Source organism: Parasteatoda tepidariorum, chromosome 12 (assembly GCF_982258835.1).
Source record: "Parasteatoda tepidariorum strain Cologne lab strain chromosome 12, Ptep-v5.0, whole genome shotgun sequence".
Taxonomy (NCBI): domain Eukaryota; kingdom Metazoa; phylum Arthropoda; class Arachnida; order Araneae; family Theridiidae; genus Parasteatoda; species Parasteatoda tepidariorum.
In genome coordinates, this window is record NC_141766.1 from 12,621,458 (window position 1) to 12,693,546 (window position 72,089).

The 72,089-nt window shown below is 29.6% G+C and overlaps 1 protein-coding gene across 2 annotated transcripts; it reads right to left on the minus strand.

The window, feature by feature from the left end:
• Positions 1–8,628: 8,628 nt before the first annotated feature.
• Positions 8,629–57,985, minus strand: LOC107437392 (homeobox protein DBX1). 2 transcript variants are annotated; one of them, XM_043047013.3, is made up of 4 exons: positions 57,458–57,985; positions 22,835–22,954; positions 14,903–15,189; positions 8,629–9,103 (listed from the first exon to the last, which is right to left on the minus strand). In XM_043047013.3, exons 1-4 carry the CDS (start codon positions 57,732–57,734, stop codon positions 8,843–8,845), a joined length of 945 nt encoding a protein of 314 aa, XP_042902947.2. In that variant the 5' UTR covers positions 57,735–57,985; the 3' UTR covers positions 8,629–8,842. The 2 variants fall into 2 exon arrangements, with proteins under 2 accessions (XP_042902947.2, XP_042902949.2); XM_043047015.3 differs by lacking the exon at positions 57,458–57,985 and adding an exon at positions 25,869–26,127.
• Positions 57,986–72,089: the final 14,104 nt, after the last annotated feature.

The following is a 72,089-nucleotide window of genomic DNA, read 5'->3' on the forward strand; positions in this document are numbered from 1 at the left end:
GACTATTATAAAATAAGCAAAATACAAAATTTGGGTGAAATCGGGTGAATAGTTCCTGAGAAATCTAATTTTAAATACACGACTTCATTAAAATTCGATTTCTCAGAAATTATTCAACCAATTTCGCACAAATTGTGTATTTTGCCTTATTGTAATTATCTTATTTCACATGATTTTGAAAATAGTATGCTTCACAATTCAAAATTTTTTAGACTATTAATTAATAATGAAAAATAATAAATAATTTAAAAAAAAAACATTATTTGCATGGAATTATCCTTGGATAAACAAATTTTATAATTGTGAGCAAAAATGTTTCGGATATGGCGAGAATACTCTAGATATAGGGAAATTAACAGGAAGTAAAATTTGGATTAAGGGGTCCAAACTTTGGACTGCTTTCCTAACCAAACATATTTCCCAGAATACGGCTACCCCATATATCTTGAAGATCATAAATGCAAATTCGTTGAAAAAAAATATGTTTATTCCGAGATAGTATATATTTTGGGTAACTTAAAAATTCGTCTGCACTAATAAATTAGCATATTTGAGGTTGGCCCCTCGAACCATTAGAATTGAGTCTGCATAAAAATTAGATCATTAAGAACAAAAGTTATTAAGGGTGATTCATTTTTTATTTATGTATTCATTTTATTTTATTACATATTTATTTATTTATTTTCTTTTATTATTTAGCCGACCGGCCTTTGTCGGGGGCAGGGAACTGTCTTTATATCAGAAAGGTTCTGGGTTCGAATCCCGGGCAAGGCATGGATGTTTCTTTCTCTCTATCTGTGTTCTATATCCTTTCTCCTTTGTGAGTGAATGTGTGAATGTGACCCGCCCTATAAACGGGTTGTGGTAGTGTGACGTGGGTGACGTTGCTCCACCGCCGTGGTTTCGCCACAGGTGCCCACTGGGTGACGAAAAGAGAGTTAGCAGCACTGGCACTTTCTGTGGTCAATGGACAATAGTTCCAAGTGCCCGCCATTAAAAAAAAAAAAATTTATATATTGATTTATTTATTTTTGCCCTCTGTACCTTAGAAGAAAAGAGGAATAGGTGGAGAGAAGAGCAAAGGAGTCTATTGGGGACGCAAGAATTAGTTTGGGGAGGAAAAAAAAGTTTCTTGGATAACCTGAATTTCAAACTTAATTATTTTCATATAAAATAATTGTAAATCATGTTTCGAAATTTTTGGCTTATGTAAATAAATACTTGTGACATTCGCGAATATTTTAATTTGCACGATTTCGATTATAATGCTTGCTCCTGAAAAGTTTCCCTGAAAAGTTTCTTTTTTCTCAGAATTATCTTTCATGAACATAAATCATTCTTCCCCTTTGATCTTCAATTATTAATTTTGAAAAATGTAAGCTACATGAATTTTTGTGTAACAATATTAAAAAAAAAAAAAATGCGAACAATTAACAGTTACTTAAATTGATATCATGAAAATTTTATTGAATTACTCATAATTTTATGTCAGAATTTTCCAAATTAAATCGAAATTTTGATCGCGGTACGAGGTTGTCGTCACAGGACATTGCTTTGAATAAGCTTTGTCAACTTTTGTCAACTTGATGTAGTACTTTACTGTGGGCTATATTGGTGACGTGATGTAGTATATCTTTATTATATAAGTCCTATATCTTTTACTTGCTTAGTTGCGATTCCCACTTAAACATTTTTTAAACCAAAGAGTTTTCGATATAGAGAACCTATTTTATATTGAGGTTCCTTAGTTAGTTTTTTCCTTTTTAGTCCTTATTACTTTTTTAAAAAATTTCCTGTTTTTGTGTCTTGCTTTTATTGTTGATTTAGACCGTAATGTTTTTTGTGTTTGGCGCAGTATAGTTGCTTCTGTCTCCTGTGTTATTAAATACTTCATTCTTTCAATCTTAAGTGAGAAAATAAATCTATTTTTTAGAGGGGAGTGCTAATAGCCACAAACTTAATAATTAGTATAAAATTTCCTTAACTGTTTTGCGCTTTTAATTATTTTCGTTACTTAAAAACTTAATCACAAAAATTTAATGATTCAAGAAACGATATTTACAGACAAATATTGAACTTTTGGCTTAAGAATAATTCGTGCACTGCAATTTACTTGTTGAAAGTTTGGAATTACTGACTTTTTAACTTAAAATATTTTATTATTCTGGATAAAAATTTGGCCACAAAAACAAAAATACTTTCAACTCTCGAAATTTGGAGTTTTTATTAAACTCAAGTGTTTATCTATGTAATATTTATAAATATTGTAGATATACAATGTAATAAATACTAGGGTAAATCAATATTTCGAACTAAACAGTACGCGAATTCTTTTTTCAGAGTGCTTAAATGTCTCAGACAAATGAAAATGAAACATAAAAATAGTAACAATTTTGTACATATTTAAAAAAAAGACTTTGGAGGCGTTGACAATGAATTTTTTTTTTTTTTTTAAGATGAAGAAAGTTTTTTTTATTTTTTAAATAAAGAAAGTTGTCTTTTTTTTTTCTTTTTTTTTTTTTTTAAATGAAGAAAGTTTTTTTTTTCTCCAATGCCCACCTGTGTTAACATCCGTCAATTCAGGTATATACAGGGCGATTTTGTTGGCCTCTCGTTCAGGGGCACCATATTAGGTGGGCCAACGTCGCTCCCGCAATGAGGACAGATAGTACAGATGAAGAAAGTAAAAATTCTGGAATAATGAGAATGAAATCTTCATTGCATATTGTCTGAGAAAATTAAGAGGAGGAGACAGGCGATTACTAGAAACACCTTCAAACTTCTTCCGACAATCAAAAACGTTTTGATATTTTCATTCCTGCTTTCTTCAACAATTATTCGCCAAAGTTTTGATAACGCTTTTGTCTTTTCCTCATTTAACTATTAATTTGCATCTCTTAATATGCATATATTTTTTACTTTATTTTCGATAAGTATCTCTAAAATATGCATTAAGGATAGTGATATAGAGCACTCTGCTCATTTCATTAATCAAAAATTATAACCTGACTCAAAATTCAAAGATATATACTGTAAAAATATGTAAAATATTAAACTCTGACCATATAAAATTAAACATTAATAGATAATTTATTTCCGATTATCGGCATACTCCGATTTCATGTGGTGTCTGCTTCCTTCACTTCATTATTAATCCACCTCCCTGTGTAGTGTTGTGATACAGTCATGTGGGGCTACTTTGTGCAGCGGGGTCTACTTTGCGCAAATTCAAATTTGGCACTTTTCAAGTGCTGCTATTCAATATTATGTTTTTTTCAAGTTAAAAATTTGTGAAATTTGAAGATAGAAGTCTCCTCTATTACTACAAATATTTTTTCGAATTTTAAAACAAACTCAGAGTGTGTTTTGTTTATCCAATGTCAACAGCTTTCCGAGAACGTCGGACGTCGAAAAGTGTGCGTGGAAACTTTAGCTGTGGAATGCAAAGACGTTGATTAAACAATTGTCGTAAGTGCAAAATTTTTTATTTATATATTAATAAGCAATTATATCATGTTAGCGCTAAAAAATTTTGAAAATTAATAACAAATAAACGGAAAATAAAAAAAATGCACTGTGGGGTTACTTTGTGCAAAGTTTCTTTCGTTTTTTTATTTTCGACAGAAAAATTGTCAGACGTTACAAAAAAAAATACCTGGAACGAGAAACTACCGTGATTGCACTTTAGAAAAGCTGCAACAATGTTTGCAAGCAGTTGCTGGTGGTATGTCGATTGCAGTAGCTTCTCGGAAGTACAAAATACACAAAAATACTATCTCAAATAAAATTCACAAAAAACACGTGAAACGTACTGGTAAACTATTATTTTTCTTCGACAAAGATTTTTCTAATGAATTAATCAAACGATTTAACACATAAAAATTTATTTTATAGGTCATCAGGTGATTTTGACAGAAACTGAAGAGCAAGTTCTGTCATGTTCATTCAAGCATGTTATGTTCAAATTTATCAATATTATAAATGTTAATGAATATGTAATAATTATTATTTTTGAAATTTCATCCATTTCAATGTTCAAAAATGTATATGGTTTCCTTTTGTTTAAACTCAAATGTTTTGAAATAGACATTCTTTTTAAGAAAGAAATTCTTTATAAAAAATGGTTTTTTAACGCTGAAAATTATTTTCGAACTATTACCCTTACATATCTTGATGTTTTTGTTATTAGAAATGTCAACAATTAACTTTTTTAACAATTTTATATCAATATTTTACTAAAAACATGATTTTTAAACTGAATTCCTATCGCTGCACAAAGTAGCCCGACTTGGGGGCTACTTTGTGCAAGGTATGTTTTGACTTATTATTTGTAAATATTACATACAAATAATGCCAATATTGATCAAATTCACTCGTCTGAGTCCAGTTATGAATATAATATCGCTAAATTTTACTAAAGTTTGAATTAACATAGTTCTTTTACATGTCAAAGTACAAAAACTGCGAAATCCTGCACAAAGTAGCCTCACATGACGGTAGTATTACATCGAAGAAAAAACTCGATTTGTTCTTTCATACGTTCTATACATTATTGAAAGACTTTTATTCTTCAACATATGGGTTACTCCACTTTAATTTGTTCCAATTGTTTCCACAACATTAAAATTTAATAGGAAAAAGAGCTTCAAATTTTGAATATTTTGCCAATTTTTAATTTTTTTGTGAATACCTGAGAAATTATAAAAAGATTTTAAAATCGAAATTGGTGTAGAGAGTGAATTGAAATTTCCAACCAGTACATTTTCATGAAACCAGCATAAATGGTTCCAATTGTCCGTACGAAACAATAAATTAAAAAATTAAAAATTAAAATTTTTACTATTTCCCCAATTTAAATTTTTTTATGAATACCTTAGAAATTATAAAAATATTCCAACATCAAAGTTAGAACGAGGAATAAAATGATAGTGACAAATTACTTTTTCATGATATACGCAAAAAGATTTGAACCTGTTACTATGGTTTCACCCATACGTAACATATAGTTTGTCTAAAGTAAGAACTCCCCTAGTCATTCGTCTGGACCCGTGGCGGTGACTATGGTAACGAGTTATAACTATTTCAAGTAGAGGTATGGGGTCGTTGCTTAGGGCAGATTATTTGCTCGGGTCGGCGAGAGGAAAGGAAACTTTTTTCTTCGGTCTGTTAGCCCTAAAGTGAAGAGAAGCTACCCTCCCTGAAATGCGCTATCCTTGTTTTCATATTTTACTTTATATTCGTCGTTAAATAACCTGCCCAATTTTTGGGTTTATGACTACTTATGTTCAACTCCGTAGCCTTCTAATTTTGAACCCTATCCGGAAGACAAGGGAACTCATGGATCAAGTATTGAGAGAAATTTGCCTTCGTGGAGAACTTTTTTGACAGAAGCAACCCGCATTTGCGTTACATGGAGAGGAAGACCACGAGAACCTCCCACGGTTAGCCTTACGGCAAAGGGACTCTAACCCATGATCCGTCTACCACTTAGGATATTTCACGTCAGTACTGTGATCGGTGCAAACCAGAAGCGGATTCGAATCGACCAGTCATTGATGGGATTCGAACCCGGTTCACCTCATAGGAAGGCGAATTCATTCCCCTGAGCTATCGCGGCTCCATTGTTTCCATAACAGCAGACGGCCTCAGATTTGTGGCGGAGGGAGTTCTTACCATGGACACACTATATGATTATGATTATATAGTTAACATTGTTCGCCATGATTTTAAAATAGTGAAATTGTATCATAAATGATATCGATGGTATCAGTTTATCATTTTTATCCAATAACAATTGCCTAACTGGAGTAATCTAGAGTCCACTGATAGGGTGAAATATCTGAATCCCTCCTGATTTTCTGGGGAAAAGTTAAAGTTATTTAATCCATATGTTCAGCATTAAAAAATGTCGATAGAATGTGATATAGACAAATTAATACATTGAAAGGACGCACACAAAAGCAGATTTTTAAAAGAAACGTTATTATTTAACAGTTTAAAATATACAAATATTTTTACACAGCAAATTGAGTAAGCATATTTCTGAATAAACTCGTTGTATTTTTGTACAGTTTAGAAACATCTTAAATAATGCCCTATTTAATCAAGACTAAAATTAAATCTTTATAATGTACAGTTATTTTCTACAAGGAAGTTCTTTAAAAATAAATCTATAATTTCATCTACTATAAGTAATAAAAAAAATTACATGGACTGAAAACAATAAGAAATATTTTTCATGATTTTGGGAGATAGGAGCATTTGAATATAAAGTAATAAAATGTTTTCTTTAAGATTCCTTAAAAAAAGTTTTCTTAAGAAAAAATATAAGAAAAAACAGGAATACATAAGTATTTATGATATAAATAATTATTTCAGAAAAAAAAAACAATTTTAAAATGAACAGGAAATGCTGTGAAGACATTTGAATACGTAAAAATTATTTTAATTCCAATATTCATATTGCTTTTGACTAGTTTTAAGATCCATAAACTCATATCTTAATAAGATTAGATTTAGAATTATAATTTAAACTTTTCAACTCTTCGCATAATTAATTTTAAAAAAAGCCACAAACCAACTTTACAAACTTTACAAACCAAAACCATACAATTAATTTGACGCTAAAAGAACGTAAGTCATAATTTATTTTCTAATTTTCTATGCTTATGGTATCTTCTGTCGGCAATTATAATTAAGAAAATTTAGAAAAGTTAAATTTTAAAAACATATTTGAAATATGTAATAAAAATTCCGGTTTACATGATCTAAATTAAAGTTATTGGTGATTTAGCATAATTACAAAATCAACTAAGCCCTTAATGGACTAGTATGATTTATCGTTGCATTTCATTTAATTCATCTAAATTCTCAAACGCCTTTTCCAAAAATAAAATTTAAAAAAGGAAATAATGATTTCTAAACGTTTTTCTTTTTTTTTGGGGGGGGGGGACGAAGTTCAATTTTTTTAATTCTAGATAATTGATCCCGATTGTTTAAAGTAAATGTTTGTGATAATTGCAACGAACTGATTCAGTGGTTTTCTATATGATTCAACACATCTTCTGAAAATTCAGAATCACACAGTTCCTTTATTTCACTTTAACCCTTTGACGCATATGAAATACCGGTGTCCCTTTTATATATTTTTTTCTGGCTCTCTTATTACAAGTAAAAATATAATTTGATATTTTTTAAACATAAAAGCAGGCTAATAATTAATTAAAAATATCTGTTAGATTATCGGAATTATGTTTGTATCAAAATATAAAATTTAAAAAAAAAGTAGTTTTAATTTTTTTTATTCCTAAAAAAATGTATTTTTATTCCTATTAAAGAAATTTCAAAGATGAATAACTGTTTCTCTCAGATCTAAATAACTGAAAATGCGTACAAATTTGAAAAACTATTGTTTGGAAGTGAGCCATGTAGGAAGATTTTTCCTTTAGCGTAGAAAAAGACACCGGTAGCTTATGTTGCATTTCATAATCATAAATTATTGAAATGATAAATATAAGATTTTGACTTATTTTCACCTAAATTAATACAAAATGAAGACAAGAGTATGAAAATATGCTTAATAAAATTTATGCGTAAAGGGCTAAATAAAAATTTTTCAAATTTATCATTTAACTTCAAAATCCGACATTTATGTTAAAAAAATCAAATCTATTTTAAAAATGTCTGTTTATCAAAATCTATATGTAAAAAAAAATTCGCATTGATTTAATTTCTTATTTTTTGACCATTTGTATTACTATTGAAGAAAAAACATAAAGTTAAAAATATTCAATGCACTCCAACTCTAAACCAAAACTTCTTAAATACACTCTATAACAAAAAAATTGACGCACCAAGAACGCACTAAGACGCGCAAAATCGATCAATAGTAGAATTCCAGACTCGATCAGGCTGGAATGATGCCGACTGGGGACGTATAGTCTTTAGCGACGAATCCCGCTTCCAACTGTGTCCTGACGATCATCGAAGACGTGTTTGGAGACGCACAGGGCAGAGGGGGGATCCTGCCTTCACTATTGCACGCCACACTGCCGTCATTAGAGGTACACTTACTGCACAGCGGTACGTCGACGACATCCTAAGACCTGTTTTGCTACCGTTCCTTTTGCTGCGCCCTCTGGGCTGGTTTTTCAGCGGGACAATGCCAGACCACATACGGCACGTGTTGCTATGAACTGTCTGCAAGCTTGTCAAACTCTTCCTTGGTCTGACAGATCACCAGATCTCTCTCCCATCGAGCATGTCTGGGATATGATGGGAAGGAGATTGCATCTGACACTGAATGTTGATGACCTCGTTCGACAATTGGATCGAATTTGGCAGGAAATACCGCAAGAGACCATCCGGGAGCTTTATCGGTCTATGCCACGCCGTGTGGCAGCTTGTATCCAGGCTAGAGGAGGGTCAACACCTTATTGAACTTGTTACTGTAACTCTGCAATAAATTATTCAATTGTTCTGAAATTTTAATCATTTACTATTTTGTACATTGTCTTCCTATCCAACAATTTTCGTTTCAATCGGACAACTCCTTCTTGGTGCGTCAATTTTTTTGTTATAGAGTGTACTTCGAAAAAACTAAATATAAAAAAAATCTTAATAAAACTATTTATTATTTTCAAAACTGAATTTATTTCTTTGAGCCTTTTTATTACAGAATAATTATATATTTAGAAAACACTCCGAATGTGGCTTCAAAACAAAAAATATATCTTTAAATTCATTCTAAAATATTTACTTGAAAAGTCTTTTGTAAATTTTTAATTCGCATTTCGTAATGCACTAATTTAATGGAAGTAAAATGTTCACATAAATAGTCGATTTATACGACTTTTAATTCTAAGCCGTCAGATGACGTGTCATCATCCATATCTTGACAATCACATGAAGACAGTTCTGGTAACTTATCTCTGGAACTTTCATCAGAAGTAGGAACTTTAACTCGTAGGACGATGTCACTCAAATCAGGCTTGGGATTATGTTTGGTTGGAAGTGTTTGTTCTCTTGTACCGCCTGATGAAAGGAGTTCTCTTTCTTTCGAATTTCTCCATTTCATTCGACGATTCTGGAACCAAATTTTGACCTGCAAAAGATATAAAACTTGTGATGGACTTTTTTTAAAAAAAAAAAAATTAATAACCAACAATTTCTTGTCCACGTTGCATCGAAAATAATTTGTTAAGTGCGATAAAAAGGATCGCCTTGAATAACTTTTGATCTAATGATCGGATCTTCACGTTCTAGGACTTACTCTTAATGATTAGAAAGGGTACCCTAAAAATTATATTAGTTAATTACTGCAAACGATATTTGAAGTAACGGAATACGAAGCAAAGATCATCAGTTACATCATTTTAAAGAATGTAATTCTACATGACGAAATACAAAATTTAAGTGAAATTGGTCGAATAGATGCAGAGAAATTGAATTTTAAATAAGAAGTATTTTTAAAATTCGATTTTTCAGGAATTATTTGCTCAATTCGCTCAAGAACTATTCGCAAAAGCTATTTCGCTTAAATTTCACATTTTTTCATGTAAAATAATTACATTCTTTAAAATGATGTAATAAATTGTATACCTTACAATTCAAAATTATTATTTCAAATTTGTATTTTGTTTACCAACGGTGATAAAATAAAATGAAAAGCCTGCATCATTTGTACTGCCCTTTGCTTCCTCAAACATACCACGAAATCAGCTAAACTAATAAGGTTTCGACAGCAAATAAGGGTTCGGGGGAAAAAAGACAGTATCTTCACTTTTCACTACCTTTTAATTAGAAAAACTGCTGTTTTTCTCAGAACAGCAGTATACTGTTATTTATTTATTTTATTTATACGAAACTGAACACAATATTGGTGCAAATTATGCCCAGTTGTTGCTTGCTGAGTGTATAAAATGCTAATGAAATTTAAAGAAAGGTACCATACTGGTTTCATAATTTCAAGTATGGTGTCATATCAGGTTCCAAAATCCCCTGTTTGATTTCATACAAAAATTTAAATTACCAGTATGTTTATACTGATTCTGGTATAATCTCTAATGGTTCCAGTTAGTGAGCCGGAATATCCTGGTTGGTAGGGCACTGGGCCTTTGTCCAAGAGTCAGTGGGTTCGATCCCCACCGGCCGAAGACTGATGCACGTTAAATCTGTCGAGTCGCAAAGTCCCCCATGTTCCCATAACAAATCATACCTCTGAGGGTCCTGATCCAGGAGTTTCCTTGTCTTAATTCAAAATTAGTTCAAAATTAAAAGGCTACGGAGTTGAACGTTAGTAGTCGTAAACCCAAAATTGGGTCGGCTGTTCAACGATGGATATATAATGGTTCCAGTTTCCTTTTGCTACAAGTATTTTGATCTTTTTTTAACAGGATAATCTCTACCAGCCAATAGTAGCTGCTCGCCACAAAGTTTTTTTTTCTTTTCTTTTCTTCTAAGGAGGTATTTTTATATTCGTTGGGCTTCTTTTCCGAAGAAGGAAGTTGGTTTAATTAAATGGTTAACTCTGCAAATTTTACTGAAGTTCGTTACAATTACGGAAGCTGGGCTTTTTTCTCAAAAGAAGAAATGAGCCGTATTATTGTAATTAGCGATCAAACCCAATTTCTTAGTTTGTAGAGGTTGCATATTCGCATATTAAAAATTTTGTAAAGAACAAGAAAAAAATTTTTACTGAAATCTGCCAAAACACAAGTAAAGAAGGTGTTATAAAAAATATTAAAACTAAATTGATTGCTCTATGAAAGTTGGAGGATTTTTAATAATCACCTTTCAACACCCCTCTGTTTTAGTCAGAGTGATTTAGGTTCCTTTATAGTCCGGTTTTCCTCAGAGGGGATTCGTTATATTTCAATAGTTTCCGTTTTTACTTGTTTAATAAAAATTCACGGTCCCTAATGTAAATACTTTTTTACTACCTTTCTAAAAAGGATTCTAAAATTACACCAAATGTTCAATAATGATAAATTTTAACACTACTTTTTAAAATTATGTGAAAATGTAGACATTTGTGATTACAAATTATAACTCAGGCAGGGAAGAAAACGATATCGAAATCGAACGAACCTTTACTGAGGAAAGCGGGAATGAAAGCATTAAAACCTGTTAGATAGCGGTAAGGAAATTGAGAGAAAAACGATTTCTAAAAATGCCTTTAAATTTAATCCTTTAAAAAATAAAATTAGTACTGGTATTTTCAGTCTCCCCTTCCTCAGTAGTGTTTGCTCAATTTTGATAAGATTTTCGTTCATTTTTCCTCGTTTAAACACTGATTTTCTACTCTTTATGTGTCTACTTCATTTTTGACAAAGATTCTAAAAACAGATTTTAAAGGTAATCAGTGCGAAACACCCTTTATATTAAACATAATTTTTTTTAAAGTCAATCGCTTGCTACTGTCTACAGTCATTGTTTGATTCCCGTAAATGAAGCCCTAATAAGATTAATTTATATTTTTAAATCCATAAGAATCAGCCTAATACTTCCACTATTAAATCCGTTTAAATACAAGAAAATATTCATTCAAATGGCCAACTTATTAAGTAAGTGGTTAGAGAACATCAGCTCATTAAGTATTGAAAGAGCCATCAAAATGAGACACAAGTATACTAAAGGTAGATGGGTAATAACAAGGAGTAAGTCGCTCTTAGCAGCTGTGCAGTTTGGCCGCCTATTGATGCTTGTCTTACGCTTTCATATTTTTATGCAGTGCAGTCATTTATGCAGTCATTGTTTGAGTCCTGTAAATGAAGCCCTAATAAGATTAATTTATATTTTTAAATCCATAAGAATCAGCCTAATACTTCCACTATTAAATCCGTTTAAATACAAGAAAATATTCATTCAAATGGCCAACTTATTAAGTAAGTGGTTAGAGAACATCAGCTCATTAAGTATTGAAAGAGCCATCAAAATGAGACACAAGTATACTAAAGGTAGATGGGTAATAACAAGGAGTAAGTCGCTCTTAGCAGCTGTGCAGTTTGGCCGCCTATTGATGCTTGTCTTACGCTTTCATATTTTTATGCAGTGCAGTCATTTATGCAGTCATTGTTTGAGTTCTGTAAATGAAGCCCTAATAAGATTAATTTATATTTTTAAATCCATAAGAATCAGCCTAATACTTCCACTATTAAATCCGTTTAAATACAAGAAAATATTCATTCAAATGGCCAACTTATTAAGTAAGTGGTTAGAGAACATCAGCTCATTAAGTATTGAAAGAGCCATCAAAATGAGACACAAGTATACTAAAGGTAGATGGGTAATAACAAGGAGTAAGTCGCTCTTAGCAGCTGTGCAGTTTGGCCGCCTATTGATGCTTGTCTTACGCTTTCATATTTTTTGTCAGCTTTAGCATTAACGAATGTAAGCGTACGACATGGGGCTTAGAGGCGCAAGCCACTGAATTGCTTGAATATAAATGACGTCACAGCTGCAACCAATCATCGACCACAATGTGGAGGCGCGTATTGATTGGCAGTTTTTAGCGAAGAGTGATAACGCTGTCCCCTCAAGAGAAACATTAGCATACTTTTACTCTCTACAGATCAATAAGCATAGATTAGTGGATTTATATCAAGCCGACAGCATGCTCTCTGCACCCACACCGCGACGAGTCGGCGAAAAGTTCCACGAAACTAAAAAGGAGTTAGCTCGAAATGTTTTCACTGACAGATAAAAATTTCATAGGAATTTGAAAAACAAACATATCTTTACAGAATAACTATAAAATATAGATTTATGGAAACATTATAAATCGATTCACTAAGACTTTATGCTTGTAACACTTTTTAATGCTGCCAAATTTCAATAAAACGGCAGAAAATATTCAAAGTGAAGTTGCGGCACGCTGTAAAAACAGCTGAATATCCTATTTCTTTCATAGTTTATAAAATAAACATGCTTGGTTTAGTACAAAATTTTTCTATATTCCAAAGGTTATTGATCAAAACCTTCTTTTGTTTTGGATGGCTGGTTGATAGTGGAGTTAATGTCGGAGTGCCTGATTGATATATACAGTCTCAATCTATCTCTATCACATTCCTTATGAACTCATTGTAACGAATCAAACGGTGTTATAAACTACGTATGAAGCAAAAATAAAAGGGAGTCAACTAAAAAAATAATTAAAAGATCGCTTAGGTGTTTTGGAATTGAGGAACCAGAAGAAAATAAACCCCTTTAAAGGTTTGGAGTTGATGTGCTTTGAAGGACAGCATTTATAAAATATAACATTTTTAATTGTTTATCTCTGTTTGAGATTTGGTTAAGAAAAAATATGTAAGCAACTTTGATGGCGTAGTTGGCACCTGAACTCACAACTCCTAAATCAGTCACAACATCAGAAGGGCATGGAATATGTAATACTTTCAGCAGCTTGTAGATCTTTGGCTTTTTATAACAGGCAAATAAAGCATTCCCAAAACAACCTGTTATGTTCCAGCGAATCATAAAGGTTTCAACGTCCTCGAGCCTTTTGGCATGATGATAGCAATTGCCTGCTACCACTTAGAAAGGCTGGTACCCATCGAATTGAAGCTGGATGGACTTTAAGCCGCCACTGGGATCGAACCCCAACCCTCCACAATGAGAGCTCAGTGTCTTAACTACTGAGCTAACCTAGTTTCATAACAGATTAGACAAAATTCAATACAGTGGAGGGAAGATAGATGTAGCTGATCATAATTGAAGAACATGTTGAGCGACATTTTGTATTGAATTTGTGAAAATAAGTTTCAGAATGTATCGAAACATCAGGATGCTATTTGCAAATCATCTTTATACAAAGTAAACCATGTAACCTAAATATTTGGCCAAATGAAGCGATTTTTTTAAAAAAATGAATCCTACAATATACAACTTATTATTACAATATGTTATTCTTAAATATAACATATTTCAATGTTTTAAAATGCCACTTAACATTTACCAACTTCCGCAATTAAAGAAATATCGTAAATTATATAAAAAAATTTCTGAATGTGCATCAGAATAACCATACCTTCAAAAAAATTTTCAGGCAGTTTTTTTTTTCTTTTTTAGTTTCTTTAAATTTTCTTGCCTAGAAGACTCAATCAAAGCTGTAAAAATGATTATCTCTAAAATTGTGTATGCAATTATAATACGTAATGTAAATTTTATTTTATTATGAAATCCTCGTATAGATGAAGTAAAAACAACAAAACATAAATAATGTCAGATAAAAAGTTTACGTGTTGAAATTCTAAAAGCTTCGAAAAACAAAAATTGTTTATAAATCGATTCGATTCAAATATTCTTTTCAAAAGAGATTAAAAAGAAAACAATTCTTACTTTTTGATCAGAAATCCTCTGAAAAAATGTCTATTGCCAAGAAACTTGGAGATATTTTCGATTAACTATTAATAAATTAACTTCTCTGAGCAATCAAAGAACATTATTTCATTTTTTTCATAGTCTGAACTTAGCAACGGATTAAAATTAGGTATTGCTCTCGTGAACTTGCTTATGGTTATTTTAAATTACTCATTTATGGCGGAGACTTTGTTTGGCGGTTTTTTATGACTATCGCCAAACATATATAACTCCTTAGCCCCCCCCCCCAAGTTATGATCAAATCTTTTCGAAATTTTTTTGAGGGTCAGGAATCCAAATATAAAAAAATAAAAAATATAATTATTCAGAGAAAGTACGTTTTTGTGTCTGATTTCGTAACTTAATTATTAGTTTGCACTAATTAAATAGCATATTTGAGGTTACCCCCGGAGACCATTAAGATTGACACTTAGTACGAGAAAATTCACTCATTAGGAATGAAGGTTATTCAGGGTGATAACTTTTTTTATTTTGTTGTGTCTCACTGTTTACATTAAACTGGGGGAAAAAATAACATATTTACCTGTGAGTCTTTTAATCCTAGCTTTTCTGCTAGCTTTTTTCGATCTGGTTTGCTTATGTATTTTTGAAGTTGAAATCTTTTCTCAAGACCTTGCCTTTGAGCATCTGAAAAGACTGCTCTTCTCATCATTCCTCTTCTAGGTTTTCCTCGAGCAGCTGTTGCCCATGGAAAAGGAACTGTTGTTGATGGTGCAAGAGCTGATTGCGAAGTAGTAATTGTAATAGGAATATTTTGACCCATGATGGCATTATTTAAGCTTTGGTAACTGTGGGTAACATGTGGACTTGCTGTAAAATATTGAGAAAAAAAAACTAATTATGCACAGTAACAATCTTAATTGTACGAAAAATAGCAATATTTGACAATTAAAGCCGAATGATAAAAAGAGGTAGCTCTAAATACCAAGTTTTCCAAAACTAACAAGAACAATAATAATACAAAAATAAAAAATATCCTAAATTAGATTTGTCCTAGAACCTAAATCAAGTTCAACTAAAAATTAAGTTTCATCGAATAAATATTCTTTAAGCCATGCTCTAAAAATCATGATAAAATTACAAAATTTTAACAGCATAATAATAAGAACATATTTCATTGTTAGTTTTACTAAAATCATTACCAAACACTTACTTAATTACTGAAAATTACCCTGCTTTCTGCTGTTTCCGATGAATCAGATAATTTTTACCATATTCTAGTAATTTTCACCATACTTTTTTTTCTTGGTGTAAGTTCAAAAAAAAAATGTTTGACATAAATACAGCAAACTAATGAAACAAAGAGTTTTCTAATTCTTAAAAAATGGGGTTCCCATTTATGATTTTGAAGTCGCTTCAGGGGTGAGGTTGGTAGGTCAAGTTAAATAGCATTGAATATATCCTTCAAAAATATAAACGATATAATAACAAAAAAGGGGTACATAGTTTTATTTGCAATTTTTTCGGGAAACTTCACTCAAAAGTACATTTATTTAAAAGCATCAATAAGATGCAATATTTTAAAGAGCTACAAATTCATTTAAACATTACAATTTTAATTATTAAATTAAAATTTTCGGCATCTCAAAAATATCAACATGGTACTGTAAATTGGTTTCTCATGAAATCATTTTTTATAATAACTGTTATAAGTTTAAAGTTTTACGTTTCAGCTTTAAATTTATACAAATAAGTCATTAAAAAGTTTTACGTATAACCAATTACCAAAACTGCTACTCTCAAAGTCTTTTAGTACGATTTTTTTAGGGAAGAGGAAATAAAATTTTTAAATACTGGAACGTTAGTGACATAAATTTTATTGAAATACAACTAAGATTTTATTATTATTTATTTTATTAAATTTATTTTATTTGAAAAGCTGTTACGTTTTTATGTAAGTTCAAACTTTATAAAAATATTCCTTAAAAAAGTTTAATTCTTAACCTATTACCAAAAGTGCTACACGCAAAACTAATACCGTCATAAGTAATAACCATTTAAGGAAGGAAAAAAAGCTCTTAAAGGAGGCGACAAGAATTTCATTATTATTTAAAAATAAACCAAGATGCAATATTTTGAAATGCTATGCATTCATTTAATTACTATACGTTGAATCATAGAACTAATATTTTCAGTATCTAAAAAATATCATCACGTAAATAAATTTTTCATGAATTTTTTTTATTGTAATTCTATTGATTTTGAAAAGCTTCTACGTTTTTATGAAAGTTCAAAATTTATTAAAAATAATCTTCAAAAAAGTTTAACTCTTTACTAATCATCAAAATTGCTTTATGCAAAGTTTTCACAATACATTTATTTGATTACTATTAATTTAAATCATAAAATTAAAATGTTTGCCATCGAAAAAATATCAACATGCTATTCTAAATAGATTTTCACGAAAAAACATTTCTTGAAATAATTTTAATAATTTTGAAAAGCTGTTACATTTTTATATAAGCTAAGAATTTATAAGAAATATTATTTAAAAAAGTTTAACTTTTAACTAATAACCGAAATTGCTTGACGCAATGTTTTCACTCGACATTCATTTAATTATTATAATTTGAATCATTAAATTAAAATGTTTCGCATCTAAAAAACTTTTATCATGCTATTGGAAACTGATTTTTCAAGAAAATAAATTTTTACAATGATTTTATTAATTTTGAAAAGCTGTTATGTTCTTATGTAAATTCAAAATTTGTAAAAAATATTCTTCAAAAAAATTTTAACTCTTAATCAATTACCAAAACTGCTACACACAAAGTTTTGTAACAATTTTAGGAAGAAAAAAAGCGCTTACTTAAAAAGAGGAAAGAAGATTTTTAAATGCTGGAATGTTATAGCGTCACAAATTTCCTTCAAGCATATCTAAGATTTTATTATTATTGGAAAATATTGTCAAGAATCAATACTTTGAAGCGCTATACACTCATTTAATTGCTATAATTTGAATCATAGAATTAATATTTTCGGCATCTAAAAAATATCAACAAGCTATTGTAAATACATTTTTCGCGAAAAATTTTTTCGACCATAATTTTACTGATTTTGAAAAGTTTTTATGTTTTTATGTAAGTTCAAAATTTATAGAAAATATTCTTAAAAAAGTTTCACTCTTAGTCAATAACCAAAAATGCTATATGCAAAGTTTTCACTCTGAACATTAAACAAAAAATAGCTTAAATACGTAAAGGGAAAAAGATTTTTTGAATGCTGGAATGTTAGCGTCACAAATTTCATCCAAATATCACTAAGATTCAATTGTATAAAATAATTTTTCTTCAAAAAAAATTAAAAGAAGCATCTTAGTTATATCTCATTTTATTGTCAATAAATTAAAATATTACAACCCTGAGGGAGATATAAAATAAAATTAACAAAACACAGTCTGTGATAAGTACTTCAATTATAATGTTTCCAGAAAAGAACTTGCATAAAAACGCATCGTCTAACCATCAACCATAGAAACACGATATTATCTCTAACAGTGAAATAGCCACTCTTGACTAACTGACAGCAAACCAATAATATGAACCTGTCTTGTTTTCATCCATGTACAATGAATTTATTTAGTTCTTTCATTTTTATTAACGTAAATGGCGCACGCTAAACTCTTGAGATACCGCTAAAGCCTCATATTTTAACACTTTTGCGTCGATAAAAAGCAAATGCGACTTAAAAGGCAAATAAGTGGTGGAGTGCGCTGCTTATCAAAAAAAGAAGGCTTCCTTTGTGTTAATGGTACTTGTGACAGGCGCCTATATTATTAACGACGACCAGGTGTATTAATAGGAATTTGTTTATAAGACCACTTGTTAAAAGGTTAACTTTGAAGTGGCTTTCCTACTGATATCCGATCTTAGAAACATTGAGTTCTTGATGATGTCGCCGTTTTTTCTTGATTCAACTAAATGTCGCTCAAATAAACAATGAAACTTAAGTTTGAACTGATATTTAAAACCTCGACTTGCTTACTTGCATTAAGTACCCTACTTTAATAGGAAAGAAATTATTCTAACGAGATTTTATGTTACTTTTTAACGACGCAAAATTTTTAATGTCCTTCAGCGCTCTGAAGATGTGTAACTTTCAAACTGATTTTGTTTAGATTAATGAATTTAATATGCGGCTTGATTTGTGGATCATTAAAGGGTTCCCAATATATGAATCATGACCCGAATCTATGATGGAGCCTTTAAGAAGGGGTCACCAAAAAGGAATTGTTCCCTGCAAAAATTAATTTTATTGACTTTTTATTTATTTATTTTTTTTAAAATTTAAGTTTTGATTATATTTGAGTTAAAATATTATCAAAGCAGGGAAAAATGACTATTTCGCAGTCCTATTCTTACTTAATTTATGAATCTTGGTTAAATATTTATAAAAATATTCTGTAAACATTTTCAGGTACTTGTTGTGTTTATTTTTCAAAAATTTTGACGCCCCAGCTTTCATATGAAAAACGTTTCTAAGGATACTTCTTCCAGTTTATCAACTCAACTATATTATTAATATCCCATAATTAATTAGTGTAGCAATATGATTGTTATTGATGATTCCCTATATTTTTCACATGGTTCTATTCTATTAAAAATTCTTCTACTTTACTATAATTAAAACCGTAACTTGCTTACTTGAATCAAGTTCTCCTCTTTCGAAGGAAAAAAAATATTCTAATAACATTATATGTTACTGTTTAAGGACGAAAAATGTTTAATGTTTCAATCTCATGTTTTTTCTTTTGTTTTTTTTTTTTAATTATCAAATTCAGGGTGTGTATCGATTTATATATATCGTGTTAATTAGGAGGAGTCTTAACACTATCAGATCTGTATATCCGAAGGATTAAAAAGTAAAAAAGCATCATTATTCACGAACATTTATCAAAAAATGACATCGCACCCAAGTTCGATATTTTTATTTAGCTATAAGTAACTCATCTGATTAATTTATGAAATTTATGAGAGAGCTTTCAAAAATTTTGATTATATTCTTTCTAGAAAATAGTTGTTTGTTATGGTACTAGGATTTCTGAAATTACATCTCAAAACACAATTGCGCTCTCACTGAATTTATTAATATATATATATATATATATATATATATATATATATATATATATATATATATATATATATATATATATATATATATATATATATATATATATATATATATATATATATATATATATATATATATATATATATATATATATATATATATATATATATATATATACACCGAAGAGCCATTACATTACGACTATCCTCCATCTATAACAATGGGTTCTCCCAGGTTTTCATGGTTTCTCGCCCAGGAACAATGTTTTCATGGGGCACATTAGGACCCACGCTACCCCCTAGCAATGTGAGGGAATTGCAGGACCAATTAGTGAGCGCTGGGTACCAGATACCTCTGACTACCTATCAGCACCTTGTGGAATCAATGCCACGGCGGATGCTAGCAGTTTTGAGGGCTAAAGGTGGTCCTACATGTTATTAGCAGGGTGGTCATAATGTAATGACTCTTCGGTGTATCTATATATACTTAAAAAAGTTGGAAATTAAAACACATTCATTATTTTTAAGAGCTATCCAATAATACCAAACTCGATCTTTCACCACTCTGGGGGTGGGGCACAGTGGCATAGTTAGCTGGGACTAGACGGGATACTTGCTCCTAGGTCCTACCTTAGAGGGAAGACAAATTCATGAAATATGAAAAATGTTTAAAAATACAAAATTCCTGGGTAAAATGCATTTAAGCATCCAAGTGTAATATAACCTACATTTTGCAACACACACACCGTTAAAATTGAAACCAAATCGAAAAAAATTATGATATTATCAATTAACGATGCCTTAATCATTATGTAAAGTTGCAGAATATTTTGTTTAATATGAAATAAGAAAGAAAAAGCATTGCCAAGTGCACTTGATATAAGCTTTTTGTAAATAATCTGAAACTTAAATTACTCCAAAAAGTCGCTTAAAATCCTACACCATATCATAAGGGGTGCAAAGCAAAAACTGAGTTTGTCCCCAGCCCTAGCTATGCCTCTGGTGATGCATGGGCTACTTTGAAATCTCAAATTTGAATCACTACTTTTTATTGCAGTTTCGGATTCTCTAAAAAAAAAAAAAAAAAAAAAATTCCATTTGAGTTGTTGACTTATACATTTTGTTTCACAAATAGCGCTGTAACCGAGAAAATTAAAAAGGGTCTTCAAAAAATACTTTCAACTAGAATAAAAATGCGAAAATTATTTTTTAATTGTTGGAATCGGAATTTTATTACGAAGTAAAAATTTAGATGCGTGATTTTAACTGAAAAATTCGAATTGATCCTCTTAAAGAGATTATCAATCAATAATTCGAGGGCTCAGACCTGAATTTGGATCTTCAGAAAGGGGTCGACAAGAGCAAAAGCTCTTAGAATATAAAATTTAAATCATTGATTTTTCTGTAATTATAAACCTTGAACGTTTTTCCACTTAAACTGGTAGTAAAACAGAAAGAAATAATCATAGTTTGGCAGTTCTTTGATTATATAGTTTGTGTATCCTGGTATTATTTAGTTTATCAATCATATTAATATTTAGTTTAATAATATTATTATTTAACTTATCAATTCAATCCTATTATTATTATCAGTCATATCATTATTTAGTTCTTTTTAAATATTTGGATCATTTTTAATCCCTTCGATCTAAGTTTCGACCAAACGTCCTAGTTTTAGAATAAGTCTTTAAATTATGTATTCTTCATTTTTAGTATTTTTAACGGCGATACCCGATGTCCAATTACTAGAAATACATGCAAGAATTGAAGCATCTATCAAATTGCTCAGTTTTTGACTCGTCCGTAAAAGAGAAAATAAGTAAAAATTCCCCTAGCCATTTGCAGGTAAAAGGTAAACGCATCTTAATTAATTTTCAAAATAATATGTAATTACTTGCAGCTTAAACTTATTCAATAGCACAAATTAGATGCCCAATTCAGTACTTTTATTGGAAAAAATGTTTTCATTTTGGTTAATTAATGCCTAGTGTTTGACTATTAAAACATTTTTAATTAGTTTCGTAATTGGCAGAATGTTATAATATTTCATATTTATACGATACAGTGCAGTGATCTAACCAATCAATGATTTTTTATCTGACCAATTCATAGTTCAGGGGCAAAAAAAAACTCTCCCGCCGAACTTTTAGTTTAGCAACTGGTATTAATTATTTCAGTAACAGGAATTTTGATGCATCGTTCAAAAAATTAATTTTTTATTGAATAATTTTAGTTTCAAAATACATCATAGAATCCCGAAGCATGTTTGACTGTCAATTTTGAATTGAGGCTAAAATGTTATCCCGTTGAAAAAGTTATCCAAAGTGAAGTTATCCAATTGAATGATTTTAGTTTCAAAATACATCATAGAATCCTGAAGCATGTTTGACCGTCAATTTTGAATTGAGGCTAAAATGTTATCCAGTTGAAAAAGTTATCCAAAGTGGGGTTATCCAGTTGAATGATTTTAGTTTCAAAACACATCATAGAATCCTGAAGCATCAATCTAGACCGTCAATTTTGAATTGAGGCTAAAATGTTATCCAGTTGAAAAAGTTATCCAAAGTGAGGTTATCCAGTTGAATGATTTTAGTTTCAAAATACATCATAGAATCCTGAAGCATGTTTGACCGTCAATTTTGAATTAAGGCTAAAATGTTATCCAGTTGAAAAAGTTATCCAAAGTGAGGTTATCCAATTGAATGATTTTAGTTTCAAAATACATCATAGAATCCTGAAGCATGTTTGACCGTCAATTTTGAATTAAGGCTAAAATGTTATCCAGTTGAAAAAGTTATCCAAAGTGAGGTTATCCTGTTGATGTTAACGATTGAACCCTTAGACAATTAATCCGCAACAAAGTATTACATTATATGTTAATATTAGATAATAATCAATAAAACATAATTTCAATTTCGTTAAAAGTTAATTGCTACTTTCAAACTGCAAGTTGATTTCAACTGGGAAATATTAAAATTTTAAATTAATTTTCAGAGTTAGGAAGGAGATCTTTAAAAAGATGATGAAACTATATTTAACTGATTCTTAAAATAAGTTTTTAAACTTCATGCAACTTGTAAGCTTTTGCTGTTAACAATCTGATATACAGAAGAAAAAAAACTTTCGTCTATAATACATTTTTAAAACGAAATTTAAAAATAGAATTTTAGAAAACAATTTACAAATTACATTTTGGAAAATAATTAAAGAATTGAATTTTGAAAAACAATTTTTAATAAAAGCATTAATATTGTTTGCTCAAAAAAACGCATTATTAATTTTTCTCTTAAATAATATTCTTCAATAAGACATGATATATGACATTTTTGTTTAAAAAGTATAACACTAAATTAATAAAAATATATAAAAAAACCAATATTTACCTGTTATGAAAGGTGATCTAAAGTTAACGTACTGCAATGGCGGTGGCTGCCGATAATGCCTTGGTATGCTTTTATTCATTTGATAAGTATAGGGACTTAAAGGTGAGTTTAGATATTCATCTGAAAAGATAAATAAAAGTTCTCATCTAGTAGCTTCGTTCTTTTGATTAAATAAAGTTTGAAATAAAAAATAACTATCGATAAAATTGTTGAAATTGTTTGCAATATAAACTATCCTTTTTGCAGCAAATAATTATTATTTTATTTATAATGTAAAGAATCAATATCTGATTACATTTGTAAGTGAATTATGATAATGTGTTTGTTTTGGCATATTATATACTGCAGAACATAAAATCTAAATTAAAAGCTCTTAATTGAAGAAATGAAAATATAATTCATAGCAAATGGAACATTTAATACAAAGCTGAACGTACTATTATTAAATTAAAAGAAAGCTAGTTACCATACCATGCAGAAAATAAAAATAATATATTCTTAGTACTTTTTTATTAATTACTTATAGACGAGTAACTGAAAACGTTTAGATTTAAAGGAATTGGAAATCTTTTGAATATTATCGGTTTATCAAGGTTTCTCAAATCGACAATAATAATGGAGTAATTATCGTCTGTTGGGCATTTTTTTTATCTCAGCCACAAACAGTTGGAAGTCTTTGAACTTTTGAACTTGTTTACCTATAAGTTTGGGTACTTAGTTAAGTTAGATAACTGTACTAATAGCTTGGTTGTTTTACTTAGAACTAAAATCATACGGAAATCAGTTAATGTTGAATAAATAGAACAAATACCAACCTTTCATAACGCATACAATTGATTCTGCCATATGCATAATATTTATAATATGAGTGATAAAATAAAATGTCTCTAAAACTATAAAAATTTAAGTAGAGTTATGGAATATGCACCAGGAAAAAAGTATAGTCAAAACTACCATTATATGGTAAAATTTACCATGTTTCTGTCCCTATGGGAACACTGAAAAGCTAGGTAATATTTATCGAAGCCGTTAGACAACGATTTTGGTAAAATTATTAAATTAACAATAAATTACGGTTTTACTACCATGCCGTTAGGTAGTAAATGTGGTGAAATTTAATAATTTTGCCATGATATTTTAGATTTTGGCATAAAAACCATTTATTCTATTGAATTTACTTTTCTGTTTTCTATTTTTTTACTAAATATGTCGTAATAAGAGCTATAATTTTGAATACCATATGAATTGAATACCATATGCACGGAAAAATACCAAATGAATGGTTTAAATATCGTATATTTTGGTTTTATTAACCAAAATTACGTTGTTGTTGTTTCACCAAAAATATCATTAGCATACAGTATGGTAATGTTACACGATTTTTTTTCCATGTGAAATCAATGAATATTTAATTAATAATCTAGATTTCTTTAATTATTATGATGAATTATGCTAATATTTTATTTAACTTAGAATAAAATAAATTATTTCGCTGTTAGTGTTATTTGAAACATAAATGGAGAAAAAAACCAGAGTATTTTGATCTGTGAAGCATTATGTATACATCTCGAAAATGAAAAATAAATGAAAAGAATGAATTGCCTTTAATAACTTTTATTATACTTTTCAAAAAGTTATATGCATGATTAAAATTAACAGTGTTTTTAAATGTTCATTGAATACATTGTGTACTTAAGTGTACAAAATTAGAAAATTTAATAAAATGTATTATAAAAAGCTAGCAAAACAAGCTCTAGATATCTAATTAAAATTATTTATTTGGGATTACCTTTTAAGAAAAGGAAATCAGAATAATATTGCAAGGATCGAATTTCCCACGACTTGTGTTTCAGTTCATATTTGACAGATAGCGGCTGAAATCCCATCCTATATTTTGACGCTTAAGAATCAGAATCCGTCCAAAAACTTTTGTTTATAAGAAAAAAGAAAAATGAACTTGATATTTTTTAAATGAAAAATGGCGTTTTGAACGTTTTAAATAGTTTCTCCAATCGAAAATCTGTGGATTGTGAAAAATTTATTATTGAAAAAAAAAATTGTGGATTATACAAAAATAATACAGAGGTGTCCCGTAACCACCACCATGAATATATAGATTTGAAAACCTTACAAAATAGGCGTAAAAAGAGTATATGCATTAGCATATTAAAGGTGAGGACAAGAAGAAATTTTTTTTTTATTTTATTCTGACGATTTATTACAGAGAACTAAAGATCGGGAAAGCCTGATCGGTAGGGCGCTGGGCCCATGTTCGAGAGTTTGTGGGTTCGAACACCACTGGCCGAAGACTCTCTGTGTAGTAGATGAGCACTAATCCACGTTAAATTTGTCGAGTCTCAAAGTCCTCCATGTTATCATAACAAATCAATACCACTGGGGGTACTGGATTGGAGATTGATCGTTCTCTGATTCAGGCCAAAATTACGATCTATGGATGAATGAAAGGATGTATGAATGGGTTCGCCCTATAAACGGGTGTGACGTATGGGTGTGGCAGAAGTCGAATTCTTGGCTATAGATGGCGCCACTGGAAAGCAAAAACAATTGCAACCCTCCTGCCTTAACAGGCATACGAGAGAGATTATAGAGAACTGCGAAATTAAAGTCATCAAAACCTGTTTAGTGTTCAAATAAAACGTAACAGTGCATTTAATCATCGTCTTTTACCTCTTTCTAATTTCACTTATCCCCCTGAGAAGTTAATATTTGTACCTTGTTGTTATTATTTTTTATTGCGTATTTGGGTTAACTTTATTGTTAACAAATTATTTTCTTTATTTTTGTAACTATTTTCAGTCTCCAAAAAAATAAAACTGGCGTCTCATTTGATTTTTATGAATCTGTAGCTTTAATGTCAGAAAGTAAAGAAACAATTTTTTTTAAAAACCTACCCTCTTTATCGAAACTATTTTGAATCAATCACAGAACATTTCTTCAAATTAAGTTAAATATGTTTCACTACGCAATTCATAAGAATTATTTATTTATTTATTCATTTTTATATTATTCTTACCTCCCTGGACTGTTTCATATAACACCATTCTCCCACCTTCAATATAAGCAACCATTACTCGAACAGAAACCAGACTTCAGAATTTCCCAATTCTGATTTCAAAAATTCCGACTTTTATACAATTGCAACCTCTAAAAGGGCGCAATAACTGATTCTTAAAAACAATACCTGATCTTTTTTTATTGGGTTCTTAAAGACGAGATCCTGAAAGCACGTGTCCGCCATAGCGATCGCAGCTGCTTCCAGGGATAAGTAGAGTGGGGATGTAGGAAGATGAGAAAGCGATAAATCTTTTCCCCCTCTTTCATCCCTCCCATCCTGCGTAATTAAATGATAATAATGAACCCCAGGTCGCACCTGACACGCAATTATTGTTCCACGTCACCAACACGTGACAACTGTGTTCAGATGGGGTGGTTTTTTTATTGTTGTTAACTTTTATTGGCTCTTTCATTTTGTGGTAGTTGTTTTATATACAGTGGTTACGAAACAATTTATCGAGAGAATATTAAAATATTTATTAGTTTTGAAATTTAATTAAATGTAATAGCTTTAATTGATTGTTTTTAACAATTTTTAATAAGGCTAGCATACAAAAGTTAAAATTCAAAAACACAACAAATTTTAAGATTTGTTTGGTAATGTTTCTAAGCTTTCATGACTACGTTCTTTTTCTCAACAGTCTTAATAATAATTAAAAATAAATAATATTAATTTTGATGCTAGCTGTTACGAAACTAAAAATTATCTTGATAAATTGCTTAATTATTTTATAAACTTAGCTAAATGTAGTAGATTTACTCAATTGCATTTAACTATTTTAGTGAGCATAAAATACAAAAGTTAAAATTCAAAAGCAAAATTCAAAAACACAACAAATTTAAAGAAAATATTACATAGTGAATGCTTTTTTTATTATGTTCTTTCTTCAACATTCTTAATATAAAGCAAAATTATTAATTTTGATGCTGAAAAATCTAGTGATTACGAAACAATTTATTAAGAAAATATTAAATAATTATTATCTGTATGAGAATTTTAAACTGCCTAATATCATCTCTAAACGTTAAAGTGGTAATTTAAAGAAAGGCAATTCCTTCTTGAATTAACGTTAATTTGTTAATTTACTCCCTTTATTATAAATCTCTAAGACTCGTGGAAAATTAAATATGGTATCATCAAAATTTAAGTCCGGTGTATTATATAGAGACGAATGTCTCTTTTTTTTATCTGTTTAAATCCATGTTGAGAAAAAAAAACATAGACAAAACTACCAGAACATGGTAAAATGTACCATGTTTCTAGTTCTATGGGATCACCAAAAAGTTTGATAGTTTTTACCGATGCACTTTGGTAAAATTAGCAATAACATATGGTTTTACATTATGTGCTGATGAAATTTGATAAAAGTGGTAAGGTTTGGTAATTTTATCATGCAACCTTAGCTTAAAAAGCATTTATTATGTTAAATTTACTTTTAAGTTTTGTATTTTTTACTAAATGTGTGGTAATAAGAACTAAAATTTTGAAAACCAGAATTTCCTATGAACTCTTACCTTAAGAAACGAAAAATTAGCAAATAGCTAGCTTCAATACAGCATATTTTGGTTTTATTAACCAGAATTATTTTATTTTTTTTGCTAAAAATGTCACTGTTTAGAACGTTAATTATGCCAGAATTTCTTTCTCGGTGCAGTAATGAACCAAATACACAAAAATATCTTATGCCTACTTGGTGGTCGTGGAGTTTCTTGACAGTTTTTGACAATTCGCTCTTTTGACAGTTTTGAAAACGTGGCTCATAATTTAACTGTCCTTGAATTATAACAATCACTGAATCTTTTGAAATAATTATTTTCTTCATAAATAAATAAAAGATAATATTGAGAAAATCGCTGTCGGGATAATTCTTATTGTAAAAACGTTAAACAAAAAGCGAAAATATCCTTTACTGTCATAGGTTTTTTTTTTTTTTCAAACTTAAGGAACATCTCGAATGAAGTTAATCAATCTTAATTATAGGGCAATAAGTCCCCCTTACATTGAATTTGATTTATTAATTGTTGAAAAGTCGAATAAAATTTAATCTTTTAATATATCAAGTGTGAGATTTGGAACATCATTTTCTTAATAACTCTAATTGTATAAGAGTAAAACAAAAACCGAAATTATCTCTCACAGTCTTGCTTTTCAAACTCAAAAAGCATCTCTAATGATTCTGAGGAATCTATAATTCCCTTTTACATTTTAATAATTCTATAATTTCCTTTTTGCTTCGCATTTATTTTTAAAATTGCTCTAAAGTCAAATCGAATTGAATATGTGAATTCATCAAATTTAGCATTAGGAAAATTATTTCTTGATAATTCTAATTGCAAAAAAGTAAAACAATAAGCAAAAAATCTCACTCACTCTCTTGGTTTTTTTTACACTTAAAGAACATCTCTAATGATGTAAAGCAATCCCTATTACAGGACAATAATTCCCCATCATTTCGAATTTGATTTAATAATTGTTGTAAAGTCAAATGGAATTGCATATTTTAATATAATGAGCATACTTATTCCAACCAATGTCTTGTACGGATACTTTAATTCCCGTATGCCCATTTAAATATAGAACATTAAGGATAAGTTCACCCTCAGTTATTTACATTTGCATGGACATTAAAGTCATATTCATAAAGATCATTACCATAAATCAAAAACAACTGCGAGATTCTCCATTTAGACGGATTTGAGTGATTTTCTAGTATAATTTTTTTTCTTCAAATAAAGAATATATAATCATAAAGTTGCTAATGGGAAAACAATAGAGCTCATTTAAATAATTTCTAGTTTCTCAACTGTTTGTGTAAAATGATTCGAACTTTATCCGAAATTTCTAACAATTTAACTTTTCCTAATGGTTCTTTATTTATTGCAAACATTTAGAAGTATTAAGCTTATATATTAAGTTTTATCAAAAACTCCTTAAATAATACATAGTTATCCTTTAGTTGGAAGTTATTACTTGGTAAAAAAATGCTTTGTTGACTAATTTCAGTTATTTGTTTTTAGAAACTATTTTTTTTATTGCTTATGGTATTCTTATTACCAAGGAAAAATAGCTTTTAAAATAGTAGTTTTCTTCATAAGACTATTAAAACTAAATTTATCAGTTGTTCAAATTATAAGAGTATATTTTACAGATCATTTGAGGAAGCATTTTTCTGTAAATAGCGTTATGAAATCTGGCGAAAGATTTTTTGTCTTAATATATCTGATTGAATAGTTTTAAGAGTAATAAGTAAAAATCATTTCTCTATAATGACTAATTTTTAAAATGGTTCAGGAATCAGTCTGTCTTGGCTTTAGCAGTTCGCGAAAATTAGATGAATCAAATTTGCAGTTTTTTTTTTTTTTTTTCATTTGAATTTGGAGTGTTTGTTATAGTTTACTAAAATCAGACAATTTTATAGTTTGCTTTCCCACGATACATTAAATCGTGAATCGTGATGAATGCTTGTAATTAAAAATACTAAGAGCTTATTTTGCTCTTTAAAACTAACTACAAATGAAGACTAGTTTTTCTTCTTTTCCACCTTACTTTCAGTTCAAAAATCAGGTAAATTGAGCTTTTGGATCTAAAGCTTCATATTCTTGTAATCAATTCAGGAATGTCAAGGGCTCAGACTCATGGAGCAATGGGTAAGCATTGGCATAATGCAATATGAAACTTAACAGCTCGATTGTTAAGGGGGGGGAGGTAAAGGAAACATACCACCAAATAATAGTCTCATAGCATTTTATTGAAATTTCAAGTTTGATTGTCAATTGTACTTTTTATAATACATGACGAGTATTCACGTCATACGCATGGCAACAAATATTTCGACCGCTGTGTAGACACGTCTTATGTGTACCGCAACAGAGATTTCACCCGATGTGCATTCACGTCAAATGTGCTTCGACGAAAAAAAAGGAAGGAAAAAAACTCTTTTTTTTCGTCATTAAAATGCAAGATTTAATGCGTGTACTAAATTTAAATTTTCTATTTAATCCTACAATGTCAACATTTTACTCAAAACCCCGTGAACTTGTTTACAAAATGTTTAGTATTTATTGTTTTCCCCGTTCGCCAAACTATAATTTAAAATGTTACATGCCTTAAATTTAAATGTAGATTTTATTCCAAATAAAAAAAATAAAAATAAAATATGTACATTACTTATGAGAAAAAAAGGATTAAATATAAACTGATGCATAAACTTTAATTTAAAATTAAAGTAAAAACTTTTATGACAGAAACGCTGGCTTTAAATGCTGGAATTCAGTAATGTTTCACACAGTTTAGCTCCTGGCATAATAATTAATTGTGAATACGACATAAGATTTATTTCGGGTACCACCATACAATAAATATATTTACTGTCCGGTGTGCAAAATAAAAAGGGAACAGTTTGATAACTGGGGATTCAGTTATCATATTTTTACCCTTTAAGAAGCAGTCTTCATGGTTTGATAGTTTAAACTTAACTATGCTAACTAACTTATGCAGACGATATCATAAGTTACGTTAACAGTTACAAAAACGTATAGTTTCTGGCAAAACATATCTTTTTCCCACTGTTTTTTTGCTCTCAAAATACGGGGTAGGCCACAATTTGGAAAATGGTTTAATCTGCTGAACGGTAAAGTGGTTTGGTTCCCGTAATGCTAATTTTATTTTTTGTATATTGCGCTTTATCTTTATACCTACTTTACCGATGTCAAAAGATTTTCGCGTACAAATATCAAACCAATTTATCCAAAGGTAATTTTATTTAAATTAACTAGTATTAATCATTACGTCTTACAACTTAATTCGGTAGTGATCAAAAATATTTATAATTGTACGGTTAACGAAATAAATGACGAATTCCAAATTTTGAATGAAATTGGTGGAATACTTTCTGAATGATTAAATGTCAAAAAACGCTACTTCTAAGGAACTATTCAACTAGTTCAGCTCAAATTTGAAATTTTACTATTTAAACTTACATAGTGTAAAATTATGTAAAAAAATTTATACTTTCCTATTAAAATAAATTTCTATTTTCTGTATGTTCCACTTTTCTATTTTTTATATTTAAAAATAAAACTGTCTGCACAAATTAGTTAGCATATATGATTATCCACTCAAACTGTTAAGATTGTATCCAAACCCACAAAAATCCGATTATTAGATCGATAGTTATTAAAGACACTGAATGTTTGACTATTCTATTCAAGATACATATTGACTTTTAAAAGTTATTCAAAAATTCTGTTAAAATTACATTACCGAACAAACACATTGCTTTTGTGCTTTTCAGATTCTTCTAGCCGATATAGGTCACTTAAATATCTGCTCTGGACAGGGGGAAATTAATTGGGGTGCATATATACCAACCCCACGACGAATGAATCTACCCCATTCCCCCACCCCTCTTTGATGCCTGCCAAATCCAGACTTCCCCAGCGAAGGAAGCAGATCCACTGAATAAGTGAATATAGTTGATCAGGAAATTTAAAATGTAGGAAAATGTTTTCACGCTTGATACGATTATGGAATTTTTATGAACTATTAATTGAAAGTATCGAAAGAACTTTGAGAAGAAGTTAAAGATTTGAAAAATATTTAATTTTTAAAAAAATAAATAAAAAATAATTAGAATAAGTATAGAATAATTTGAAATTATACTCGACGTGGGAAGCTTTGTTTCATAATTTTTTCCAAGTACAGCAAAATATGCCTTGCTATGAAAAATATTTTCCAAACATTCACCGGTTGTAACATACATGCGCACTACTTCAATGCTTTATTTTTGAAAAGTAATATAACTGATAAATAAATCACAATTTCAATAATAAAAAAAAAAATTTGATGGTTCATACCATTAACTCCAAGATAGCTATTTTTTGTTTTTTTACTTTATGTACAATAGAGGCCGAATTTATTAGGTGATATCTACAAGCCTACCAACTATTAGGCTTTTTGAAAAATATTTCACAGAGTGGTAGACCTTTAAAACCAAAGCTTTCACAATGTTTGCTAATTTTGCAACATATTAAAAGCCTCACCACAAAAGAGCTAGAACGAAGTTAGGTTGCATATAAACTTTTAAATCATGTATATGCAGTGGTGTGAAAAATAAGTTCAAATGAATAAAAAATAATGCAATAAAGCATAAACATAGGTACCACTAGAATAAATTTTTACAAAAAGCGTTGGAAATTGGCAGCCCTGTATCTAAACAATTATGTATACTGTATTCCTATTGCAATTAGGATGTCTTTTGGCTCATTAAAAGATTTTCAGCCGTGTTTAATTTTAAACGAATTTTCATATAAATATTTTGTGATATAATATCGATTATAATCACATAGGAAAATTTGATCGCCTGATTTAAGTTTTTATGAAAAATAACTTGGTGTAACGAAAATAACTTATTGCATAACTTAGATGTTTGCTTGTTTTCCGACATGTTGCTATTTAATGCAGATCATTACTTAAATGCTTTACTTTTGAAAATTAATACCACTAGTAAATAAATCACAATTTCACTAAAAAGATTAGATGGCTTTACTATGAACTCTACTCCTAGGTAACTATGTTATAAGAGAATTTTTTAAATTTTAACTTTGAAATATTCTCTTATTTTAATTACTTCTCAACTAGTTTTATTTATTTTTTTTTTAATTTCACGTAGGGGTCAAATTAATAAGGTGATATCAATAATATTACGTATACGGTATTCCTACAACAATAAGGTGTCTTTTGGCTCATTAAATGATTTCATAAAAGTGTTTAAGTTTAAGCGATTTTACATTTAAATGTCAATACACTTTTGTGATATAATATCGATTATAATCACTTTAAATTTGATCTCCCGATTTCAGTTTTAATGAAAAATGCAGGAATTATTGTATAACTTATATAGTTGCTTGTTTTCCGACTTGTTGCTATTTAGTGCAAATCATTTCAGTGACAAGCTCTAAAAGAAAAATAAATGAATAACACTGAAGTGCACAGTACGTATCACTGATACGTAATACTGCACAGTAATACGTATCAATGTAACAATAATTATGTTCCTCGAATTAAGTAAATTTGTCTAACAATTTGAAATCCCAAAAGTTTTAGCTTTTCCCCCCTCCTTTTACATTTACGTGCAAATGTATTGTGCGACTCTTAAGAGAACTCCTCCCGACTTCAGTCTCACGTGATGGATTTCTCTATGGTTACGCAAGTTAGTAACTTCGGATAGAGGTGTAGGGTGTGCAAATGTATTGTGCGGCTCTTAAGATAACTCCTCCCGACATCAGTCTCACGTGATGGATTTCTCTATGGTTACGAAAGTTAGTAACTTCGGATAGAGGTGTAGGGTGTGCAAATGTATTGTGCGGCTCTTAAGAGAACTCCTCCCGACATCAGTCTCACGTGATGGATTTCTCTATGGTTACGAAAGTTAGTAACTTCGGATGGAGGTGTAGGGTGAATAGTTTTATCTTGACCTTGGGCCAATACCTTGCTTTGCGGCCAATCGACTCCTTCATTACTCCAATACACTCCCGTTAGAAATACTCTCTCTTGTTACCGTAGCAGCAGACAGTCCTAGACTTTAAGTCTGGAGGAGTTCTCCTTAAAGCCAAACAGTATCATGACGCTTTGGGTCAAAACAAGTAGGGAAGAAAATGGTAAGATCGGATAGTAGGATGAAACCGGTAACTTAGAATCTGGTGAAATTAGTTCTGCTTTTTAGGGAACAGACTCTGAATTGCATTAAGGTAAGAAGAAGAAGCTACCATATTGGCGTTATTGATGTTGTTGAATTCTTGGCTGATATGTAAATAAGTTAGTTTCACGGTGTCAGCTCGTTAATGTTCCCTTCTTCCTTATCCTTATTTATTGATCGTTACAGTTAATAACAATCTTTTTACCTCAGCTAATTATACGTTTACTAAGGAATCCTACCCTAGGATAGGATAAGGATTTGTACGGTGGTACCATCGAAGCCACTAAGGATTCCGCCAAGGATCTACCATCCCACTAAGGATTTAGTATGGTGTTTCGTTTCATAACCCCTGCTCTCGGGGTGAGACCGGGTAAGGCAAGTTGGGGTATGAAAGGACCATCACCATATATTCATTTATAAATAAAAGAGAACATTTAAAAAAGTTGTTTTGCAACGACGCACAAAGGAACAAAAATGGAAATCTTCAAGACAAAAAAACTAAAAGAAAAAAAGAGAAATGTATGAAGAACCACTATTGTTTATATGGTAATGATTGATGTATAGATGTATTTTCTATTTTTTTTTAAAGAGGAAGGGTGATGGAGAGATAGAGAAAGGAGGATTCAACGTAGAATATATTTTTTGCTGGATCCACGAAAGCTAAAGTGGAACTGAGAACGGAGATAATTATTTTACATGTGAATTTCGTGAATAATATTCTTAAATTGTCATATTAAATAAAAATGTCTGCTACCTTTTCTCTGAAATTCCAGTATTTCTAAATTTCTCATACAGTCTGTATATGTACCCGGTCCTAAGATCAAGCGATTTGATCCCGGTCCAAGACCTGGGGTAAGATCAAGTGACGTGGTTTTTTCCACAAAAAAAATAATAATAATTTTTCTTAAAAAGTAGGGCATTTGTAACTCTTTCATGTATGATCTATAGTACACAAATTAGTAATGAATATCTTGATTAAATCTAACAGTTTCTGGGTCGAACAATTTTACTCCAACAAGCCTTCGAATCTTAGCTAACTGGTCTTAACACCTTTTCCCCCATACAGGGAGAAAAACAATTTTGGTAAAATAACCATTATGATAATGATACTTCCGGTAAAGAAAACTGGTTAATAAAACTAAAATATGTGTCATTTAAACCAGTCATTTGGAAATTTTTCCGTTTTTATGAAAATGGTTTACCGGAAATTCTGGCTTTCAAAGCTATAGTTCTTATTACCACACATTTCGTAAAAAATACATAACTGAAAAGTAAATTTAACCGAATAAATGGCTTTTATGTTAGGCTGTAAGGTATCAGTAAAAAATTGTCACATTTAACAAATTTTATCACATATTATAAAACAATATTTTATAGTTAATTTTTCCAAAATCATTACCAAAGCATTTCGGTAAAAAATATTGTGCTTTTGGTGCACTCATAGAACCAGAAGCACTGTAAATTTTGCCATATTCTGGTAGTTTTGAGTATTCTATTTTTTTCTCAGGGTACATAAGGTCTTGGTAGACATAAAATAGTGTTAATGCTCAAGTGGTTATATGCCAATCTAGAATACATTTTTTTCTCACATTTTTTCTCCGTCTTCAACCTATCTAGGATGTCAGATTAAATAAAGAAATCATGTAAATATTTATAAATAAAATAGCGAACAATATGATAAACAAATAAAAATATCGAAATTTCTTAAAAGGATTTACTGAAAAAGTTAAAAAATAAATTAAAATTAGTTAAAACTAAAATAGCTTTATCAAAAATTAATTACAAGATTAAAACTTTTCATTTCATTTCTTTCCCTTTCTTATTCCTCTTAATTTCCTATTTTCAAAACAATTATACTGCTTTTAAGGAAGAAAGAATGTTCTTTATGATAAAAAAAAAAATCTTGTATTAGGTTATTCATGATTTGTAGTGAAGAATCCAAAATCAGTATCTTCATATAATGTAATAAATAAAAAAAAGTAAATTCAGGAAAATATAATAAAATAGTTAACAAATAATGATTAATCGAAATAAAATAATTAACAAACATTGCATTAATTGGAAATCAACTTACTAAATTAAACAAGAAAATTTTATATTAAAATTTCTTTCGACATTTTAGTCACATCAGCAATCTTAAGTTTTATTTTGAAAATCTGTAAATAATTTCAACAAAATCAGATGAGCAAAACTCACTTAATATCCTACATTAAGTCATAAATTTGTGAACAATTGCTTTTTCTCTAAAAAAAAAGAAAAAAAACTATCTAAAAAAATAAAGCAATTTAGTATAGCATTAAGTTGTAAGTGGTAAAGTGCATTAAGTTGTAATGATCCTCTAATACTATAGTTTAATAATTGGCAGTATCTATAATTACTGTCGTAAATTATACATCATCTAGTAATCAATTATTGTTCCTTTCTACCTCCATAGATCATTCATTTTTACTGAAAGATGACGACCAGTTCCCCCCCCCGCCCTCTTCACGATACAGAAATTCTTTTACGAAGGTAAAGATACATTTCCCACAACAGTTTTGTTATTAATTAAAAGCACCATGAAACCAGTTTGAAAGAACTAAAAACAAAAATAAATGACAATAGCAATTAGAATTTGATGTAAATTTTTGTTCTTTTTATACCTTTTAGAAATAGTATGGAGAACCATTAATCAGTTATTATTTACACCTACGCGCATTGAACCCGGGTTCAAATTGTTGAACCCATAAGTAATTAATGACTTCTGCTCAGATTATTTTTAAAAAAAACCTGAAAGATTGAAAAGGATTGTTAAATTTTTATTATGGGGTTACTCCGCGTTAAATTTCGTAAAATAGATTTACACCGTAAGATTTTTTTTATTTGCTCTTCCTTTATTTATTTATTTACATTATTTGACAGTATACACCTTCAATTTCATTTTCTCAAAAATAAAAATTAAAACTTATATTGTGAATGACAAGGAATCTTACATTGTACATGAATCCGTTCTTAATTATGCTTTTATATAAAATCTTGCATCGTTATCAGTTTTAGAATGCGGGCGTGATATAACCGAATGGATACAGAATTTAATTAATATAATTCGAGTTATTTTAATAAGCATACGAAATTAAAACAATTTTTCGAAATTTTTACGGCAAACGTAAAGTATTTGAATAATTATAAGTAGTGCTGAGTTATATTGGAATTTTAATATCGTGATATTTCGGTTATTTCCCGATGTTGTTGCTGTTGTTGTTGTTCATTTACGTCGCACTAGAGCTACACAATGGGCTATTGGCGACGGTCTAGGAAACATCCTTGAGGATGATCCGAAGACATGCCATCGCAATTTTGATCCTCTGCAGAGGGGATGGCACCCCCGCTTCGTATTTCCCGGTGCATGTGTTCGGCTTCTCGATATTTTCGTTAATCAAATTCTACTTATCAACACTCGGGTAACGAAAATATTGGCTAATATGAAAATTGTAATTGTAATATTGTAATGGATGTTTCTTATTTATTTACTTTTTTATTTATTTTTATAATTACAATATTAACCTCAGCGTTGATGAATTTCATTTAGTTAATGAAAACATTGGCTAGTTAAAAACTAATGTAAATTATTCAAATTAAGAAAATACAGCAATATATTATCATTAAAATATAGATACTTTATATATCACGATATTCTTCCAATTTAACTAATTTATATTACTTTTGAATTGACTAAAATTTTCGTTACCCAAATAAAATTTATCACAACTCACTATAATGTCGTATTTCATTGTTATCATTATACACCGAAGAGCCATTACATTATGATCACCCTCCATCTATAACAATGGGCTCGCCCAGGTTTTCGTGGTTTCTCGCCCAGGAACAATGTTTTCATGGGGCACATAATCCTCTTAGAACAATCCCTGACGTCTGTAGGCTACTTGAACATTGTTGCAGACCAGGTTCACCCATTCATGGCAACAGTTTTTCCTGCGGGGGATGGTGTTTACCAACAGGATAATGCACCATGTCATAAGGGTCGAATCGTCGAGGAACATTCCAGTGACTTTCAAGTCATGTCTTGGCCCCCAAATTCACCTGACCTTAATCCAATAGAGCATTTGTGGTCCTACTTGGAAAACCAAATTCGGGCTGCCATGCTACCCCCTCGCAATGTGAGGAAATTGCAGGACCAGTTGGTGAGCGCTTGGTACCAGATACTTCAGACTATCTATCAGCATCTTGTGTTATCAATGCCACGGCGGGTGCTAGCAGTTTTGAGGGCTAAAGGTGGTCCTACATGTTATTAGCAGGGTGGTCATAATGTAATGGCTCTTCGGTGTAAATAGTTCTAGTGATATTATAGCATTCGATATTTATCATTGTCGATTATGATAGTGACATTATCGTATTTAACATTTATAGTTGTTGATATTGATTATGATATTATCGTTGTCGATAATTATCGTGTATAAAATATTTATCGGTCAGACATGTTATTCATAAAACATTAGGAGAATAGTTTAAAAAAATATCGTTATCACAATGTTTTAAAAATATTAGTATTTTATTTTTTTATAAGTACTCTTCTTATAAGTAAATTGGAATGTATTGGAGGATGTCGAGTTCGTTAGCTCGTTATTCGTTGCTATCTTCACGAAGAAGTCTGACGTCATCGATTATACACGTCTTTAGTTTCCCTTAGTTCTTTTCATTAACTAATTTAAATATTTTTTTTTTAAAATTTAAAATAAATTAATGCACATGCTTTCTTAATTCTTCTTTATTTACACGAAATTTTTTTTTTTAAATTACCATACTGTATGGTAATGTCATTTCTAGTAAAAAAAAAACAAAAAATAAATTTAAAAAAAACATAATTCTGGTTTATAATACCAAAATATATGGCATTTAAACCATTCATTCATTAATTTTTCTGTTCATATGGTAACGGTTTACTTGAAAATCTGGTTTTCAAAATTATAGTTCTTAATACCATACATTGTCATTTAACCATTTTTTCAGAGAAATTTCTAACAGTGTGAGTATTACAAATACTGTGACAATACCTACATGTAATATACCTGGCTCCATTGAGCTTTTGTTATTATCAATGATGATCATTAACCATTATCATTTATTATTTTAAGGAATTAGACGTCCTTTAAATCAAGAAAGAAACAAATCTTTTAAAGAAATTACAGGGTTGCCTAACCCCCAATAAAAGGTACTCCAAACGCCTCTCTTTGATCAATATCTAGATATCTGCGTTGGTTACGGAGTTTGAAGTGTTATTCATCAATAATAATTTTAATACAAAAAAAAGGTTTGAGATCAGAAATAAAAAGATTTGATTCTGTTTATTTTGTTACAGATTATTCATTTTTTTTTTTTTTAAACTTCAGAATGAGAAATTGAATTCGTAAAAAAATATAAATTTCGACGAAAAAAATTTGAAAAATAAATAAGTAAACAAATTAATTTCCACCTAATGGGTGATAAAAATTCATTATGTGGAAATATTTTAAAGATTTTTATGATCTCGTTATGAATACAGAGAAAAATAAGCTATGAGTTATTTCAACGGAGAGAGCAACTTTCATAGCTTTCTATAAATTAAAATAGCTATTTAAAAGAAACTATAATGCTATTTAAAGGAAACTATAAAGCTATTTAAAAGAAACTATACAAAGTTTCTTTATAGTTGCTTCAAAGAGAATTTCTTTTTAAAAAAAAGCTTAAAACGGCCCCTGTCCCCATTTATTTTAATGAACACAAATATATCAAAAAGGTAAATTATCAATGCTTTACTTCATACACGCTTTTACTTCTTTCCTTAATTCATTAAAATCTGAATTATAAGCGATATTTATCAATTTTAGCATAAAAATATATTACGTAATTTTCTTTATTTTTATGAATTGTGCAAATTGTTTTTCAAAAATTTCAGATTGCTTATGTTTTCCCACATAACAATTAAATACAAATATTTTCGGTAGTGTACGGAATAGTTCATAAAATTTGGGTCAAAACATGAAGTAATTAAAATTTCTGAAACAGACAATCAAAACAACAAACCGATATCAATCTTCGTTTTCCCCCTATATTCCAATCATTTGTGGCGACTACTTTAGATATAAAACTTTTAAAAAATTACTTAATGTATAAAAAAAGTCACGTGGTATTGAGTTTGATTTATTGAAATATTATAGCTATTGCAACAATGCGAAAATTTCTTCAGCAAAAGATAATTAGCAATTTCGAATAGTTTGATTTAAATTCCTTTATAACGTTTAAAACGTCATGCATCATAATGATGAAAACTCAATTTTTTAAATACTTTAAAAAGAAAAGACATTTCTAAACTGATGGGCGTTTGAAATAGTTTCACCTTTAATCCATGAAAAATTTATGCTTTTATTTATTGAAACATTGAAGTATTTGCTTAAATACAAAAATATTTTTAAAATTTAAATTAGATGCATTGTTTTCAAACGAAAAGGTTAAATACTATTTCGCAAGCTGTAGAGCATAATTAGGCTAACATTAACCATTACAGAGTTAAAAACAAAAGTCTGAAATTGTTGATGTTTCATCGACAATAGAGCGTTTTTAAGTAATTCTTATTTAATTATAATGATGCATGTGCTAATTGATATTTGTCTTATTTTTAACGTAAAAATGAGGCTGTAATTACCGTATTAAGCAGTAGTTCGACAAAAGAAAAGTGTAAAATTCTAATACTTTTGTCATTATCATTAAAGTAAACTTGCCACTTTTTGAGGTGATTTTGAATTGTTCTTAAAAATTTATTTATTTTAAAATGAAGTTCAAGAGATTTTCGTAAAAAACTGCTTTCATAAGCTTCATAAACTAATTATTATTCGCAGATAAAGTCAATAAATTTTATTTGTTTCGATTAATTTACTGTGTATCTTGATTCAACTTGAAGAAAATGAAATCTATAGTTTAATATAATAAAGATTTAATACATGACATATTTTTTATACTTAAATTGTTATCAAAAATAAGTTGTCAATTTTGTGAATATATTCTAAAATAATTAAATCGGTTATTTGAAAAAAATATGAGCCCTACTTCTAAATTGTTTCGATCTATAAGTATTTGCTATTTACAGAGCATATTTGACGGTTTAAAACTGCATAGTTGACAAAACGGTTTGTCTCCGTTTTTTTCATCCTAATCATAAACAGAATAGAATCATTAGTTATAATTCTAGTTTTGCTCACAGTTCGAAAGCTTTATCTTTCTTCAAATCATTTTAATTGTATTTTCTATAAATGCTCTTACTTCAATTAAAATTATTTTATGGTTTTAAGCATAGCATAAATTAAACTGTGATTAGACTTTATTGATTGTTATGTTTCTTCAGATATAATTTTTTGGTAAATTAAGTTGCCAAAATTTTTCATATGGTTGGTTACTCAAGTTTTAAATATTTTACACTTTATTATGATTTCAATAAGTAAAACTTTTAAGAAGGACCATTTAAGATTTTTTTTCATAATAAACCACAAGAGCTGCTGTGGTGACTCAGGGGATTCTCACCTCAAAATTAGGTAACCCAGATTCGAATCCCAGTGATGACTGATCGTACGAATACTGCTCCCGGCTCGCACCAATCACAAAGTTTACATAAAATATCCATATCCGGATGGGAGTAGAGATTCATGCGTAACTTTCTCATAAAAACTTGATTTCATATTTCAGACGTTGAGACTTTGGACTTATTTTATAACTTTTACTAAGAAAAGTTAATATTGACTGGTGAAAAATCGTTGTGACTACGGCTTTACTTTGCAACTTTTGCAGAAAAAACTTGTTCTTGAACAGTAAAAAACTATTGAGGTTTTGTAAATTTCATGATCTTGCACAGCCAAACCAACTGCCGGTTTCAAACCATAAATTTTACGGAATTTTTTTACAGTGCATATACATTAATTTATAAAACTATAGGAATTGATTTATTTTACAGATTAAATTAATGAGGTGAATCTTTCATTTTCTTACCACTCTAGAATAAGTAGATCACTCTAGAAAAATAATTTCACCCTTAATCATGTTCTATTCTGTCGTTCAAGTTATTTACATTTTTTTTTCATAAATCGAGACTCACGCCCTTTACAAAATCAATAACTTTTAATTCTAGTGAAGAATCATAAAAATGCGAGTAAAATTAAATTGTTTTTATTTTAACTATCGAGTATAATGAAAATAATGAAATTTATTATTAATAACTAAAGGTTAATAAATTGAACAAAATTGGTTTAATAGTTTCTGAAAAGGGAAATTTTTTTACAAAACCGAATTTTTAACTTTTTATTTCTCAAGAACTGTTCTGCTGATTTCGTTCAAACTTTCTATTTTATCATTTAAAATTTTATAGTTTAAAATGATGTAAAAATTTTAATACTTTAAAATTCTGAAAATTTTTAACCTTCATCAAATAAAGTAAAAAAATAATAAATAATTATAAAAAATATTTTTTTCGGAATTAAACTGCTGTTTGTAGAAAATGCAACACCATGAAGGAATCATCAGAATCAAATGAAATTCGCAGCAAATGTCAATTATAGGATATTATGCAAATTAATAAAGTTTCAGAGCCATCGCGCGTGCGTGGCGCGCGCAGCACCCTCTGAATTGATGCTGAAAGCGTATAAATAAAGTGCTGTAGCGGGACGTTGAAAATAGTCTATGATTATTTGTTAGTGGCAAACGTTTAGTGAGACCTGAGTATGCCTCCACGACGGAAGAATAAGAAATTCAAGCAACTTACGGAGTTTGAACGAGGGAGGATAATCGGCCTTCGAGAAGGAGGATTTTCCTATCACGCAATAGCAGCTCGTATGCAGCGGAACAGTTCCACAGTGATGCGAGTTTGGAAGCAGTGGACCGACGAGCACCGAACAACTCGAAAAACAGGCACTGGACGACAGAAGGTGACGTCAGAGCGCGATGATCGACACCTGCTCCGCATGGCGGTGAATGATCGCACAGCTTCCTCCAGGCAGCTGGCAGCACATTGGTCTACTGCTACAGGTGTACAATTGTCGGCTTCGTCAATTCGTCGTCGTCTGCTGCGCCGTGGATTGCGTGCAAGGGTGCCATTATACAGGATTCCCCTCACGGCGGATCATCAACGGCTGCGTCGGCAGTGGGCTCTTGAGCACAGAGACTGGCGAGCTGATTGGCACCAAGTTGTCTTTTCAGATGAATCACGCTTCAATTTGTGGACTCATGATGGCCGTGTTCGTGTTAGACGTTATGCCGGTCAACGCTGCCTTCCTGAGTGTATTATTGAACGACATAGTGGTCGAACACCCGGAGTTATGGTCTGGGGTGCGATTTCGTATCATGGACGATCCAATTTGATACGAATTGAGGGTAATCTCAATAGCAACAGATACGTCCGTGAAGTGCTACAGCCCGAAGTCGTTCCTTTCCTTCAAGGCATCCCTGGAGCTATCTTTCAGCAGGATAATGCACGCCCACATGTTGCGCGGACTGTTAGAGACTTCTGTTCAGCACAACGCATGCAACTTCTTCCTTGGCCTGCTTATTCGCCGGATATGTCGCCTATTGAGCACGTGTGGGATATGGTTGGTCGGCGTCTCACTCGTGATCCGCGTCCTGCAGTTTCCAAAGACGAACTTTGGTTGCGCATACAAGCGATATGGAATTCTCTTCCTCAAGCAGATATTCAACATCTGTTTGACTCAATGCCACGTCGTATAGCAGCACTTATTGCAGCGCGTGGTGGCTGCACCAAATACTGATTTCGGACGCTTAATTTGTTTCTTTTGTTTTGAAAATTTCATCATTTATTTGTATCAGTACAAGTCGCTTCTGCATTAAATTTCATTTGATTCTGATGATTCTTTCATGGTGTTGCATTTTCTACAAACAGCAGTTTATATTTAAGTAAAACAGTTTTACATTTGTGTAAAAAAAAGTTTTTCAATTTCCTTGAAAACTTTCTGATATATAGGGAAGTTAGCAAAAAGGGCAATTAATTTTAAGGGGACACAAAATTTCGACTGCACTCATTTATGGTTAAAAATATAAGTCGGTTGAAATAAAGAAATTTTTATTCCGAGAAAGTACGTTTTTGAGTATGATTTCGTAACTTAAATTACCGTCTACACTAATTAGTTATCATATTTGCAATCACCCTTAAAATCATTCACGAATTGATCCAAAATTATGCATACGAATAAATTTTAAGGCAAGGAAATAAGTAAAATGTGTTTTTTTTTTTTTTTTTTTTTTTTTTTTGTCTATTTCGAATTATATTTGTTTAAAGTAGCGAATTTTACCCTAATACGAGATTATTTCCTCTAGTTGAAAGTGAAGAGCAATGTTAGGTCATGATGGAAATTTTAACTTACAATATTTGAAACTTCTCGGAAGAAATGGTTAAAAAACAATTTATTTAATTGTCATTTTACCAGATTCAAACAAACCAGTCAAATAGCCATAAATAAGATGATAATCAAACTGTTAACTGTGTAAAAAACCGTTTATTAACTGATTTCACCTAATACGATTAAACAATCAGGATTTTATAGCACCAACTAAGCCCACTTCGTTCCTTGCAATTGCGTACATATTACAGCTGAGAAAGATAATCAGGCAGTCTCCTCCTGACTGATAGAACTGGGGTTGGAATCCCAGCGATGACGCTACGATATATCCTTCATTCCCTTCAACACATGAAGAGTTTCCAGTGTCCTGAACTCAGCAATACCAATTACCTAACGGAAATCCTAGCTCCAATGCCCAGTTTAATTTCATTTCCATGATTTTGAAACCATGCTAGTTGGAAATGGCTAAAAAAACGTATAGTCATGGTTTTATAACCATGCTTTATGTAAACGGTTTCAAAACCGAAAAAATACAACATTTTCTTTACCACACACTATACAGTTAATCGGATGAGCAAACTGCGCCCGATTATTTTACCATAATTTCAGAATAAAAATTCTAACAGTTTAGGAATATTTTTCGTTTTTGTAGCTTCAATAAAAAATATTCTACTTTAATAAAATACCGCAAAAGTTGTCATTATACGTTATATTTTATTCTAAATTAACAAAACTACTTATGTTTTAAAAAGAGGAAGAAAAAAAATTTTTTTTTTCAGCAAACGATTACTGTTGCTTTTACGAGTTGGTTTACAAACTTTTAACTCATATTAAAAGAATAAAGTTTAACTTAGAACTGGCTGTGAGCAAATTTTGTTTTATAAGCAAATATAATTTCTTATAAAATTTACTTAACAAATTACTTTTTTGAGTTGCTCTAAAATGAAGAAGGTTTTTCAATTAGTTAAAATAAAACTTTTTTTTTTATTATATGTTCTTAAAGTAGAGTTCTAAAACATTATTCCTCTAAATAAGTTGTATTTACTTGTCTGACAAAAGCTGAGTGATTTATCTCAAATTTTTTCCTAAAAGTTTTTTTAAACACCTTCAAAGGTTCAAAGCCTAAGAGAAAAAGACAATATTTTTTTATATCTACGTAATCCATTTAAAACAAAATATTTAGATACATTGCAAAATGTATTGGTATGCAAATGAGGGTACTAATTAAACCTCATACTCAGATACATAGTAAGATACTGGAAACATCAATCCTTTTGTTAAAAAAAAATATTCTGTATAAAATTAAAGCAAAAATTTTTTCCAACTGTGAACTAAAGATTATGAATCAAAAATATTCCTTAAATGTATTTTACATAATACATAAAAACATTTTCGTCTTACTGAAGTTTAAATCGGTATCTGTTTATCACATCGTTCTAGAAGTATTTGTAATGAATTTTTAAAAAATGATATTTGAAACTATATTTTACTTTATTGTTATCTCATGCGTTATTTTGAGTTCAATTTCTCTCAATATTTTACAAAACTTATTTTCAAATAATGCAAAATAACATAAACAAATTAAATACCTATATATAAAAAAAAATGAAATTTAAACTTATCTAAAAAAAACTACTAGATACTTTTGTGGTTGTATTTTTGTAAAGCTCTGATTGTTGCGTGGAATAAAATGTTACATTTTAAAAATGATCCTTAATCTGATAAATACTTTGATGTGAAATTCTGTATTTTGCTTATGCTTGAAAAAGTTTTGCCAAGCATAAGAAAACCTTTTAGGAAAGTGTTAAATTTAATACCAACTCAGCATCGTAAAAATTCAACAAGATATTTAGCTATTCTGGGCCATTAGATTACGGTCCATTACATTTCAGATAATTACGGCACATTATACGCTTCAAGATTCGTCAACGAGTATTTATACGATGCTCATACTAAGAAATATCGACTGAGGGTAAAAAGGGGAAGTAATTTTAAGAAAGGTAAGTCCTTACGTAATTAAGCCGATTGAGAACATAATAACTAATGTAAGTATATGTAAAAGTCATGTCTTATAAATACTTATAAGGGATATATGGCTTTGTTTAATTTATTCAATAATACATAAATTTAATTAATTAATTTCATAATCGCTTATAATTATAAGTTTCTTTTATCTTTTTATTACAGTTTATTTTTCTCTGAGTGTTTGTGATTATCGGAATTTGATAAGAATGAAGTAAAAATAGCCAATTCTTGAGTTAAAATTCTTTAATATTGACTGTGGCTAAAAAGAGAAAATGATTTTAAAGAAGGTGAGTTTTTACGTGATTAAGCCAATAGAGAACATAATAACTAATCTATAAAGAAAAAAATGTCTACAAATACTTATAAGAGATATATGACTTTGTGTAATTTATTTGATAGCAGATAAATTAAATTTTTTGATTTTACAAGCACGTTATAAGTTTTAAACGCTGATTATTACAGTTGATTTTCCTTTGGATGTTTGTGATTATAGGAATTTAACAAGAATGATGTCATAATAGATAGATCATGAAATGAAATTCGCTTATATTATTTACCATTTTATATTTTTTTCCTGCTTATAAATTTCAATTTGGTCTCCCACTAGTTTTCACTGTGATACACGAAAAATTTTCCTTATAATTGTAAGAAATTTTAAATATATTAAGCTGCTAATTTTCAGTATGATACTGTGCCAATACTTGGAAGAAAAAAAATTCTGGTGAAATTACCGTACTGTCTAGTAATGACATTTTTGCTTTTAAAAAAAAAAAAAAAAAAAAAAAAACATAATTCTGGTTGATGAAATCAATGTGTAGGTGTATTTAAATCATTCATTTATCAATTTAACTGTTTACTGCACATCTTAATTCTTAAAATTATGATTCTTATTACCAAACATGTGGGTAAAAATACAAACCTGAAAAGTAAATGAAACCAAAATAATAGTTTTTATGCCATTGCTCTAAAGTATCATGATAAATTTACCACATTTACCAAATTTTATCATATATTATAAAAACAAGTTTTACTGTTAATTTTACCAAAATCATTACCAGAGCGCTTTGGTAAAAATTGCCAAGAATTTTGGTGTTCCCATAGAGCGAGAAACACTGTAAATGTTACCATATTCTGACCATATTTCTTCCCATTGTATATACCATAATGTTAGATCAATAATTTTACTGTATACTAAACTGAACTTAGAATTTTCAACGCGATATAGGGAAAACTAACCAGTGAAGGAACACTTAAGCTTCGCTTGCCTTTTAAAAAATCATATTAATTTCAAAATTCGAAATTTTAGTTAAGTGACAGTGTCAACATATTGGTTTCTAATTGCAAATTATGTAAAAAAATTTTAGAGAACTTACATAATATTGTTTTAAAGCTTTGGAGGTTCAAATAACAAGTAGTAAGAAGACCAAGTGAAGGAACAGCTCTTACCAGTGAATAAACACCCAGTAAAGGAACACTTAATTTTGGTTATTTTTAATGCTCTTTATGAATTTATAAGACATGCAAGTATTTAAAAACAAGCCTATTCTTGAAATTATAACATATAAATACTTGGAAAATGTTGACTTTTTTTTGTAATCATGAATTGAAAATTAAAGTGTCAACATGTTGACACATACTGTTCATTCACTGGGAAATCTACGCCCAGTAAAGGAACATGCCTGTTCCCTCACTGGTTAGAAGTTGTTTTTCTTATTTTCAACATACTTTTGATGCGAAACATCACTAAAGATATAAGAAAATTAAAGTTTATCTTGTTTTTCTTCCTTAACTTAGAAAAAAAAGCAGTAAAGGAACACTTGTTCTTTCACTGGTTTTTCATCGTTTGGTGATCCAGTGACTAAACACCCCCTTATTCAGTACTTTATTATGCTATGATGTTTTTAAAAAAAATAAAACGTAACTTCAATAACTATATTTTGAATTCTTATTTTCACAGTGAGAAAAATAAAACTATTACATGCAATTAATTCCACTTCGAACATATAAATACAAACACTCACCTTATAATTTTTCCAAAGAAACAGGGTGTTGCTGAGACAATAACAAATTCAAAAAATTTTCCAGAGAAGTCTATTTGACCAGGTAATCTGAAACATTGCAAGATGACTTCCCATTGTTTGGTAGTAAGCTATTGTTACCAATCAATCTAAAGAAAAACCCTCAAATTCTTATTTTTAATCAATATATATGAAATGTTCCTTCACTGGTTGGTTTACCCTAGTACGATACGTTCAAGAGTAAACTAAAATTAATAATACAGAGCGCACAATTGAAAAACACGAGCAAGAAATAAAAAACGGAACATCCTGAATTTATTATTCTTATGATCGAATTCTTGCGAATAACATGTAATCTTATTGATTTCAGGGGAAAACCTTAATCAGTTAGGGCAGAAGTTAAATTAATTTACGAAATTAGACTTAAAAACATACTTTCACTAAAAGCGCACACTTTATTTCGCCCTGTTAGAAATTTCTCGGTAAAAATGGTTAAATAGCAATTTATTTCATTGCTATTTTACCATATTCAACCAAAACAGTCAAAAATCTCGAAAAAGATGTTAAGTGTGAGAAAAAACGGTTATTCATTGATTTTGCCCAATGCTGTTTAACAGATAGAATTCTATCAACGCCAACTAGGCCCACCGCATGAAGCTATTTAGTTCCGTGTAGTTGGGTGCATACTATAGATGGGAGAGCTAATCGGTCAATCTCATGACCGACTGAGCTGGCACCACAATACACCATTAGCACCACATAACGTTGACACTACTATAATTCTTCCATTCCTTTAACAAATTAAGAATTTCCAGTGTCTTGCAATCTTCAATTGACTCTCGACTATTTGAATGTGAAAATATCATTCACGCATGCATAGCTCAGCATCCAAATATATTAAAACAATTGTATAAATTCAGCATTAAATTTAAAATGATTTTATCTCGATTTTCAAATGGTTCAAAGCCATAGAAATTTTTATATTTGGTGTAACGGTTTAAAAAAAAAATTGAAGAAATAAAAAACTAAAAACTGGACTAATTATTACTTCTTATCGCTCAATATGTAGCACGTACACTTACCATTTTGGCTTTTTAGTTTTTAACTAGAGTGCAATAAAAGTATACTGCATCAGCGGAGTATTTTTCTGTGGATACTTACTTCTTTTTAAAGTAGTGTTCTATTTTTCTAACAAATAATTTAAAAATCGAAATTCAAACGATTCGAATAAATAGAAATGTATTCTTGCTATGATAATAAATATGCATAAAAACAAATCAGACTATCGAATCAGATCTCGGAAATGGCTATCGGACTAGAGTAGAATTTGAATTTAATACGCCATGAAATGATCGTTGGTAATGTTGACTTAAAAGGGTGCATGGATATTTTTCAATATCGATAAATATATCGATATTTAGAGGAAAATATTCACTTTAATAGTTTTCTGTGCGATTACGGCATGGTCAGCAAGAACATTAGAAAAATCCTCCTCAATAAAATATTATACAATAGTAGAACAAAAACTATTCTTGTTATGGTTTGGACTTTAATGCAAAATTGAAGGGGAAAGAAAGCGTAATTGTTTTTGTTTTTTTAATACTTAATAATAGGATATTTCTTTATTTATTTGACGTTCAAAAGTTCAAATATTAAAAGTGTTCTCTGAACCAGTTTTTTCTTAAATCAATATTTTAAAGTTTGGCGTAACACCAAACTCAACAAATTAGATAAACCGTTCGCTCTAGATTAACCCACGGGATTATAAATTCTGAGTTTGATATTGAGTTATGGTTTTATTTAAAAACAAAAACACAGTAAAAACTTTTCTTCCCTGAGTGTTCATTGAAAGTGTTTTTTATAAGAACAACATTTTAAAACTTGGCGTAATACATAACTCAACAAATTTCTATTAAATTACATTTTCAAAATACATTTTAATCTTATTACATTTGTTCCAGATAAACCCACGGGATTATAATCTCTGGGTTAAATATTGCATTATGATTTCATTTAATAACAAATATGCACTGCAAAAGTTTTTGTTCTCTGTGTGTTCTTAGAACTCGTTTTTTTTCTTCCAAAAACAACGTTTTAAAGCTTGGTGTTACACATAACTCAACAAGTTTCTATTAAATTATTTTTTCCAAATGCACATTTTAGCATTATTAATTTGCTCAAGATAAACTAACGGGATTATAAACCCTGAGTTTAATATTGAATTGTGTTTTTTAATAATGAATAGACAGTAAAAATTTTGGTGTAATATCTTTCCAAATTTGACGTTGAAAAGCCCTAATAGCTGTGAGGAACACTTTTTTTTTCAGTTAACACCTAATCGAGCTTTCATATACAATTTGAATGAAAATGAATACTAAGGCCTAAAATTATATATAGGAAAGTTAAAAAAATATTTAAAAATATTATATAATGAAACGCATTGTGTAAGCGTACTTTATAATCGTAGATAAAAAATCTAAAAAAGTGCGACAGTTGTAAAAAATACATAATAAAACTAAGAATCTATAGAAGTCAATTAAAAGAAAAACCTCTATTTGAAAATATATATACTATTGCATAGTTAAATTATGATTCTTTGTAAAAATGCTATTATGACAACAAAAATTTATAATTACGTTTGCTTACTTAATCTGATATTTTGTCATGCTTATTTTACTCGAAAAAAGTGACTAGTTTTGTTTAATTTAAAAAAGTCATACTGCAGTATCTCAATACCTATAATGTTAAAAAGTATTAATTTCAACAAACATTTTTCGAAAATTAACATTCGATAAAAGATTTTTTTACTATTTTTTATTAGCTTAAGAGCTTTTTTAAGAACTTTAGAATTTTTTTAAATATTTGTTCGGTATCTCCAAGTGTTTTTTTTTTCTTTTTGGAAAAAAAATCTATAGATCATAACTTATTAAAAACAATTATTTGAAAAATTTTTTAGGAAAAAGCTCTTATAGAGCTCTCTGAATCTGAATAGTATAGATTAATTTAATGAGAGATTTATTAGAAACAATTCATTTAATAAATATTGTTGCAAATTTGTTAATATGTGCATAATTTTGTAAATATTATTTTGTTATAAGGCTAAATATCTCAGACGGACCCTAAATTAGCAGTTTAATCAGAAAATTTGTAAGTGCTTCACGATTGATGCATTGATTCCGAGAAAAGTGGTTTGACAAAAATTTTACTTCTCTTGCTATTGCTATGAATACTAAAATAGAATTTCAAAAAGCTGGTAAAACAAATTTATTTTTGAAAAACAATTTTGTAATAAATATATAAAATACAAAGATTGCAAATATATAAAAATCACAGTTTTGAATTTCTTGTAGCTTACGTTGATTTTTCAATTGTACGGCAGTATTCAATAGACAAAGTTTTCATTAATGAATATTATTTAATATATTTTTCTCATTCTTAGCAAATAAGCGTCATTCAAACCTAAACAATGATTTCGAAATGCACATCTAAATTAAAACTCGAAGTAAAGTGTTGTGAAACATATACTCATGTGGACAAATTCCGTATTTGCATTCTTGGATTAGCTCATTTATTTGTTATTTAGCAACATGTGTATCACGTGAGCAATATACATCTTTCACAATATATATCGTAAGGTTTTGAGCCAATTTTAGTGCTATTTTTATTTTATATAGTAAACTAAAATCTTGTATTATTTGGTTTTATTACTTGAAAAGCATGTTTAGTTTTTTATTTATTAAACCTTAAAATACTGTCTTATTTTTATCAAGGTGTTCCGCAATCCTTACCCTTAATACGCATTTTTAAAATCCTTTTAAAAAATTAAGTATGCAAATTTTCAAAACAAAATTATGTTTTAAAAATGAAGACTTAAATTAACGGAAATTATTAAAAATGGAAACTTTATCAAAGACTAACGAACAACTATTAAGGAAGAAAGGATTGAAAATACCATAAGGGGTTTGATAGCCAGAAAAAACTCCTCTCAATTTTCTCAGGTAATCAAACAAGTTTTGAAGTTTTTAATATCCTTAATGTTGTTTGTCATGTTTGATACCGTTTTTCTTCTTTCATCGCTTACATAGCAATTCATTTTTAATATAAATTTTTAATTCATTTCATTTCACAATTTTTTTTCATTCCAATTTTGACATATATTACAAATATATATACAAGGCGTTCTTTAAAAACTGTTCTTAATAAGTATTTTTAAAACCCCCATCAAAAAAACAAAAGTTATGCATATGGGGATTGCAAATTAATATTTAACCGAAAACGCTATCAATATCTGACAAATCTCAATGCAGGAAAGTGGATGTAATAAACAACAAAACTAGTTTCATTGAAGGAAGAAACAGAGAGGAATTGAAAAACAATTATCAGAAACACCTACAAGTTTCAACCTTCAATTAAACATGATTTGATTTTTATTACATGACCCTTCCTCAACTGTAATTTAGCAGGTTTTTGTCAGTTTTATCAGGTTTTGGTTTATAACGTTCTTGTTTTTTTCCTCGCTTAAATATTAATTCCCACCCCCAATGCGTGACTTTTTTTTTATTTTTAATAATGATTTTAAAAATACATATTTAGAGTAGTTTTTGCGGAACACCTTGTATATTTAGAAACGATTTTATTTAAATAAAAACAAGGCCATACATTACAAGATTTCGGTCTGCTAAATCAAATAAATATTTTCTGTAATAAATTATAATTTTTTTTTATTGTATCAACACAGTTGAGATTATTTATTAGTTACCTTTGAAATGTCTGACTGAAATAAATTATTGCGCATAAATACTTAAACAATCAAGTTATAAATTAATAAGGTGTCCAATAGCTTTTAAAACTCTTTATATGGCTCGCTTATATTTCATTGCTTTAAAATTTGAAGGTAATAATGCTTTTTAAATCATGTACCATATTTGTTTAATTTACATTTAAAACAAGACCTTGAAATAAAGTAAAGTTTTCAATGAAGAATCCGTGCAAATGATGTCTAATGGCCGATCAGTACAAAAGCGTTTTGATGGCTTCGCCTTGATGAATAGATTTTGAAGACAATATGATCCTTTTCCATTCTGCGTTCTCTTTTCAGAGCAAATACTTGAGTGTACTTATTTGAATTAACAAATGTATCAAAGACAATTTATTAGTTAAAAGATCGAATGTTTGAGTACAAAATATTCGATAATAAAATATCCTACATCACTAACAATACACACGTCTCAATTCACAGATGTCATATTAATAGCCATTCAGAATGTTTCATTTTTTCATTATAACGTGTTTTTTTGTTTTCATGTCATGGAAATACATATTTTAATGGGAAAAACGACTTTTAACTAAATATTTACTAATTTAAAGTTATAATTAATTATGAAAGGATATTATTTTATTTATACTTAATTATTTTTTAATTATATTTAATAATTCTATTTTTATATTTGTTATTTTTATGGTTTATTACTTTTGTATGTTTATATTTAGCTATTTTTTATGGATATATTTAATTATTTCATTTTATTTTAAATCCAATTATTTTAATTTGAAAAAGTTTCAGTTCAAACAAGAGAAATATTTTTTGCTGTTTTGTTTGTTTCTTGGTTTCAAACCTCAATATATAAAATTTTTAAAAATAATTTCTCTTTCCAAAAACATTTATCTCGATGGATTTATTTAAAATAAAATAATACATCACTCTCACATAAATTAAAAATTAAATTATGGATAAAAATGCTACTCGATTTTCATTTAAGTCTGGCAAAAATTAAAAATTGATTGTTGGCTGAATGTTAAGTTTAATGGACCAAGAGGCGTAAGCGACTATGATGCGACCAATTTAAAAGCTCTTACGTACTCAAGATATTAAATAAAATGGTGTTATATACTATGTTTGATGTAAAAAAATTTGAAAATAAAGACCACAAAAGTTATGAGTGAGACTAATTTTAAACAAAAAGATTAAAAAAAATAATTAAAAGGAATAAATATGAAGAAGTATAGAGGCCACTAATATGAATGTTTTTTTTTTTAAATGGCTCAGTTTTACAAAAGTTTGCTTCTTAAATACGCTTGCCATTGTTTAGGTGGGGAAAAAATCCTTTATTAATTTTCAATTTTTTTTTTAAAATTACTCAGATTAGCTATTTTTTTCAGACTGATTTTCAGCAATTAATTTTCAAATAAATGTTGCTATAGCACGCGCAAAAATACTTTTAGGACCTAAAAATACTTTTGTACCTAAAAGTACATAAATCTTAAGTTTTGAATGATGATCATATATATCAATATAAAGGGTAGATAAACCCATTAAGGGGTTCAGGACACATTAAGGAAACTTAAAAATTTATGCATTCTTTAGAATTTTTTCTGTTGTTGCTCCATTATGTATTATAAATTTGTTTTCTGTTTTTTTTTCACGAGTTTTTTTTTTCGAAAAAAAATAGAATTACGAAATATTTTTTTAAATTTTAATGAAATTCATTTCCTCGAAGAAGTGACGATAGTTATTTTATCCCTTTGACGGAATTTCTGCTCGGAGGACCAGGAAACCGTTTCGTCAAACACGAAGAAAGTTTCGTTATATTTGAGTATCATTTTTTATACGGTATCGTTTGAAAGCTAATCAATTAACTTAAATGATTCAGGCACAAAATCAAACTTACTTTTAAAAATATACATTGTTGGGTTATTCGGAAAGTAATTTCGTTTTTTTCCAACCGAACACTTTATATTTTTTTCTCAGCCCACTTCACATTCAAGTCGATCATTATAAATTCTGAAAGCTGATAAAAGAAGGCTTACTTGTCTATATGCTCGATTGATTCTATTCGGTAGATTTTGGTAATTGCCCTTTCAAATATGGATAGTGCATTTTTAACTGTAACAAAATTTCTGCAAAACTTTTTAGACGGTAAAACTTTTATCCCAAATGAGGAAGTCAAAAATCACTTGGTTCATTTTTTTTCCAGCTAAGAGCAAAAATTTTATGAACATGGAGTCCTGCTACTGCCAGAAAGATGGCAAATAGTATTAGACCAAATTGGATAATATGTAATTCAATAAAATATTTTTTCGTTGTAAGAAAACCATCTTTAATTTTCAATAAATAAAAACATTAGTTTTCGAACAACTCAATACTTCTTTCTTTTTTCTCCTTCGAGGGATTGGGAGTCATAACTTGCGCATTCAAGTTGAGAATTTAAGTTAAATGGACATAGCATGGAATGTTTGAAAGGAGAAATGGGTATAGTTCAAGCTTGTTAAAGAAAATAAGCATAGCGTTTAAAAAAAAAAGCCATGGCATTTTTCCTAAAATTAAACGATTAGGATTATAGTATTTTAAAATAATTAAGTAGTAATTAATAATCAATAAATGTTTGAAGAATTAACCGGAGGGATTAGAAGTTTTTACCTTGAGCGTTCAAATTGTGAGTTTAAGAAAATGGACATAATTATGGAATGCTTGAAAAAAAATTGGTATAGATCAAGCTCGTTAAAGAAACTGGGCATAGCTTTTTGAAAAAAATAAGCACAGTATTTATTCCTGAAATTAAATGATTAGGATTATTATATTTTAAAATAGTTAACTAGTAAATAATAATTATAAATACTTAAAGAATTAACGAATTTTTGAATATATTCGGCAAGAGCCTTCTCGAGAATAACGTATATGTTAGCAAAAGTTTAGTTTGCTTTTTAGCATTCAACAGACTAATTTTGTCCTATGTCTAGTCTAATTGACGCACACTTAGTCTCAGTACATTTTGCAAATGTGTGTTTCAAGCTGTGTCGATTTTCTTAAACAAGTTTTTTTTTCCAGTTATATCCAAAATAAAAAGTTAAGTGTATATCCAATATCCAAAAACCAAAGTGCGAATGGCTTACAAAATTATATTAATGAGCCACATTCTTTCAAATGAAGACAATTTTACTTCAAATTGTTCCATAATATTGTTTCTATGTAGATACGTTACGTTTTCGGAATTTTCTGCGTAACATATGACACAGAAACATCTCACTGCCTGCAGAAAAACTGTGACGTATATTACTAAAAATGTTTGAGAAAAGTGTCTTATTATTACATTCTCACAAACCTTTAATATCATCTAGCAACTCAAAAAATAGCATCAATTTAATTTAACCAGGGGTAGCCAAATTTTTTTACTTAAGGGCCAGACTGATTTATCCACTATGTCCCAAGGACTAAAACGTAGCCAGAAAAACATTATTCATATGAGATGAGCTAATTTGACACTAAATTCTTTTATGTTCTTTAAAATCATTCTCTTCAATGTTCATCATAAAACAATTGTAAATAAAGTATCGTAACATATTAACTAACTGTCAAGCATTCAAAATTTATATGATATCCTGTACAAAAAGAATCAAAGACTTACTTGAATTACTTAATTCCCTAGTAGGTTTCATTTGCTTGTGATTCTCTAAAAACTTTTAAAAGAAAATATAATACTCAGCGCTTCCAATACACGTCTCTTAAATATTCACCACCAAAAATTTTAAATGAAGTTTGATAAAATACTTTAAACTAATTTTTAAACATTTAAATTGTATTTTCTGGCTGGTACAAAACAGAATGCATTTGTTTAACTGCACAAAATAGAATGAAAGATTTACTTGAATTATTTAACTCCCTCGCATATTTCATTTGTTTATGATTCTCTAAGAGCTCTTTAGAGTAAATATGATACACAGGGTTTCCAATACACGTGTTTTAAGTGTTCAACACCAAAACTTTTAGATGAAGTTTAATGAAATACTTTAAACTAAGTTTTAAACATTTAAAATGTATTTGTTTAAATTGCACTAAAAAGAATCAAAGGTCTACTTGAATTATTTAATTCCCTCGCATATGTCATTTGTTTATGCTTCTCTGAGAGCTCTTTAGAGTAAATAGGATACTCAGCGTTTGCAATTCATGTCTCTGAAATGTCCAACACCAAAAATTGTAAATGAAATTTTGTAAAATTCTATTAACTAATTTAACGTTTAAAATGTATTTGTTAACTGGTACAAAACAGAATTAAAGACTTAACTTGAATTATTAAATTCCCTCCAATATGTCAAATGTTTGTGATTCTCTAAAAACTCTTTAGAGTAACTATAATACTCAACAATTTCAATACACATCTTTTAAATGTTTATCTCCAACAATTGTAAATAAAGTTTTGTAAAATACTTTAAATTAATTTCCTTTTCGTAACAAATCAGAATTAAAGACTTACTTGAATTATTAAATTCCCTCGTATATGTCAAATGTTTGTGATTCTCTAAAAACTCTTTAAAATAAATAAAATACTCAACAATTACGATACACATATTTAAACATTTATCACCACAAAAATTGCAAATAAAGTTCTGTAAAATATTTAAAACTAATTTCCTTTCTAGTACAAAAAAGAATCAAAGACTTACTTGAATTATTTAATTCCCTCGTAGGTGTCATTTTATCTCTTGAGTCCAACGCTAAAATAGCATTCACACCAAATTTCAAATCGGTTCTTTTAGTGGTTTCTATTTCTCCATTATTTAAAAAAGCAGGTGACAAAGGTACCGGTCGGGCCAGGGTCCGAGTCCTCAACAAATTATCAACGTAAAAGTCTTTACTTCCTCTACCGCAAGTGGTCGTCGGACTGACCGCTGGCGAGGGCACGCCACCTCGGACGTAGGGTGTGCTATGCATCTCCGGCATCGACCAAAACACTTCTAACTCAACAACTCGATCCTCCCAAATAAGAAGTATTTAAAGCCGTCAAATTTGAAATGAATAAATAAAAGCTTGCATAGATTTCGTAATACGCGCACAAAGAAACCGATAACTCGTGGTTTTAGTTCGCTTCTTAAGTTACTGAACATGAGTGCGTGAGAACAGGAGCGCTGATTGGTTGAAAGCGGGGCGAATGGGATGCTCTACATCTTCAGCTTCTTTGGGATGCTTTTGGGATGCGGAGAGCGCGCGCAGAAGTGATGGGGATAGGAAGGAAGAATGCGCGCGGGTTGAATGTATGAATAAATCATACGAGATAAACTACTCGCAAATCAGAGGCAAAAAAGGAGGCCATTCTTTCGGCGGAGATATTTATTTGTGAGAATATTGTGATCCGCGCGCATTTCGAAGGTTGATAAATCTTCGCAGATGGGATAAAAAATGTTAGAGGGAAATAAAAAACCGAATGATATAAATATTTTGAATGTCTCCCAGATAGCGATATTTGGGGGCTTTTGAATTGACAAATAAATATGTACAATTATTTTTATTTAGTTTGATATTTTGAAACGGTTAATTAATTGAGAATATTTTTTAAAAAAAATTATTTCGTTTTTTTATCATCTTAGAACACTACCAAACTACCAATTCATGTAAGGCATTTATGAAATTAAAATATTCATTACAGTATCTTTGTAATTTTAAATTCGATTCAGAAAATAAAGACTCTTTTGTGTCAAATATCTGGTAAGCAGGGGAGCCAGCCCCTCTGCGGAGGGGATGACTCCCCCTCTTGATAGTTTGACGACCTACACGCGAAGTCGAGCCCTTTATGGTAGAACAGTTTAACAAGGACCATACCGTGCATCCCAACGCAGGCTGATTAAAGTGGTCACCTACCCGCTTCCGCAGCCAGTGATGTTTATAACTTCGGTGCTCTGCTGTGAAACGCGTCTTAACGATCAATTCACTGCGGGACGTCAAATAACTTGACTAATTTGCCTTCACGAAGAGCTTCCGTTAAATAAGAAGAGAAGTTCTAAAACAATAAACTTATCATTCATCGTTAGCTTGATAGGACTTCACACCTGTAATTTGCTCTTTACTGAATTTTTTTTTATCAGAACAGTAATAGATTGCATAGTTGACTAAAATCTCTTACAAGGTCATAAATGAATTCAATATTTATATTTTCGTCATTTACATACCATATTTATATTTTTTTTATATGTTTTGTGAAACACTTAAAAGAGTTATTAAAAAATTTGTAAAAATAAACACATGTAAGGGCTTTGACTAAAAGCTTCTTTTTGGTACTGCGAATTCAGTAACTACAATAATTTTTATTCTAGTGTAATCAAATATAGTAATTAAGGGGTTAAGCCCCTCTGGAATTTTGGAGAAAAAAAATTGTCTTCCTGGATGTTGCTCAAATATTGCTGAGCCCCTAATGAGGGAAAGAGTTTTGACTTGCTTTTTCTTGCTGACAAGGGGGTAGGAGCAATGCTACGTTAGACAATAAAATCCCCTTGATTTTCAAAATTTTATTAAAAAGTAAAATAAAAAATGCAACTAAAAATACGTGGAAGAAATTCAAAATTAGATTAAAGGATGAATTTGGCGCCCTAAAAAATTGGAAAAATTTCTTCAAAGAATTTTAGTGGTCATGATTTTTGAGCACGACAAGGAAGCATAAAAGATTCGTAAAGAATATACTATTCAAAATTTCACAAAAGGAACTAAAAAGTAAATTTTGTTTCATGCAAAATGACATCTTTTATTTGAATTTAATCCTAAGATTAGACTGCTACAGTAAAAATAAAAGCAAAAATTAGGGGGGGTGACTTTCTCCTTTAAGCAGGGGGGGTTGTGATTTGTTTATTTTTGCAGGCAAAAGGAGAAGGAGACAGCAAAATTGCGAAAAATATGCTTACGTTATATTTGAACAACCACCTGAACAATATCTTAAAATGATATACTTGATGGTTAATAAACAAGAAAAATATAATCTTTTTAATCTATTTCATTGCATATAGTTCTTTTATATTAATATATGATTTTTTTTGGGGGGGGGGAGAAAGGAAAGAAGCATAATATTTTTTTATTAAACATACCATTCATTCAAAAATTAACACATAAAGAAACTCCAACAACTCCTGTGGCTATTCGTATTGATAATGAAAAGGAAAATATAGTTTTTCCTAGTAGCTTAGGTATTACTAGCTCAGGCGTACACTCTCCGAAAAAAAATGCTTTGAAAAATACGCTGTACAGTGCGTAAAAAAAGTAAATAAATAACTGGACTATCTTAAATAACTTTTGTCTAAAGATCGGATCTTCACGTCCTAGGACTTAATCTTAATGGTTTATTGGGGTGACCTCAAATATGCTAATTAGTTAGTGCTGACGATATTTTAAGTTATGAAATCAGACACAAAAGCGTACTTTCTCTTAATAAAGATACCTTTTCTTCGGAGTATTCAGATTTCTGACCCCCAAAATATAGGATTACCCGCAATCTGGGAAATGCGGTCCCAATAGTTTGGTCCGGAGAGTGGTTGAAAATATGGATGTGTCAATTTTACTTTTCACGTATTTCATCATATCTCGAGAGCTTTGCACACAATAATGAAATTCGTTTATCCAAGGATAAATTGCAAAATATAATTTTTAGCAAATATTTATTATTTTATTATTTCATTTAATAATAGTCGAAAAAATTTGAAGGCAATTTTAATTGAAGAAGGCAGGAAATTCAAGAAGGCAATTTTAAATGGCAAAATGCAAAATTTGAGCTACCACCAATCTAAAGATGCATTTTTCAATTTGGAGAAAAGAGCTCGATTAGATTTAAAAATATTATAGTTCGTTTTAAATGCTGTTAAATTTAGTTTCCCTGGAGAATAGGCAGATCAATTTTTTAATTTGTCATTGACTAATTTCCTGTAATTTACACTTTGCTTATTAACACTTTACCGACCAAGCAAATTGGTCCTGAGTATAAACCAGCCACTGCGCTACTAATGTTCAACTCTGTAGCTTTGTGATTTTGAACCCATATCCAGAAGACAAGAGAACTCCTGGATCAAATATTGGGAGAAATTTGGCCTTTTTGGAGGACTTTTTAATGGAAATAACCTGCATTTGCGTTACATGGTGTGAAAAACCACGAAAATCTCCCATGGGTAGCCTGACGGCAAGGGGAATCGAATCCATGTTTCGTCTACCACTGAGAATATTTTATATCCACACTATGGTTGGTGCGACCTGGTGCGGAATTGGTATCGACGAGCCATCACTGGGATTCGAACTCGGTTCAACTCATTGGAAGGCGAACGCTTTATCTCTTAAGCCACCACGGCTCCTGATACCTTATTAGCCTTACACTTAAAATACAATAGTCTATGCTTTTTTTTCTGTTAGTATGCTTTTACGAAACGAAACCTTAAAATGCAATAGTATTTACTCTCGTTGGTCGAAAAGTTTCATTACAATGAAAAAGAGTAGAAGTTTGATTCAACTAACCTTATTAACAGTTCTTTGTCTTATAAATATCTAATTTGAGTCTAGTGGATTTTTTTTCATGCATATATAAAGAATTACGCTATAAAAGCATTCTGCAATATGCAAAAAATGCTCAAAATTAAAATTATCACTTTTTTTATTCAAGAATTAAAATTAATTGAAAAATAACAATTAAGTTTAATTAATTAAATTTTTAAAAATATATATTTATATTAATTTTACATTCGTTTTAGCTACATATTTCTAAGTAAAATTATTTAAATAATTTAATTTCCTAATAATATATTTTTATATAAATAATCGATTCCAAACATTATTACGTTTTATATCATAATTCGTAACACCCGCCCAAGGAAAACTGTACTCAGATAGAGAGCCTAGTATGAAAATTTTTACACGTAAAGTACTAAACTATGTATTAAGATTTCATTTGCTTTCGGAACGATGAAATTGTTTTGGTACAATTAAAAATAAAAAATAAAAAATTTAAAAAAAAACATTATGCAAAGGTCACTACATATAGAGATATGAGGTTTTAAACATACCATGCAGATATTCATAGCTATTTAATTAATGGTTAAAGCTCGAGCCCTAGAACGTAAAAGTGGTAAAACAATTTATTGAGCAGATAGTTCTACAAATGATGGAATTCAAGATCGGTTGTATAATTTAAAAATTTTAATTTTCTAAATAATATTTAATTTTTAATAAATAATATTTAATGAAAATTAAATATTATTTAAATATTTAATTTCTAATAATATTTAATTTTCATTTGAATCCTATGTTACTTCACATTTTACAGACACTTGTTCTGATTACCTCTTTTAAATAAACCCGTGCCATACATAATATTCCTTTCAGAATAAAACTCTCCTCAAGTCGTTTACATCATGTTTAGATATTGTATCTCATAATAATATTTAATTTTTATTATCAAATAATATTTCATTTTTATTAAGTAATATTTAATAAAAATTCAATATTATTTAAATATTTAATTTCGAATAATATTTAAATAATATTTAATTTCGAGTAATATTTAAATAATATTTAATTTTTATTTGAATCCTATATTACTTCCCATTTTACTGACACTTGTTCTGACTACCTCTTTTAAATAAGCCCGTGCCATACATAATATTCCTTTCAGAATAAAACTCTCCTCAAGTCGTTTACATCATGTTTAGATATTGTATCTCATAATAATATTCAATTTTTATTATCAAATAATATTTAATTTTTATTAAGTAATATTTAATAAAAATTCAATATTATTTAAATATTTAATTTCGAATAATATTTAAATAATATTTAATTTTTATTTGAATCCTATATTACTTCCCATTTTACTGACACTTGTTCTGACTACCTCTTTTAAATAAACCCGTGCCATACATAATATTCCTTTCACAACAGAACTCACATCAAGTCGTTTACATCATGTTTAGATAAATGCGGGTTCAATACAATATTGACACTTTTATTTTCATGTTTTATTTGGTTTTTCTTGGTTGTAATCCTTTTTGACTTTCCGTCAAATATAGTTTATAGCACTAATAATTAGGTGAGTACGTATAAACTTTTCGAATTGTCGCAGCATAGGCGCATCCGGCTTCGATGTCATTAAACAACGTATATACATTCAATCCAATTCGATTTAACGCTGCCGAATATATCGCTTGTTAAATTCTTGAAAAAGAGCAATTTTACAAAATTTACATTTGAGGAATCTTGATTTCATTCTTTTATAAGATACGGTAGTCGGGTATTCCCGAGTGCCGGGGTAGGGCTGTGTATGCGCCGGTGTGGGGGAGCACCGGCCGTCAGCTGGCGCTGACAGCGTTTTTCCTGATGAATGGGGGAAGTGCGGGCCCTGCCACGACCAAGCCGGCTGCTACCGCTTGTAATAACGGTGAATAATAACGCTTTTGGCTTGGATGTAATCTATGCTGTCTTTAATGACTGTTTTCGTAGACGCCTTAGCAAAGGGTTACTAAGATTAAGGTGGCTGTAGGGGTAATAATTCTACCCTGCACAAAATCGGACTGCATCTTATATCGGACTTAAAATTGAGATGTATTTTGACTCCAACCATGGTTTTTAATTATGACATTCTTTTCTTTAAATGAGCGTGTATTTTATGGATAATAAGCTTTTTTTTTTTAAATCATATTAGAGAACTCGTTTCATCTTTACGTAGATAAAATTTTCAGTTATAGAATTTACGCGTGTAGTACAGTATCGAAAATAAATACTTATTAGATTAGTTAATAAGAAAGAAGTTTAAAAAATTATTCGAAAAATATTTTCTCTCGCCCAAATAATTTTCTGAATTAACAATCGAATTTCAAATTTACGACTTTTTCAAAGTTCGATTTCTCAGGAACTATTCGATCGATTTCGTCTAAATTTTATATTTTATCATTTAAAATTGCATTCTTTAAAGTTATGTAAAAATTGGTTACAAGTTCAAAAGTTTTTCGACTATTATTAAATAAATTAATAAAGAATAATAAATGTTTATTAAAAGTTATATGTTGTGCATGTAATTAAATTATCTTTGTGTAAATGAATTTTATAATTCTGTGCAAAAATTTTTCAATTCGCGAGATATGGTGAAATACGAGAAATGTAAAATTAACATTAAGGGGTCCAAACTTTGAATCGCTCTCCTGACAAAACTATTTGGACCATGTTTCCCAGATTGCGGATATATATCCTGTATACTTTGGGGGTCAGAAATCAACAAAAAAGAGGCATGTTTATTCATAAAAAAATACGTTTTTGTGTCTGATTTAGTAACTTAAAAAATCATCTGCACTAATTAATATTTGAGATCACCCCTTCGAACATTTAAGCTTGAATTCCAGAACGTGAAGATCCAATCATTAGATTAATAGTTATTCGAGGGGATCGGTTTTTTTTTATTTTATTTTGCGCACCGTACTATCAATTTTTCTATAAATGTGTTTTATTTAATTTTTGTTCGGACATTAATGGGTTAAAACTAGTACACCTCCAGCTTATTGCAACTGTTAAACTGAGGGCCCCACAAATCAGACACATTAGGAAAACAAAACTCTTTAAAACAGCGGTTCCCAATGTTTATTGACTATGGAACCCTTAGTACTCTCATTGCGGCAATGACACGCTTTTGTCCAACCATCTGCACTTAAGAGTTCCCCCGCAGCACTAAAATTGAAATAAAACGCGAATTCCTTTAAAACTTAATTATTTTATTCTAAGAAATAATACACAATTGCACTCAATAATCATATTCACTAATACAACAACAGAGCACAGTAAATATTCCTGGAAGATGAGTTATCTAGTCCATCGCGATGATAGAGTTAATGATCGCCTTTCTTTTGGTTGAACCTTACTTTCTAAATAAAAACAATTGTAAACATAATAACCAAAGAAAATATTAACCAAAGATGAACCAATATTAAGATTAACGAAAGAAAATATTTAATGTGAATAATGAAATTTTTTTTAATGTTTTATCAATAATATTTTTAAAAATTGATTTTATGGCAGACGATTGAATTCGCAAGGCTGTAGCGGTATTTTGACCATTGTTTTGAATAAATTTTTTGCATTCTGAACAGTTTTCATTAAATGCAAACGAACTTCTATAAACATTAAGAATGGTTAACAAAATTGTAGAATTTAGTAAAAAGAAATTTTTAAATTGAAAAGTTCAATTTGAAATAGTAATGGAATTTTTTTTATGAATGTTCATATATCCTATATCCTTTTCATAATTTATTCAATGTATTGTTATTATTAGAATAAACACTTTTTTTTTTAAAATTATACTATTTTTTTCACTACTATTTTACTTAGATAATTCCTTATGTAACTAAAATATTAAACAAATAATGGATTATTGATTAAATGTTCTTACAGATTTCAAAATCCTTGATTTAAAAAAAAAAAAAAAAAAAGAAATCCTTACACCGCGAAACATCTTTTAGAAACCGCTACTTTATAAAGTATAAAGTTCAAGAGGCCTTTATCCTCTCTCTCCTCTCTCTCTCTCTCTCTCTCTCTCTCTCTATATATATATATATATATATATATATATATATATATATATATATATATATATATATATATATATATATATATATATATATATATATATATATATATATATATATATATATATATATATATATATATATATATATATAATAAATAAGTAAATACAAGAAAACACGAAGAAAGTTAAGAAAAACAATAAGTTTCATTGAATTATAGACATATGAATTTCAGAAATTTTTAGCATTCAAAAAATTGATTGCTAAAAATTTCTTTATTAATTTATACAATTTCTCCATGTGCAAATCCATTTCGGGCAAATCCGTGGCTAAAATTATCTACTAAAAATTTTTTCTTCGTTAATTTTTCCATGTGCAAATCCATTTCGGGCAAATCCGTGTTAAAATTATCTATTGAAATTTTTTTTTTCTTTGATAATTTAAATAATTTTTCTACGTGCTAATCCATATTGTGCAAATCCACGGCTAAAATTATTTGCAAAACAGGCAATTTATGTTTCTCTTTTCTATTTTATATTTTTTCTTAAATAAACATCTGTCTTTTAAAACTACTTATAATCAATTTTTAAAATTATCCAGTATAGTATTACCTTGCGCACATCCATTTCGGGCCCATCCTTGGTAACTAACAAATCAAAGCTCAGAATAACAAATCACTTCAGCAGTGCAGTAAGAACGACACTTTAAAACCCTCTTGTTACACTCAATTTGCGCTTTTGTTTTCATCTTTTGTTTTCATCCTTTGTAATCTGGCAATCTTTCTGCGAAAAAATTTTTAAATCATTCTTGAAAAATTTTCTGTCCTTGTAAGTTGATCTGATTTTGCTACTTGCTTTATAGTTCCTTTTAAATGTTTTTTATTTTATTTTATTTTCTGTTTTTACATGCTATTTTTACTTTTTGTGATCTTTTTTATTTGTTGTTATTTTATAAAAAAAAATTTTGAGTGCTCCTCACACTATTGTATTAATATATTTTGGTTTGGCTTTATTGATACAATATCAGAAAGCACTCTGTTTTGCGGATATAATCGTGTGGGCTGAAGAAAAGATTATATCTTTTTTTTTCCCGGTTTTATTTTTCCGGTTTTTTAAATAAAATTTCATCCTTTTTTTTTCTTTTTTCTTTAATATATTATATAAACTGTTGTTTGTTATTTTTTACTTATTATTCCCCCCCCCCTTTTTTTTCATATGTCTATAATTTTTCTTTGTTTTATTCTTCATTTTGAACTTATATATATATATATATATATATATATATATATATATATATATATATATATATATATATATATATATATATATATATATACAGTCAAAGCCCGTTATAGTGTACACGGTTTATAGTGAACTCCCGGATATAGTGAACGAAATGTTCGGACCCGTGCCTTGCTATAAGCGGATAATGTTATTTTTTGTGGATATAGTGAACCAAAAAAGTTAGGAAGTTGGATATAATGAATTTTTTTCTGTCTTCAACTGATTTTTTTTGTAATAATTTTGATATTTCTACTTAAAAAAAATACATTTACCGATTTTCAAAACCATCTACAGGGGGGAATGTAGCGATAAGCATTTTTTCTTGTTTGCTTCTCTTATCTTACTTTCCCATCCCTAAACAAATAAGGCAGATGTTTCCAACCCAGGCAGACGATGCCCCTGTAAGGTGTCAGTCAGATCAATATGCATTTTATGTCAGAGGGAATGAGCAATTATTCATTATTGGTCAAAGGGTTGGACACTAATATGTGTTGATAAGGCCCTCATTTCAACTCCTTTTTGCTCTCAGTTCGGTTTAAAAAATCCTGCAAGCAAGTGTCTCAAATTTAACTATGGCGAGCAGTAAACGTAAAACGTTCTCCATTGATGATAAAATGGGCATAATCAGAAAAATTGAAAATGGATGCAATCAAGCTGATATTTGCAGGGAATATAAACAATCCAAATCTGCAGTTTGTTACATATGGAAAAATATGCAATTAATAATTTCTGCTCATGAAAAAAATTTAGATGGCAGAAAAAAGTTGAGAAAAGCAGATCACAAGGATGTTGAAGAAGCATTACTGAAGTGGTTCACCATTCGATGTATCTAAACAAATGTCGATGAATTTGCTAAGCGTTTTTATGAGACTACTTTTATGTGCTCGAATGGCAGGTTAGACAGGTTTAAAAAGCGGAATAACAGAAATTCAGGAAAAATTATCTAAGAGTCGGGAAGTCTTTCCATATCTGATGTTGAGGATTGCTCATCAGCTAAAGATTACAAATTTTTTTTTTGGCACTCAAGACAAAGAGTAGTGGAAAATAACACATTTTTTGCTACTACATAATATTTTTCAGTCATTTATTTGAACAATGTGCAATAAAAGGGAGGAGTTTGGGAACCATTAGTTAAATTGCCTGCGTAACGGATATAGTGAACTCAGTCAGACGTTGAAATTTGTTGGAAGTTTATTTACAAATGTTTCGCTTGGGGACAGTAATAATAATTAGTCACATTTTTAACTTGTTCAGAAGAGTGATTTTGATGACTTGATTCGCCACGATTTCGGCATATATTTTCGTGTTGGGCTGTAATCTGTAAGAAATTTAAGAACTCTATAAAGTACATATTTCGATAAAGTTAACAAATAAGGAACAGTTCGGTGCAAAAATAACCTCTTTGGAAAAAGTGTAACTTATCACTATTTTGTCCTAAGTTCTTCAAGTGCAATAAAACTGTTATGTATTCACATTGGTCTTGAAGATATTTCAAGCATAGAGAGGCATTTCTACAATTTGCATTTTTTTTTTTTCGCACTGAAAAAAAATTTTTATTTTGAATATGAACTTCACATTTAAATTTTCTAAATTGCTTTGTAGACGGCACACCTGCATATTTCATCTTTTAAAACTAATCTCGATGAATAAGATATTTTTTTCTTTGAATTAATTTTATTAATAGTTTTGATGCATGTAAGACCAATTCAATTGAAATGTTTACACAGTCGTTTGTTAATTTGTCCCCCAACTGTTCAACGTTATTATTGCAATTGAAGGTTATTTGAAAACATTGTTAGTTGAAATATTGAAATAGTGTTCTCCGATAGAATCGCCATCTGTTGACGAACTTTAATTTCGAAACTTGGGAAGAATAAATATCTCGTTTCTTAAGCATATCGCAGGAAACTATTCACTTGACCTCCCGGGATTGTTTTTTTTCCCCTCCCATATTCATTTGTTGCTTTTGGGGCATGCGTTAAGTACCTTGCTTTTTCAGTACTTATCTTCAAACTCGTGATTGCTACAGCAAATATCAATTTTTTTAGGTTACGGAATCCTAAGTTATCAACCTTCTTTTGAAGGTACCCCGATTTAATTAATAAAGTTTATTAACAATTGTGAACTTACTAACCAAATAAATACTACTAATTACAGTACACTCTCGATTATCCGTGCGCGGATTATCCGTGCTCATTTCGGAGTCACAAAAAATATAAAGAGAAACATTTTCAAAATTAAAAAACTTTGATTCATGAAGTTATAACACTACAAAATTTCTGGAAGCAATATTCGTTATTGGATTACAGTATATGGAATATCAGCAGCATGGTCAAGGGTAAAATCGTCTATGTTATCACGATCTTGGAGAGAGATCATACCGCTTGATAAACTATCTTCTTCAGATGTTCAAGAAAAATATGATGACAGTATTTTCGAACAAGCAAAAGGAATCTAAGGTTTCGAAATTCTTGATGAAGAAAATTTAGAAGATTGGTTTCCAGTATTTGATAGATGAAGACATCGTTATGTTGTTAAATCAAATAGTGAGGATAGTAACTGATGCAGAAGATGTAGTAAATGAGGGAAATACAATTTCTCATACTGCTGCTCTGTGGAAACTTTATTAGATTATATGGGAAGAATTGATTACGGTGACATTACTGCGGTTCGTAAAATATGTGTATAGATAAATGGCGAAGACGCATTACCCATTTTTTAAAAAGGAAAATTCCTAGTTTGATGTTTTACAGCATGCAAGTCTGAGTAATTTTTATATTTTTTGTACTGATATTGATTTTTTCTTTAATAAAAGGAGTTTTCGGATTATCCGTGATTTTCGATTGTCCGTGCAACCTGTTCCGGTGATTAGCTCGGATAATCGGGAGTGCACTGTATTTATAAATATTATTATATGAAAAATGATTTTTTTTATCGTTTTATTAATACTATTTTTTAAATTGGGTCTTTTGACAGACAATTGAATTCCCAGGGCATATAATTTAGTTTTGAATTTGCTTTCAATTGAAAATACGAAAGAGTTAATCTATGCATTGCATATATAATATGCATTGCGAATGTGGTTATCAGGGAAACATATTTCCTTACTATTGAATTTGGTTATTTTATTTCGGGTTGAGAGTTTCGATAGGAAAATATAAATACAAGTTTTTATAAATGCTTATCTTTTTCATTATTTATTCGATATATTAATAGAAAAAAAAAATTTTTTTAAAAATTATGCTCTTTCTTTCTTCACTAGCATTTTAATTAATTTCATATATAAAAACAATCAAAAAAATAAAATAACTAATGGATTATTGATTGAGTACAAATATAATTAGAGGTTTCACAAAACATAACTAGTTAAAGGAAACCTTAATTTTCAGAACCCCTTGGACCCATCCACGGAACCCCTTTTGAAAACCGGTGGTCTAGGTAATAAGCAATGAACTTCATATCAATAATCTTCAAATATAACTATTTTTCAAATTACGTTTCGAGTTCTATAATATATTTTTAACTCTACACTACATAGGGGAAGATGATGTAAGTTGGAATAGTGAAATAATTTGCGCATTGTGTAACAACGGGTACTATATGGCGGATTAGTGAACGTCTCAGGTTAACTATAACTATTTTTGATTTTTTTTAATTGCAGAATACTCTTTTCAATCAATTTAATTGGAAAAGGAAACCTTACAGTTCTTAAATTTAATGACATACTGGAGGTAAATAAGTACTAAAATATCATTCTTTCTATAATTAAATGCTAATTTTTTTAAGAATAATAATTAGGCCTAATAAGGCAGTATTAGGCCTAACAAAATCAAAAAAGTCTATGCGTTTTGTGCTTTGGACAAGTACTAGTCCCTATATTGTGCCTGCAGCAGGTCCAGTTTTCACAAATATATTTGCGGGCTATATCCCTCACATTATGTTTAAAAAAAATTACTATATTCTCGCAAAAGCTATAAATTTTTAAAATATTCCAATAAAATATTCTTCAATATTACGTTTATGATTGTGTACCAACTTTATTATCTATTCATTTATTTCAGCTTACGTGAAAAACAAGTTTTAGTTACATGAATATACAAATTCAACCAACTGATAAGTTTAAAAGAAATGATTCAAAATGTCTGTCCATCCAAAGTACAACATATGGTGGTCTTAAACACTGCTCCATGTCACAACTTGGTCGGATTTTTCTTACTTAAAAAATTTTTTCTTAAATATTTGACAGAATTCGCACACAAAAAAAAAATTTGATTAATAGACAAACCCTTAATGTATTTCTTACAAAATTTCTGAGTTAGTTGAATTATTACTTTCTGCATAAATAAAATAGTTAAATTTGGTCCAAGGAGCAATTCTTTTCTCTACATTTAATTTCTAGTATTTATTGTAGATTTCCATTCATTGAAATTTTTTTTAAAACAAACTTGACTGACTGTTCAAGTTTGTGATTATTTTAAAGTCATTTTGGGCCCGGGCCCGTTGTGTATCAATAAAATAGTGTTTTTAAATTCATGTATATTTTAATGGTAAAACATATAAAATTATTCTTAGTTATTATTAGTTATGTTTTTAATTGTTTAACAAAATAAAATGTTGTACAGTGTAAAAAAAAAAAAAAACTTGATCATTATCCATATCCGTTATGTTAGCCGAAGGATCTAATAATCGTTTTTTTTCTCGTACTGACCTCACCTTAAATACGCAAATTAGCACGGACGATAATTTACGCTATGATATCAGATACAAAAATGAACTTTCCATGAATAAACATACATTATTTTCAAAAAAATTTCTCCTGCATATTGCTGTAAAATTTGAAATGGTTACCAATACAGCAAATAGTGCATGTCACTTCAAGTAGCTACATATAAACGATTTAAAACTCCTCCACTGGGTGGGGCAAAGGATTGAACTGATGCTAAGTACAAGTAGGCAGGCGCTTTATTTACGTCGCACTAGAGCTGCACGATGGGCTGTTGACGACGGTCTGGGAAACATCCCTGAAGATGGTCCGAAGACATGCCATAACAATTTTGATCCTCTGCAGAGGGGATGGCTCCCCTACTTTGGTAGCCCGACGACCTGGGCGCGAAATCGAGCACTTTACGGTTGAACAGTTTAACGAGAACCGATACCGCGCACCCTCGGTCCCCACGCAGGCTGATCAAAGTGGTCACCCACCCGCTTACTGACCGCAGCTAGTGATGCTCGACTTCGGTATTCTACCGGGAACTGTGTTCTTACAATCAGTTCACTGCGGGGGCAAAGTAACAGTTTCCCATTTATATTCGAAAAATTAACTCTGCCCTCGTGAAGATTTAAAAAAAAAATACTTAAAAATAGTCCTATTATTTGAAAACTGCTAATTTATAATACTAAATTTAAAGACCGTTAGTTAAAAATTAGTATATCCAGGATTTATTTAACTGCATTTGTCCTGGAGCCAGTGACGACCACTAAAT

Bases quoted from the DNA above. Each gene is read 5' to 3' on its own strand.
- LOC107437392 (XM_043047013.3), bottom strand. From the start codon at position 57,734: ATGCCGGAGATGCATAGCACACCCTACGTCCGAGGTGGCGTGCCCTCG. The intron at 22,955-57,457 runs GTAAGTCTTTGA...TTATCTTTTCAG, and splicing joins GAGGGAATTAAATAATTCAA to ATGAATATCTAAACTCACCT. The intron at 15,190-22,834 runs GTAAATATTGGT...AATATTTTACAG, and splicing joins TAGATCACCTTTCATAACAG to CAAGTCCACATGTTACCCAC.